The sequence below is a fragment of the Ammospiza nelsoni genome, chromosome 25 (assembly GCF_027579445.1).
Source record: "Ammospiza nelsoni isolate bAmmNel1 chromosome 25, bAmmNel1.pri, whole genome shotgun sequence".
Taxonomy (NCBI): domain Eukaryota; kingdom Metazoa; phylum Chordata; class Aves; order Passeriformes; family Passerellidae; genus Ammospiza; species Ammospiza nelsoni.
Window position 1 is genome coordinate 6255443 of NC_080657.1, and position 69508 is coordinate 6324950.

The following is a 69508-nucleotide window of genomic DNA, read 5'->3' on the forward strand; positions in this document are numbered from 1 at the left end:
ATCCCTCCCCATCTCTCCCTGCTCGCCCCCCGGTCTGCCCCAGGTGCCTCCTTCCCATCAGGCTCCCCTCATTTAACCCATGGCCACCTAATCTACCCCAATCCCCCCTTTTACGCCCCCCAGTTCTCCCCTCCCAAGGTCCCCCAGTCTGCCCCAGATCTTCCCATGGTCTCCTTCATCCACTCCAGATCACTCCCACCCATCCCCAGGTCCCCAGCCTGTCCCCACACGTCCCCCACACTCCTCCCCATCCACCCCAGGGCCCACCCAATTTTCCCAGACCCCCACTCCATCTGTCCCCCGAGGTCCCCCCATCTACCCCAGGGTCCCCCAGTCTGCCCCAGACCCCTCCCATGTGTCCGGGTCCCCTCCTCCCCCCCATCTGTCCCAAGTCCCCCCAAGCTCCCACCCAGGACTCTTCAATCCCCCCCAGCCCCGCTCGGTCCCCCCCAGGCTCCTCCCCCGTCCCCTCCCGCTGTCCCCGGGCCGAGCCGTGCGGGGCCGTGCGGGGCCGGGGCGGGGCGGCGGCGGCGCGGGGGGGGCGCGGCGGGGCCGGGAGGGCGGCGCGGCGGCGGCGGCGGCCCCGCACCCAGCGCCCGCACCCACCGCCCGCCTCCCGCGGGCGGCGGCAACAAAGGCCCTTCCCCGCCCCCGCCGCCGCCTCCCGCCGCCTCCCGCCGCCGCCGGCAGCGTCCTTGCGGCAGGAAGATGCCCGGGGAGGTGCCGCCGCCGGCGCCCCGGGGGCTGCGGAGCCTCCCGCTGCTGCTGCTGCTGCTGCTCAGCGCCCGCGCCGCGCTGGTGAGTGCGGGGGCACCGGCGGGGGCACGGCCGGGGGACACCGGCACCGCCTGGGGGGCGGCGGGGACCGGCACCGAGCGGGGGGTGAGGGGAGGGATCGGCACCGGCACTGGGAGGGGGCGGCGAGGACCGGTGCAGGGCGGGGGTCAGCGGGGACCGGCACCGGGAGGGGTCAGCGGGGACCGGCACCGGGAGGGGTCAGCGGGAACCGGCCCCGGGGACCGGCAGCGGGCGGCACCGGCCCCGCGGATGAGCTGCCGTGGGCAGGGGGGTGGGACCGGCCCCGGCATCGCGCGTAGATCGGTACCGGGGGTGTGTGCGGTGGAACGGGGGTGTGTACGGTGGCACCGGTACCGTGCACGAGCCGGCACCGGTCCGGAACCGGCCTCGGTACCGTGCGTGGATCAACAGCGGGCGGGGGACGTGGGGCCCGCAGCGGTACCGGGGGGCACCGACACCGTGCGGGGTCTGGCAGCGGCAGCGGGCGGGAGGGCGGCACTCCCGGGGACCGGGACCCGGCTGGTGCGGTCCCCCAGCTCCCGAGGGGCTCCGCTCCCCGCACCCGGCCCCGTGGCCGCCCCTCGGTGCCCGCAAAGCCCCCCGAGCCCTGCAGGCGCTGTCCCCGGGGCTGTCCCCTCCCCTGCGACCCCCCGGGCGGTGCCGGGCAGGGTGGCGGCCGCGGGGAGGGGGCTGCGGGCAGCTGCCGTTTGAAGGTCGTAGCGAAACACGCCTTAAAAACCAGCCCGAGGGGCGGAGAGGGAGGAACCCCCCTTGCTGCTGCTGCTCGGGGGCAGCGGGAACTTGTCCCCCCCGTCCTTCCCCTCCGCTCCCCTCCCCTCGGGCATCCCCAGCCCGGTGCGGCGGGGGGCGGCAGACGCAGCCCGGGCTCCGCAGGCAGCGCCCGCTCTTCCCCCTCCGGGGGTCGGAGGAGAAGGAGCCGGGGGTGCTGGTAGCACTTCCAAAGCTGCTGCTCCCCCCGGGATCCACGGATCCGAGGGATCCACGGGAACCTCCCTGCCCCGCCTGATCCCAGCCCCGAGCCCGGCGTTGGACTTCGGGGGATTGGGGCGCTGCTTTTTGGGGATGCTCTCCGGGAAGGAGCCCGAGGATTCTTTTCCTCCCAGCCCGTGAGCAACGGGAGAAGGTGGTGGAGAGGAAGGCTGCTCCTCCTCCTCATCCTCCTCTCTTGAAGAGGGGAAGAAGCCCCAGGGCCTGGCTGCTGCATTGAACAGCCCGGAGCTCATCCCCCTCCTCTCGGGGCTCTGGTTTGGGGGTGCCTCGGCCTGGCTCCCCCATTTCTGCACCAGGGCCGTTCTCCCAGCTCTCCCAGCAGCAGCGCTGCCCCTCTGGAGCAGAGACACAACTTCGGCGTCTCTGAGGGGACCTGAGACTCTCCTCCAATGCCTCTGGTGAATTTGTACGGATCCAAGGGCACTTTATCCGAAATTCGCCCTGCCATGGATCCGGGGAAGGCTCTGCTCCGCCGGGAGCTCCCTCCGTGCCCGGTGCCCGGGGTGCTGAGCGGTGAGTGAGGCTGTGCCGGTGTCCCAGCACCCCTGAGGGTGTGGGGGCAGCTCTGGGGTGCTCATCCCCCCCAAATGAGCTTTTCCCCTTCTGCTTTTGGGGAGTTGCTGGTTACTGGGTGAAGCTGTTGGCGTTACCGGGGGCATTTGGCCTTTTAGGGGAGGCTGTGGGACTCTTCGGTGCCGGGCTGGAGGTGATGGGATGTGGGATGCTCCCCAGGGCTGGAGGAGCTGCTGCCTCCACCTGGATGGGATCGAGGCCTCTCCTCTCCCCCTCTCTTCCCTCTTCAGTCCTTCGTTCTCCTTGGACACACTCAGCTCCTCCCCTGGGCCACCGGGAGGGAAGCGGGGGCTTGGCCCAGCTCCGGCACATCCCTCACGGTGGGATCGGATGGATTTGGGGATTCCTGCTCCCCCAGTGCCGGATCCTGGGCCCTGCCAGGGAATCTCTCCCTGGGGCAGCACCCGGAGCGATCCTGGCTGCCCGGAGGAGCCGCGATGAGCGAGCCCAGCCCCGCAGGCACCGCTCCCGTGAGCTCCGGGGCCCTGTGCCCGTCCCAGGGGATCAGGGACAGGGACAGGGCACGGCTGTGACACCTCCCGGGACTCGATGCCTCTCTTTGATCTCCAGCAGTCCGTGACCCCTCCCGGCCCGGCCTTTGTGGAAGCTGGGATGGATCCCCTTGGGATCAGTCCCTGTAACCCTTTACGTGCCAGCGTGGGAGAGCAGGGAACAGGGGCTTCTCCTCCTGGTGGGTCCCATCGCCGGCAGAGAGGTTTTCCCAACAATGCCGTGGACAGGTTTGGGTTTGTCTGTGATTTCCCAAGGCTCCTCCCTGGTCCTGCCTCATCCCTTAGGAGCTGGATATGGACCATGGGGAGAGGGGACAAGGGACACCCAGGCTCCTGCATCAGCCATTCCTGGGGCAGGGACGGGCTCAGCCCCTGTGGGACACCCCAGATCGCCAGGAGAGGCTCCCCTCCATGCAGGGGGGGTGCAGCCAGCCCTGAGTGCCCCCCTGGCTCTGGGGTCCCCAAGGTGGGATCAGGATGCTTTGTTGTGGCTCTGGCTGCTGTCGGAGCCCGGCTTAGGGATCAACTCATCACCTTTAATTACCGAGAGTGTTGATTGCCCCTAACCTTTGCCAGGTCCCTGGAGCATTGCAGGGGTGGCTCTGGGACCGGCCAGGTCCTGGCTCCCTGTGCAGGAGATCGTAGGGATGCTCTGGATTTACTCCAGGTTTGTTTTTCCCTGTGGAAGGGCCTCCCTTGCTCCCTGCCACCCCTGAGTCCTCCCTTGGCTCAGTCCAGAGGGATAATGAGGGACACAGCCCCAGAGAAGCCCTGCAGGGTTTTGGGGTGAAGCACCCCCTGCCCTGCATGGATCTGGGGGGGTTCAGGTCCCACCAGAGCTGGGGAGTCACAGGACACCCTCATTCCTGTGACGATTTCTGTGTTTTGGCCTCAGCAGCTCCCTGGCTTCCAGCCTTGCCTCAGGGCCATGGGGAAGGGTCTCTGGGGCTGCTCTGGGGTTTGGTGTCACGGGTTTACAGGGCTCAGCCTGGCCCCAGGGGTGGGTTGGAGCTCCCTGGTGTGAGCTGGATTCACACAGGGTCCAGCCCAGCCCCCTTTGTAGGGTCAGCCCAGCTCTCCCAATCCAGCCGTGCTCAGCTCCAGCTCCTTCCTCTTTCATGGAGAAACCGAGGAAAAAAATGTATCAATAAATAAAGGAATGGGTCCCCAAGGGGTGCAGCGTCCTCTGGCCACTGTCACCTCCTGCCCCGGCCTGGGACCAGTGGCAGTGCCGTCCCCGGCTGTCCCCAGGGCTCCTTTCCCTCGGGAGATGTGCGGCAGCCCCGGGAGACGGCGGCGGGGGCTGGGGAATGCCGGTCCGGGGACGTGAGCCGGGTACCAAACCCTGCCGGGCCCGGCGGGGCTCCGGGAGCCGGGCACTGCTCCCTTCCCGAGCCCTCGGAGCCTCTGATCCGGCCCCGGTGGGCTCTGTGCCCGTGTCCCGGCCCCGGTGTGTTCTGTTCCCATGTCCCGGCCCCAGTGGGCTCTGTTTTCATGTCCCGGCCCCGGTGGGCTCTGTGCCCGTGTCCCGGCCCCGGTGGGCTCTGTGCCCGTGTCCCGGCCCCGGTGGGCTCTGTGCCCGTGTCCCGGCTCCGGAGGGCTCTGTGCCCGTGTCCCGGCCCCGGTGGGCTCTGTGCCCATGTCCCGGCCCCGGTGGGCTCTGTGCCCGTGTCCCGGCCCCGGTGGGCTCTGTGCCCGTGTCCCGGCCCCGGTGGGCTCTGTGCCCATGTCCCGGCCCCGGTGGGTTCTGTTCCCATGTCCCGGCTCCGGTGGGTTCTGTTTTCATGTCCCGGCCCCGGTGGGTTCTGTTCCCATGTCCCAGCCCCGGTGGGTTCTGTGCCCGTGTCCCGGCCCCTCCCGGCTCTCCCGGAGCTGGGGCCGGTCCCAGCCTCGCCTCCCACCCGGTTCTGGGTGGGTTTTGCCGCTGTTCTGCTCCTGGAGGCTCAGCCCCGGTGCTCTCTGGGCTCGGGAGATGGGGAGCGGGGATTTGGAGCCCTGTGAATGTGGCTGGGCTCTCCTGGGAGTGCAAGGATGTGCTCCCTGCATCCTAGCTCCCCTCCTCATCCTCCCCAGCCGGCCCGAGGCTCCCTTGGAGCTGCTGGAGAAGGGTTTCTCCTCAGGAAGGGACCGCGGCCCTGCCCGGTGTCACCTGGGCCCCGCTGGTCCCTGCCGGGCTCCGGAGCCACCGCCCGGCTCTGGAGGGAGGAGTGGAGCCTTCCCCGTGCTCTGGGCCGTTCCCGGCTTCTCCCTCTATGTTGTGCCATTCCCAAATTTCCCCTCTTGTTTTATGTCATTTCCAGTTTCCCCCTCGTGTTTTGTACCATTCCCAGTTTGCCACCTGAGTTTTGTGCCATTCAGAGCTTTTCCACTCATATTTTGTGCCATTCCCATGTTTCTCATGTGTGTTTTGTACCATTCCCAGCTTTGCCATCCATGGTTTGTGCCATTCCCAGGTTTCCATCTGTGTTTTGTGCCATTCCCATTTTCCCCACACATATTTTGTGCCATTCCCAGTTTCCTACCCATGTTTTGAACCACTTCCAGTTTCCCCCCTTGTTCTGTGCCATTCCCAGTTTTCCACCTGAGTTTCGTGCCAATCCCAGCTGGTGCTTTGTGCCATTCCCAGTTTGCCTCCCTGTCTTTTGTACCATTCCCATCTTTCCCACACGTGTTTTTGCCGTTCCCAGTTTTTCACCTGAGTTTTGTGCCAATTCCAGCTCATATTTTGAGCCATTCCCAGTTTCCTACCCCTATTTTGAGCCATTCCCAGTTTCCCACCCCTATTTTGAGCCATTCCCAGTTTCCCCCGTTTTGAGCCAATCCCAGCTCGTGTTTTGGGCCATTCCCAGTTTTCATACCTGTCTTTCGAGCCATTCCCAGTTTCCCACCCCTGAGTTTTGTGCCATTCCCAGTTTTCCCCGTCCTGTGCCGTTCCCAGTTTCCCTCCCAGCCCCGGGCAGGGTCCAGCGGTCCCTCCCCTCCCCCGGAGCCGGGAGCTTTGCGCGGCCACTCCTCCCTCTCTCCCATTAATTAATTTGACATTTAAGCCGAGCTCTCGTGCAGAGCTCTCCGTGAGCAGCTCCAGGACGGGAATTCCAGCCGGGAGGGAGGGACGTGGCCGGATCCAGGCTCAGGAGGCTCCTGGGGGCAGCACCTGCCCCCTGAACTCTGTTCTGGAGCTTTCTGTGGTCAGGAAGGAACGGGATGTGGCTGTGGGGAGGTGAAAGCATTTTTAGAGCCGGTTCTTTTAAAGATTTTTATTAAAATTGACTCAAAAAAAAGTTAATTCTGGGCTGGTTGAGCCAGCATTGAACCCGAGTGTGGCTCTGCTGAGGGGACAGCACCAATCTGGGGGGACCCAAAACCTCCTTTTCCACCTCAGCATCCCAGGGCAGCTCCCAGCTCCCTCCAGGCTGGACTGGGACAGACTGGGATGGACTGGGATGGACTGGGGCAGGTTGGGATGTATTTGGCTGGACTGGGACGTGCTGGGATGTGCTGGGATGTGCTGGGATGTGCTGGGATGGATTGGGATGTGCTAGGACAGGTTGGGGTGTATTGGGATGGATTGGGATGTGCTGGGATGGACTGGGACAGGCTGGGACATGCTGGGATGAACTGGGAGAGACTGGGATGGGCTGGGACATGCTCAGATGGACTGGGACAGGCTGGGATTTGCTGGGATGGATGGGGAGACACTGGGACATGCTGGGATGGACTGGCTGGACTGGGTGAGCTGGGATGAATTGGGATGGACTGGGATGTGCTGGGATGGATTGGGACATGCTCAGATGGACTGGGATGAGCTGGGACATACTCAGATGGACTGGGATGTTCTGGGATGAGCTGGGACATACTCAGATGGACTGGGATGTTCTGGGACGTTCCCTCTGCCCTGCCCACGAGCCCGGCTGTGTTTTCATCTCTGTGGCCACACAAAAGCCTCTCCCTCCCCGCTCAGCACAGCTTGGCCACGGCTCAAACTCTTTCTTTGGAGACAAAAATAACAGCAGCAACCTCAGGGCTGCTGCTGCTGCCCCGGCTGGGCGAGAAATTTGGATTATTTTAGGAAAAAAAGGAGGGAAAACCTCAATGTGGGGGAGCCTGGGTGCAAATCCCCCCTGGCTGCAGCCCCAAAGGGGGACCTGGAGTGAGGAGGAGGAGGCTAGAGCCAGGGAAAACTGGGAAAAGCTGGGAAAACTGGGAAAAGCCTCATCTCCTAGGCAGCACGGAGCACAGCTTGTTGGCAAAACACTTTGTTTGCCAAAAAAATGATGTTTTCTGGAGGAGGAGGAGGAGGGGAATGGAGCCGGTTCAGGAGCTGCTGAGGGAAGGGGGGGCCTGGCTGAGCCTTCGGGGGGGTTGGGAGGGAAACTCGGGCAGCAAATGTCAAAAATCCAACGCAGGGCTGTGGTTTGGGGCAGGGGAGTGGGAGTTGGGGGCCAAAGTGGGCATTTAAGAGAGAAAAATTCTTATTTATTTCTCATTTCTGCAAGTTAAGCTGGAATGGAACAGAAAATTGTTGTGTTTGTGTCCCTGCAGAGACAGCAGCTCTGGGAGCACACAGGGAACTTTGCTTCCCCAAACTTGGTGTTAACCCACCATTCCCAGCTTTTTTAAGGCAAATCTGGGCTCCTCACAACTTTTCCAGGTGCTGGGAACGGCCCTTGTGTCCCTGCAGGGCTTCTCCATGCACCCAATGAAAATCAAGCAGGAAAAATGGGATAATGTAATTTTTCCCTGCATTTTGGAGTTTTTTGGGGAATGGCATCAACCAGGTTTTCCTTTCCCCTCTCCCCCGGGCTGCAGTGCCAGGTGAGGGAGGTGTGGGGATCTGCTGGGGCCGGGATCAGGGGCTGGAGCCGGGGCTGGGACAGGACCTGGGGTGGCCCGGACCGCTCCAAAGCCCCGGATCCAGTGGGAAATCCCGGAGCTGCCAGGGATTAGGGGATGGAATGGGGGATTTTAGGCACCTGAGACCCCCTGGAGGCAGCTGAAGTTGAGGTTCCCTTTTGGGATGATTTTGGGGTGATTTTGGGCTTTGGTGCCACCGCTGCCTTTGTCACCTCCTGCTCCTCCTCCAGAAATAATCCAAGATTATTCCAATCCCATTTCCTGCCCAGCTCGGTGCCCCCAACCCAGGCTGTGTGGGGGGGCTCTGATGAGCACTAATTAAAGTCTAATTATCCCCCAGCGGCAGCAGGTCAGTGCCCTCTGTGCTGACAGGTGTTAATTACCCTGGTGTTAATCAGAGAGAGCACTGATGGGGACATTGGGGGTCCATCAGAACTTGGGGGCAGGGAACTGGGATGAACTGGGATGAACTGGGATGAACTGGGATCCTGGGTGGGGTTCAGTGCCCAAGGGGCTTCTTCACCCCTCCAGGCTCCTCTAGGATTTGGGAATCCCATTCCACTGGAACACTCGGGGTCTGAAATCCCAGAGCCACCAAATTCCTTGGGTTTGTTTTCCCCGGAGGAGCCGTTTTCCTCATTTACCAGTAATGGATTGGTGTAGGTGGGAGCTGGGATGGGCTCCCCTGGATCCTGGGACTGGAGGATGGCTCTGGATCCTGGGATCCCCCTGTGATCTTGGATCCAGGACTGCCCTATGGCCCTGGGACAGTTCCTGCAGTGTTGGGGGCCCAGGGCTGGGCAGGACCACCTGGATTTTGGGGTGTTCCCAGTGCTGGAGTTGGGGTGGCTCAGCTGGTTCTCCCCTTTGCCCTCCTGCCTTTAATTTGGATTAATTACTTATAATAATTGGGATTAATTAATCCTCCTCCACCTCTGCATGGCCAGGCCCTGGCAGGGTGTTCCCAAGTGTCCCACAGATGTCCCTAAAGCCACCAGGGCGATGCCCAGGGGTGCACTGGGAAGGTGCTGGTGGGATCTGTGGCTGGGGTGCCGGGATGGGAGCAGATCCTGGATTTGGAACATCCTGAATCCCTTTATTTTCCATGGCAAGAGCTCTTCAGCAGCCAGGAGAAGGAGGAGGAGGAAGGAGAGGGGGAGTGTGGCAGGGCTGGGCGGGCAGGGAGGGGACATTGTCCTTCCCAGGGATGTCCCTGTGTCCATAGGGATCCCCTGACCCAAGAGGAGATGGGAATTCCTGGGAACTCCTGGGAGTGGATGGGGCTGCACGGAGCAGCAGCTCCAGGTCCTCTCTCCCACCCACCACAGAAGTTTGGGGCTGAACTGGGACTTTTTGGGGCTGAACTGGGACTTTTTGGGGTTGAACTGGGATTTTTTTTGGGGCTGCCTGCTCAGGGAGCTGCTTCCAGCCCTGCAGCACCTGGGAGTTGTGCTGGGAAGGGATCTGGGAGGAGCATTCCTGTGGGCTCTTCTGTGCAGGTTCTGACCAAGATTTGGTGAAAATCCTTCATTTCTGTGAGGATTTGGGGATTTTTTTTTCCCAAGGAGCTTTTTGGCTGCTGGTCCCACCAGCCTGGGATGAGGCTGAGGGTCTGCCTGGGACTATCCTAGAGGCAGGAGAGTCCCAGGAACCTGACTGAGGGATTTTCCTGCTGATTTTCCTGCTGATCCCACTCCAGCATTCCTGAGTGCTCTCACCACCTCTGGCCAGGGCTGACTCTGTGATCCCAGTGCTGGAACTCCTGGATGAAAACATTCCCAAGGCCCAGCCAGGCAGCTGCTGATGCTGCCAGGGGTTCCAGGGCAGGAAGGGGAGTGGGATTGGGATGCAGAGCTGGCTCCCAGCCCGTTCCCATCCCTGCACCCACCCCTGGGTGGAGGAGTGGTTGTTGCCCCTGAATGTCCCCATGCCATGCCATGCCATGCCATGCCATGCCATGCCATGCCATGCCATGCCATGCCATCCCTCCAGCCCAGTTTTCCCAGTGGGCTGGGTCAGATCAGGGTGTGAGGAGCAGGGATGGGAGAGGAGCTGGGCTGGACACTGAGGGCTGGCAGGAAGGGGCCGTTTCATCCCTCCTGCTCCCCTTTGGATGCTCCAAGGGGTGAATTCCCCATTCCCAGAAAATGCTTCTGGAGCAACGAGTGCCTGGATTTTTGTGAGGAGCCACAGAGCAGCAGCTGGGCTGGCCCTGAACCTCTCAGCCTCATCCTCTTTGCTCTGGGTTCGGCCTTAAAACCCCAAATCTGCCCCCAGCCCCTGGCACAGGTGGGATTCCCACACGTTCCTGCCTCAGTCAGGGTGCAGCAGGATCGGGGCTGATCCAGGCAGGGCTGGCACCCCAAAACCCCAAATCCCTGCTGCAGGCAGGGCCGTATCCACCCTCAGCGCAATTCCAGCTGCTCCCAACGCTCCAGCCGGAGTTTGCCTGCAGCTATAAATACCTCGGAGCGCAGCAAAGCCCCCGGAGGGTTTAGGCTCTATATTTAGGCTCCTGCAGCACAAAGCCATATTGCACGGAGGCTGGGCAGTGGGATCTCCTTCTAGGAACTGGGGGGAGGAGAGGACAGGAGCACAGAGGTGTGATGGAGCTTTTCCGTGTGGATCCGGGGCTGGATCCTCCCCCTGCAGCCGATGCCCCATCCCGGAGCTCCAATCCGGGCCTTTCTTCCCCCAGTGCCCAGCAGAAGTTGCTGCCTGAGCGTGGAGGGAAAGGGACATCAAACATTTATAGGCCTTGTGAATCGTCAAGGAAATGCCTGGCTCTGTTAAAATAGCAGCAGCAATTAGAGAAGAGGGGAAAAAAAAAAAAAAAAAAAGAAAAAGCCAAACTCCACATCTACGGCTCGTGTGTTTCCCCAGCAGTTCCCTGTCCTCAGTTGGGGTCACAGCTCAGGATTGGGCTCCCCAAATCCAGCTGGGGATGGAACAAGCTCTGAACCCCCCCAGGCCCGACCTTGTGGCTCTCCAAACACGTCCCAGGCTCAGTTCTCACCTCAGCTGAGAGGGCAGTGAGAAGTTAATTGGGTTCCTTCTCCTTTCGAGGTTTTGGAGCAGGGTCGGTGCTTCCTGCCTGCCTCTGCTGGCTCCTAATTAGGGAAACACCAAATCTGAACTTCCCGGTGCCTCAGTGGGGTTTATCCCATCCTGCTCCTCACCCAGGATGAGGATGGGGTGGGAGGTGAGGGAAAACAGCCAAACCCCGAGGAGCAGGGGAATTTTGCTGCTGCTTTGTGTGACCCGGGATCTTCCAGAGGAAAACCCCTCTGCTTCTCCAGAGGGCAGCAGGGCAGGAAGGTCACAGAATCACAGAATCACAGAATTTTCAAGACTGGAAGAGACCTATAAGATCATCTAGTCCAGCCGATGTTCTAACTGTTCAACTAGATCATGGCAGCAAGTGCCACATCCAGTCTTTTTTTAAATTCTTCAAGGGATGATGCCTCTACCACCTCACTGGGTAAATGATTCCAGTTTCTGACCACTCTTTCTGTGAAGTATTTCCTTCTTACTTCTAACTTACATCTAGCTTGACGCAACTTGAGACTGTGTCCTCTTGTTCTATCCGTTGTCGCCCGGAGAAAGAGGCCGACCCCCAGCTCACTACAGCCACCCTTCAGGAAGTTGTAGAGAGCGATGAGGTTGCCCCTTAGTCTCCTTTTCTCCAGGCTGAACAACCCCAGCTCCCTCAGTCGCTCTTCATATGGCTTGTGTTCCAAGCCCCTTATTAGTTTCGTTGCTCTCCTCTGGACACGCTCAAGTAACTCAACGTCCCTCTTAAAGTGAGGGGCCCAGAACTGGATACAATACTCCAAGTGAGGCCTCACCAGTGCCGAGTACAGGGGAAGAATGACCTCTCTGCTCCTGCTGGCCATACCATTTCTGATACTGGCCAGGATGGCATTGGCCCTCTTGGCTACCTGGGCACATTGCTGGCTCATATTCAATCGACTGTCAACCAGCACCCCCAGGTCCCTTTCCACCTGGGCACTATCCAGCCACTCCATCCCCAGCTTGTATCGGTACAGGGGATTATTATGGCCGAAGTGCAATACTCGGCACTTGGACTTATTGAAGTTCATCCCATTTGATTCTGTCCATTTGTCCAGCCGTTCCAAGTCTCTCTGGAGAGCCCTACACCCCTCTAGTTGATCTAAACTCATACCCAATTTGGTATCATCAGCGAAACTACTAATAAAAGACTCTAAGCCCTCATCCATATCGTCAAAAACCCTTGCCTGCTCAAGCTTTGCACTTCCCTGCATAAAAATCAGGGCTTTGGTGATTTTTCATTGTTTTTTTCTCTCTGGCAAAGGTTAGAAGCTGAATGAGGAGCAGAGCGAGCTCTGGGGTGAGGAGGAGGATCAGGGTCCAGGGCTGGGTGTGGATTTGGGCTCTGCCTGCCCCAGGGTTTTGGGAACTGGGGCTTGTCTGGCACAGCTCAGAGCTGGTGGGGAAAAAGGAAAGAAAATTCCTGGAGGGGAAATCCAGGAGGAAGAGCAGGGCTGGGAGAAGCAGCCAAAGGGTGCTGGGGGATGATGGCCACAGGGACCTGCAGGGACCCATTGTCCTGGTGCTGCTGACCTGTAGGGAAGGGTTTGCAAGGAAGAGAAGAACTGAGCTGGTGGGAATGAGGGTGAGCCTGGTTGGACTTGAAAATGAGGGGTCAGTTGGTGTTTTGGGCTCAGGAATTGGCTCTGTTTGCTTTGGGAATGTGAAAACCACATTTGCTCTCCTGTGAAAATTTGCAAAGTTTAATAAAGGACAAGAGGAGACAAGGACCACAGAGCAAAGGTTATTAGGGCCAGGTGCATTGTGGCACCAAGCCAAGAGCACACAGTTATCTTCAGGGATAGCCCCTAAATACCTTTTAATGACATCACCTTGTTGCATATTCATAGACCCTTATGCAAATCCATAAAGCAGTTTACATTTTCCAGGAACTATTTTACACAGCCCCTCCTCGGGTCCTTTTTAGAGCATGTGAATTCCTTGGCTGTGGTTTCAGTCCATTCTCATCCCCTGCAGCTCTGGGCCCTGGCCCTCACTGCCTTCAGCCGGTGAGTGCTGATGGTGGCAGATGTGTCCAGGTGTGCTCATCCTGTGTGCATTGGGTGTTATCCCATCCCAGCAGGCATTTTAACACAGCACACTGATAGCAGCTATTGCACTGAGCTTAATAACAACCAAAATAAAAACTGTATCTTTATAGCAAAGTTATTTAACACAATGCATATAAAATCCATTTTAACATTTGCAAAAAGCCAATATTATAATGTGTGTGTATAACAAGGAACAATGCTCCTTCCCAGTGGGGTAACCCAGCCATGGAACCATGGAAAAATCTTCCCTGTGTGAAACCAGAACTCTGGGTGCTCCCTTAACCCCCTGGGCTCTGGGAGCTTCCGTGGTCCCATCTTTAAGATTTTCCTGCTGGTGTCAGAGCTGGAGGTGGTTTTCCAAGCACAAGGTGGATCCTGCAGCTCTTGGAGTGGAGAATTTGAGGAAACCTGGTGTGTGGTGGGGGATAGTCACTGCAGGGGGACAATGTGCCCTGCTCTTCACAGAGCCTGGAGGAATCAGCTGAGGATGGGCTGCAAGGAGCAGCTTCTCCTGCAGGAGGCTGCCAGGGAGCCCTGGTGCCCTGGGCTCACATTCCCTTGGCATGGAGCTCTCCCTGCTCTCATTCTCCTCCTGCTCTGCTGGGTTGTGGGTGGGAAGAGTTGTGGGGCTGGAACTGGTGAGGCTGGGGCCAGGCCTGGCTGGGGGGTGTTGGGAGCCATTCCCATGTGGGAATTCTGGTAGCTGGCCCTGTACTGGGAATGCTGGGACCTGTTCCCATGTGGGGACCCTGTGACACGCTCTTGTAGGAAAATGCTGGTGCCTGTCCCTCTGAGGGGATTTTGGAACCCATTCCACTGGCAGGATCCTGGTGCCCATTCCCCTGGCAGGATCCTTGTCCATCTGACATTCCCATGTGGAGATCTTGGTGCCCATTCCCATGGTACAATCCTGGTCCATCTGACATTCCCACATGGAGATCCTGATGCCCAACCCCCTGGCAGGATCCTGGTGTCCATTCCCATGGCAAGGTCCTGGTGCCCATTGCTCTGGAAGGATCCTGATCCATCTGACATTCTCATGAGGGGATCCTGGTGCCCATGGCAGGATCCTGGTCCATCTGACCTTCCCATGTAGAGATACTGGTGCCCATTCCTGTGCCAGGATCCTGGTGCACATTGGGCTGGTGCCCATTCCCCTGGCAGGATCCTGGTGCCCATTCCCACGTGGAGATCCTGGTGCCCATTCCTATGGCAGGATCTTGGTGCTCATTCCCCTGGCAGGATCCTGGTGCCCATTCCCATGTGGAGATCCTGGTGTCCATTCCTACATGGAGATCCTGGTGCTCATTCCCGTGTGGAGATCCTGGTGCCCATTCCCACGTGGAGATCCTGGTGCCCATTCCTATGGCAGGATCTTGGTGCTCATTCCCCTGGCAGGATCCTGGTGCCCATTCCCATGTGGAGATCCTGGTGCCCATTCCCGTGTGGAGATCCTGGTGCCCATTCCCGTGTGGAGATCCTGGTGCCCATTCCCACGTGGAGATCCTGGTGCCCATTCCTATGGCAGGATCTTGGTGCTCATTCCCCTGGCAGGATCCTGGTGCCCATTCCCATGTGGAGATCCTGGTGCCCATTCCCGTGTGGAGATCCTGGTGCCCATTCCCACGTGGAGATCCTGGTGCCCATTCCCGTGTGGAGATCCTGGTGCCCATTCCCCTGGCAGGATCCTGGTGCCCATTCCCCTGGCAGGATCCTGGTGCCCATTCCCATGTGGAGATCCTGGTGCCCATTCCCGTGTGGAGATCCTGGTGCCCATTCCCGTGTGGAGATCCTGGTGCCCATTCCCACGTGGAGATCCTGGTGCCCATTCCCATGGCAGGATCCTGGTGCCCATCGCCCTGGCAGGATCCTGGTCCATCTGACATTCCCACCGTTGGCATTCTGGTCCCTGTTCCCCACTGCTGCCATGCTGGGCACTGTCCTGACCCCGCCAGCAGGACCTCCCCAGTTTCTCCTCCCTCTTCCCCTCTGTGGCAGGGCAGGACATTTGTGTCCCTCTCTCCTGTCACATCCTGTGCTGCTCTGGGAACAGAGGCCTCAGGTGCAGCGAAATCCCCTCACAATTTATTTGTTCCTCACCCGTTCCCAGGCTGGATCCCAGAGCTGCCAGGGCTGCGTTCGGTTTTCCCTCTCCAACAATAAATTGTAATTCCCCAGCAAGGCCGGGAGCGTTGAGCAGCTCGGGACAGGTGACAGCAAACGTGTCAGGAAGGGACATTTCCACAGCAGGCTGGGGCTGTGAAAATGAAAGAGCGGGAACCTCCTTCCTGCCCGGATATCGGCACTTTTCTCCCCTCGGGGGCTTCCCGGTGCCGTCCCCAGTGCAGCCCCACAGGTAGACGCTGCCCGTGAGAGGGAAGGCTCCCAGCAATGCTGGATTAGGGCTGGATTTTATCTTTTTTTTTTCTCCCCTGAATGGAAAAAGCCGTGTTCGCACGGAAACCCATCGATCCGTGCAGCCCTGAAAGGCAGGAGCATCCCAGAGGCGCCTGAAAAGCTCCTGGCTCTCTGCTCAGCGTTGCAAAAAGGTTTAGAAAATTAAAAATACAGCGTGGAGGGCACGCCTGTGGAGCGAGAGGCTCGTTGTGGAGGAGCTGAGGGCTCCGATGGGAGCCGCGGGATGAGGATGAATCCCGGGGGATGCTCCGAGCCCCGGGGTCCGGGGGAGTGGGGATGAATCCCCAGGGATGCTCTGGGTCCAGGGGCTGAGGATGAGGATGAATCCCCAGGGATGCTCCGGGCTCCGGGGCCACAGCCGCGCATCCCCCGGCGTTGGGGATGAATCCCGGGGCGGCCCCGGAGCCGCCGCAGCCGCGGGGAGCGCCGGGCCCCGCCGGGCAGGCAGAAAGTAGGTCGTGGCTGTGTTGGCATGGCCGCCCCGTCCTACATATGGAAATCGGGGCTATTTCTGGCCGCTCCTGACGGGCTCGGCCGTGTCCCCGCTCCGGCCCCGCTCCCGGTCCTGTGGATGCTCCGGGGATGGAGCTGCGGGGCTGCTCCCCGTGGATTCCTGCCCGTGGCACCTTTGCCCCTCTCCTGGATGGGTGGCTCCATCCTGTGCATCCCACTCGGCTTCCCAGAGCGTGGGGGGGTTAATTCCTCATGGAAAATCCCTTTTCCAGCTGTGCTTTTCCAGCCTCCTCAGTCCATCCCAGGCCCTCCAAGGCTTCCCCCCAAACCCAGCCCTGGGTTACTCCCATCCCCTCCAGGCTGGGCTCCAGCTGGAAATTCTGGATTTGGCAGCATCTTAATCAAGCTCGCTTTGCATTTCCATGACAACCGCGAGGAAGGTGGGCAGGAACTTCTTCCTGTTGGACACACAGGAGCTGGCAAACACCGGGTCCTGCTGCCGTGGCAAAAAGCACCTTCCTGGGTGGGATAATCCCAATGAAACACCAGGAGCACAGGGAAAAGGGTGCTTGGGGTTTTCCCTGCTTGTGAGTCCTGCCTGTGGGGAGGGGGAGCCGGTGTTGATCCAAATCTGCCTATGAGAATCTGGAATATTCCTGATTAATCGTTCTTACGGTTCATGAGCTGTGGCTCAGCACCAGAACAGGTCCTGGAGGGTCTCCACTAATGGGACTGGCACCGTTTTAGGGGCAGCCAGGTGAGGGTTGGCTTTAGGGCAGGGACAGCTCTGTCCTTGGCCTGGACACATCACCCCCACATTCCCGGGGTTTAATGTGTTTGTGGGAGCTGGGAAGGGTCTGGAGCCCCAGGAGGGGATGAGGGAGCTGGGCAGGGGCTCAGCCTGGAGCAAAGGAGGCTCAGGGGGCCCTTGTGGCTCTGCACAGCTCCTGCCAGGAGGGCACAGCCGGGGGGGTCGGGCTGTGCCCCAGGGAACAGGGACAGGAGCAGAGGGAACGGCCTCAGGCTGGGCCAGGGCAGCTCAGGGTGGGCACCGGGAAAATTTCCTTGTGGAAAAGTTTGTCAGGCCCTGGCACAGCTGCCCAGGGAGCGGTGGAGTCCCCATCCCTGGAAACACTTGAAGAATGTGACACTCGGGGCAGGGGTGAGCGGCGACAGCCCTGTGCTGGGTTAATGGTTCAACACCAGGCTCTGAGGGGATTTTCCAGCATTGGGGATTTTCCAACACCAGTGATTCCAGAATCCCATTGATGTGTGACCTGGCTTGGCCTGGATCATCCCTGCATCCCTCAAAATGAGAGAAAAACCCCTTTTCCAGCCTCATGTGCAAAGCTTTTCCTGGTGGATTTGGGGTTGGGACAATGCCTTTGGGGGAACTCCCTCCTTCTGGGAGCGTTTAGTGCAGCCAGGAGGGTACTTAGGGTTAGCAATAGGGTTAATATGAATAAGATTGTGTTTATTACTCTTCTCTGCATTTAAACCAGATTCTAAGAATTGGAAGTCGATTGTGATTAATAAACTAGAAGAATAGGATCCTCATCAGTAGATAGAAATGTAGAGCAATAATCATACGACCTCATGTGCAAGGCTTTTCCTGGTGGATTTAGGGTTGGGACAATGCCTTTGGGGGAAATCTCCCCTTCTGGGGGGAGCCAGTGGGGATTTCCAGGCTGGTCCACCCGGAGCAGTTCAGGAAGAACATTCCCACGTGTGGGACTGGTGGGGTTGGCACAAAGCACCCCAAAAGCTGTTAAAGCTGAGGGCACCCCCAGCTCTGTGGGCCTGTGCCCACCCTCCCTGCATGGACAGGACATGGCCCCTCTGCCTGCTCCTGACCCCCTTCCCATGCTGGAAATTCCCCTGAATCGTGCCAGTCCTTTTGCCCCTGGACCTCGGGGCTGGGGGTGGTCCCGAGTGCCCCCAAACTGCAGCACGGGGAGGGGCTGGGGAAACTGAGGCAGTGACTGGGAGGGACGGGAGCCATGGAAGAGGATTTAGGGAAAGGAGAATGACTGTAGGGCAGGAGGGTGTTCTCTCTGGGAAATCTGCCCCCAAACCCCTCCTCTCCTTTCCAGTCCATCCCTGGGGAGCTCAGCCTTTCCCTCTCCCCCTTAATGACCACAATTAAGCCGATCCCAGCAAATGAAGTGGCGTTTAAAGAGGCAAATAAAACGGGAAATACCCGACGATAAGGAGCCGAATAAAACGGGAAATACCCCACGATGGCTTTCTGTGGTCGTTAAGAGGCTTTTTACTCCCGTGGCTGCCTCGCCTGCGGTGTCAGGGGAGCGTCCCCTGGCACGGTGACAGCGCCCTGGCAGGGTGACAATGCCCTGGCACAGTGACAGAGCCCTGGCTCCCCAAAGCCACCCCCAGCTCCCACGGGACTCCTTTGGGACAGATCCCGGTTTTTCCTGAGTCTCTCTAGGGGGAAAGCGATCCCGGTGCATCCAGCAGTGGGACAGCTCCCCCCGGGTTGTGTCCCCATGGAAGGGGTGGCTTTGCGCCCGCAGAGAGGAGGTGACACCGCGGTGACCCCCGAGCAGGGGATTTGTGCCTCCAGAGCCACCGGGGGAAAGCAGAGGACGTTTTGGGGCCGGCTCATGTCCCTGGGCCGTGTCCCTGGGCTGTGTCTCCATGTTCCCGTGTCCCTGGGCCTTGTTCTTGGGCTGTATCCCTGGGCTCTGTCCCCGTGTCCCTGGGCTGTATCCCCATGTTCCCGTGTCCCCGGGCTGTGTCCCCCTGTCCCCGGGCTGTGTCCCTGGGCCGTGTCCCTGGGCCGTGTCCCCGTGTCCCCAGGCTGTATCCCCGTGGCCCCGTGGCCCCGGGCTGTGTCCCTGGGCCGTGTCCCCGTGTCCCCAGGCTGTATCCCCGTGGCCCCGTGTCCCCAAGCCGCCCCTGTTGCTCCTCCCGGGTCTGGGGGCCGAGTCCCGGCTGTTCCCCACGGCTTTGCAGCGTTCCCGGTGCGGCTCCACCGGGGCTGTTTCCCCGGGCCCGGAGGGGTTTCCAGCTCAAACCTTTCCTTCCACAAACACCATGAGATCATTTTCCTCTCCCCGGCGCACAATGCGCCATTGTCCTGCCCCTTCCACTGGAAATGGAGCCGGGAATGTGAGCCCGAGCGCCCTGATCCCTTCCCCAGCGCCGAGGGAGCCGGGATGGGGCTCCTCAAACATCCCAGAGCCTTTTAGGGAAGGGTTTTCCCTGGGAAATCTGTGGGATCGAGCGGCTGCGGGTTCCTGCTGGGAACCAGGGGGCTGGGAGGGCCGGGCTGCTGGAAAAAGCGGGAATTGCTCTTTTCCTCGCCTTTTCATTGTTCAGGGGCTCTTATCGGAGCGGGCAGGAGCAGCCGGGATCGGCTCAGGGCGGGAGCTGGGAGCGGCAGGAATGAGACGTCAGGACCAGGAGCTGGGGGACAAAAATGCCGTGTTTTAATGGAGCTGTGGAATGATGGATTCGTGGAATGGTTTGGGTTGGGATGGAGATTTAAACCTCAGCCAGTGCTACCCCTGCCATGGCAGGGGCACTTCCCCCTGTGCCAGGTGCTGCCAGCCCCAATGCCCAGCCTGGCCTTGGGCACTGCCAGGGCTCCAGGGGCAGCCACAGCTGCTCTGGCAATTCCAGCCCAGCCCCTGCCCACCCTGCCAGGGAACAATTCCCAATTGCCAAGATCCCATCCAGCCCTGCCCTCTGGCACTGGCAGCCATTCCCTGCCTCCTGCCCCTGGCTCGGTTGGATCCCCGGGAAGGTTCCCCTGGCTGGACACTGTCGCTGGTGCCACCGCGGCTCCGGTGGCTCCGTGTGGCCGCTGTCGCCGTCTGAGCGGGGCTGTAATTCCCGGTAATCCCCGGAGCGGCTCCGGCCTCACCTGGGGCCGGCGCTCACCGGAGGGTCAGAGCGGGCAGGGCCGGCGCCGCAATCGGATTAGGGAGATAAACCGAGGGGACAGAGGGACAGGAGGGACAGAGGGACAGGGGTACAGGAGGGGCGGAGGGACAGGGAGACAGGGACCAAGGGACAGAGGGGAGAGAGTGACGGGAGGGATGGCGGGACAAAGAGACAGGGGGACAGGGGACAGAGGGACAGGAGGAACAGGGGGACAGAGGGACAGGAGGAAGAGCGGGACAGGGAGACAGGAGGGACAGAAGGACAGGAAGGACAGAAGGATAGGGGACAGGAGGGGCAGAGCGACAAGACGGACAGGAGGCACAGAGTGACAGAGGGACAGGAGTTATAGGAGGGACAGAGGGACCTGGCACTTGTGAGTGTGCACTGAGCCATGGGGGTGGCCATCAGAGGCTGGGTGGCCCAGGTGACAGCAATGTCACCCTGGGGACAGGGTGGCCTTTGCCCTCTCGGGACATTCCCGGTTTGCTGGGGGTGTTGATGGTGGCACTGGGGGTGTTCTGGGGTGGGGGGAGCTCTGTGCACCTCAGGGGGGTCGGGGCAGGCAAAGCCTTGAGCTCCCTGCCCCACCTCACTCCTGGCATCCAGGGAGAGGAATTTCCTGGGAGGATTTTCCTGGAGGACTTTTCTGTAAGGTTTTCCTGTAGAGTTTTCCTGTAGAGTTTTCCTATAGGATTTTCCTATAGGGTTTTCCTGGAAGATTTTCCTGAAAGTTTCCTGGAGGATTTTCCTGGAAGTTTTTCTTGGAGGATTTTTCTGTAAGGTTTTCCTGGAGGATTTTCCTGGTGGATTTTCCTGTAGTTTTTCTATAGGGTTTTCCTGGAAGGTTTTCCTGGAGGATTTTGCTGTAGGGTTTTCCTGTACAGTTTTCCTGTAGGGTTTCAGGACGCTGCCCCACGGATGTTGTGCAGACAGGGAGCAGCACCCCGAGTGGGATGTGAGGGCAGTGGGGCTGTTCCCTGTTCCACAGCCGGGTCCTGGTGGGGTTTTGGGACCAGAACCATCAGCCCTTTTCCAACATTCCCACTCCAGGGCTGGGCTGGGAGCCCAAATCCACATTTTGAGTGCAGCCCAGTGTAAAACCCTTCATTTGGGATAATTGTAGGTGAGGTAGGGCACAAAAAAAGCACTTTATTTTGGGTAGTGTGAGGTGGGCACAGGGCATGGCACCTCCTCCACCCCAAAAAGGGGCAGCTCTGTGCCCTGCCCAGGATCCCTGTGCCTCCCCATCCTGGGATCCATGCACCCTCTGAAATCCAGGAATGCCACCAGCCCCAGAGCCCGTGATAGGAGCTGCTAAAAATAGGGGATTTATCCACACACATGGGCTGTGCTGTTTGGGACGTGGGCAGGAGGGGAGGCAGGACAGGGCTGGGCTGAGCTCCAGCTCTGGGGGCAGCGGGGATGGTTTTTGGGTTCTGGTGTTTTTAGGGAAGAGCAGAGGAGATCCCTGCTCCTTCCAGAGGTGATTCCTGGGGAAGCTGCTGAAGAGGGGGCACAGGCCCCAGGATTGGCCCCGTGACTCAGTTTCCCCCTGGGTGACAAAGGGGTGGCACTGAGGGTTAGAGATTCCTGGGAAAAGCAGGAATTTCTGTCCCATTGCTCAGACAAGGATTGGTCACCCCTTCCAGTGGATCTCCTGTGCCCATCCCCTGGGGAATTCCAGCATTTCAGCCTCCCCAGAGGCTGCAATTACACCCTAGAAATCCACAAAAGCAGAGCCCTAAGGTTTTCTGTGCCTCTTCCATGGGGAATATCAGCATTTCAGCTTCTCCTAAAAATCCACCAAAAGCAGAGCCCCAAGGTTTCCTGCACTTCCCCCACAGGGAATTTCAGCATTTCAGCTTCTCCAGATTTTATTACACCTTAAAAATCCATGAAGAGCAGAGCCTCGAGGTTTTTTGTGCCTCTCCCAAAGGGAATTTCAGCATTTCAGCCTCTCCAAGTTTTATTACACCCTAAAAATTCACCAAAGCAGAGCCCCAAGGTTTCCTGTGCCTCTCCCATAGGGAATTTCAGCATTTCAGCCTCCCCAGGTAAATCCTGTTGTGTTCAACCTTAAAAATCCACCAAAAGCAGAGCCCCAAGGTATCAGCATATCAGCATTTCAGCCTCTCCAGGTTTTATTACACCAAAAGGAGTCTCAAGGTTTCCTGTACCTCTCCCACAGGGAATTTCAGCATTTCAGCCTCTCTAGGTTTTAGTACACCCTAAAAATCAACCAAGGCAGAGCCCCAAGCTTTCCTGTGCCTCTACCATGGGGAATTTCAGCATTTCAGCTTCTCCAGGTAAATCCTGTTGTATTACACCTTGGAAATCCACCAAATGCAGAGCCCTGAGGTTTCCTGTGCCTCTCCCATAGGGAATTTCAGCATTTCAGCCTCTCTAGGTTTTATCACACCCTAAAAATCCACAAAAGCAGAGCCCCGAGGTTTTCTGTGCCTCTCCTGTGGGGAATTTCAGCCTCCCCAGGTAAATCCTGCTGTATTACACCCTAAAACTCTGTGAAACTCGAGCCGCGGTGTTTGCTGTGCCCCCTCCCCGGCCTGGGCAGGGCTCTGGGTAATCCCTCCCTGGCACATCCCACATCCCTAATCCAGACTGAGCCTGGCAGGGCCCAAACCCCGCTGCTGTGGGTGGGGAGCGGTGCCAGCCCTGCTGCCAGGGCTGGAAGTGGCACCAGCGGGAGGAAAATCTGGATTTGGAGAGCTTGGATTGCCGAGTGTGACTGTGCTCACAGCGGCCTGAGGATGAGGGAAGAGATGAGGATGTTTCAGAAGGCTGATTTATTATTTTATGGTATATATTACATTAAAACTGTACTAAAAGAATAGAAGAAAGGATTTCATCAGAAGACTGACTAAGAATAGAATAAGAAGGAATGATAACAAAGGTTTGTGGCTGGGACAGTCTGAACCAGCTGACTGTGATTGGCCATTAATTAGAAACAACCACATGAGACCAATCACAGATGCACCTGTTGCATTCCACAGCAGCAGATAATCAATGTTTACATTTTGTTCCTGAGGCCTCTCAGCTTCTCAGGAGGAAAATTCCTAAGGAAAGGATTTTCCATAAAAGATGTCTGTGACACCAGAGCATCCCCTGAGCCTGGGACAGCCCAGTGTCCTCCCCTGGGAGCTGCAGGGACAATCTGGGGGTGTCCCCAGGGCTGGGGCACATCCAGGTCCCCCCAGCCTGTCCCAGTCTGGGTTTCCAGCCTGGAGTTTGGGGCTGGGTGCTCAGGGAGGGCTGGGCTGTGGTTTGGGGTTTGATGGCCATTGCCAGGGACAGCAGTGTCCCCAAGGGGTGGGGACATTCCTGGAGCTCCAGGAGCCTTGAGACCCCACTCCAGGGATGCCCTGGGTGGATTTTGGGGTGTCTGAGCAGCACCAGGGTTGGACTGGATGATCCTTGGGGGCTCCTCCCAGCTCAGGATATCGTGTGATTCCATGAATTCCCATCCCAAAGCATTGCTCAGCTCAGCTCAGCTCATTTTCCCTGCACACCCCACTGTTCCCCCGGCCCAGGTGAGCCCCCCCAGCCCAGCAGCCCCTCCAGCCCGGGCTGGGCTCTTCCCTTTCCCACAAACCACATCCCACAGCTTTTCCTGCACCATTCCTGACACTGGCTCGGCTCCCACAATTTATGGGAATATTTCAGGTGAAACCACCACCAGCCCTGCAAACAAGAGGCAGATTTTTAACCGAAATTCTCCCTTTTTCCTGATTTTCTCTTTTAAACGAAGCAGCAGCTGGGTGAGCTGGCTGCTCTGCTGAGCAGCAATCCGTGCTGCTGGAGGTTTTTCCGTGCAGAATTGTGGCAGCTGGAGGATTTGAGGAGGCTGCCAGGGAGAGGTTGGATCTTTTATTAGAGCAACTGATACGGTTGGGGAAAAAAAGCTCCAAAGCAGATCAGCTTTTGGGCTCACCAGTCCTTATTCAGGTCCTAAATAGAAACAGCTCAGTCAGATCCCTGGGTTTATTTTAATCAATTTTACATCTGAAAACACACACACAAAAAAAAAAATAAAGAAAAAAAAGAAAAGAAAACCAACTGGTAAGCTGAAAGCTTTTTTTTCCCTTTCTTTGGTGGTTTTTTCTGCTTTTTTATTTTGGATTTGTTTTCCTGAGAGCCTTGTGAGTGGTGCTTGGCAGAGCTGCTGGCTCTGTCATGGCCCTGACACCCCAAATTTGGGCTTTTGTCTCCCCTCCAGGAGAGGCTGTGTGAGGTGGAGGCCAGGACAGCTGGATCCGCTCCCGGATCATTCCAGGCTCCAGGAAAACACTGCCCAGCTGCTTTTGGGGCTCATTTCCCCGCTGGGTGTCAGGGATGCTCCCAATCCCACATGGGGCTGTCCCGGAGCTCCAGGGCAGGGATCCCGGGAGGGATCCTGGGGTGGAACCTGAGATGGATCCTGGAATGACCCCTGGGAGGGATCCTGGGATGGACCCTGGGAATGGGGATGGATCCTTGAGATGGATCCTGAGATGGACCCTGGGAATGGGGATGGATCTTGGGGTGGATCCTTGAGATGGATCCTGAGATGGATCCTTGAGATGGATCCTGAGATCGATCTCAGGATGGACCCTGGGAATGGGGATGGATCTTGGGGTGGATCCTTGAGATGGATCCTGGAATGACCCCTGGGAGGGATCCTGGGATGGACCCTGGGAATGGGGATGGATCCTTGAGATGGATCCTTGAGATGGATCCTGAGATGGATCCTGAGATGGATCTCGGGATGGACCCTGGGAATGGGGATGGATCTTGGGGTGGATCCTTGAGATGGATCTCAGGATGGACCCTGGGAATGGGGATGGATCTTGGGGTGGATCCTTGAGATGGATCCTGAGATGGATCTCAGGATGGACCCTGGGAATGGGGATGGATCTTGAGATGGATCCTTGAGATGGATCTCAGGATGGACCCTGGGAATGGGGATGGATCTTGGGTCCTTAAGATGGATCCTGAGATGGATCCTGAGATGGATCTCGGGATGGACCCTCGGAATGGGGATGGATCTTGGGGTGGATCCTTGAGATGGATCCTTGAGATGGATCTCGGGATGGACCCTGGGAATGGGGATGGATCTTGGGGTGGATCCTTGAGATGGATCTCGGGATGGACCCTGGGAATGGGGATGGATCTTGAGATGGATCCTTGAGATGGATCCTGAGATGGATCTTGGGGTGGATCCTGGCGTGGATCCCCCAAAGATTTGGGGCTGACACCTGGAGTTGTTTCCCGCTCTCCCCCTCTCTGCCAGGTGTGGGGACACCACTGCCCCACCAGATCCACGTGTGGGAAATGGGTTTGTAAAAAATTGTTAAAATTTTGATGGAATTCGGAAAAGCTGAGGAAACCAACATCCCTGGAATTATCCTTGGGAAGGAGGGGTGGGAGCAGCTCCTCCAGCTCCACTGCCCTGCGAGAGATTCAGGGATTTCTTGTACAATTTTTTTCTGTGGGTTCTTTTTTTTTGTAGGATTTTTTTTTTATTTTGTGGCTTATTTTTTGTGAGATTTTTTTGGTGGGTTGTGTGGGTTTTTTGTGTTTTGGTTTTGGTTTTTTTTGGTGGTTTTTTTATGTGTGTGGTTTTGTTTAGGTTGTTTTTTTTTTGTGGGGTTTTGGGGTAATAAACTGGGTGTGAAGAAACTGGGAATAAACTGTCTTGTGTAGCAGTGGTGGAATAAGAACTAACTTTTTGGGATTTCTTTGTTTGTTTTTTGTAGGTTTTTGTTGTTTTGGTTCTGTGGGGAGTATTTTTTGAGGTTTTATTTTGGTTTTGGTGGTTTTTTGGTGACTTCTGTTTCTCGTTTTGTTTTGGTTTGTGTTGGATTATGTTTTATTGATTTAGAGATGAGGTAATTGAGAGGTGGTTTAAATTTTATTTTATTTTAGTTTTTATTTTATTTTTCATCCAAATACCTTATTTTGTGGCATTTTTAAGTCAGTGTTTCTTGTCTTAAGGTCTGCATGCAGATGCACACTACATGAGTCTTCTGTAAGCCTTTGAGAATTTTTTACAAATTCATTTCCCACAGATTTGGTTTTGTTTGTTTGTTTTTATTTGTTTTTTTTTTTTTGTTTTATTTCTTTTGTTTGGGGTTTTTTGTTTTATTTGTTTTTGTTTTTTGTTTTTTGTGGGTTGTTTTTTGGTTGTTTGGTTATTTTAAACCCCTGGCAGCAGCAAACTCCGAGAGCTCCATAAATATTTGATCAAATCCTTCCGGCACCGCCACCATCCCACAGAAAACCTGGAAACGCTTCCCAAAATCCCCCAAATCCCCCATTCCCCACCAGGAACAGCGGGATCGTGGTGTGGGGGTTGTTCTTCCCTCATTTCTGGGCTGGGAGCTCCAGCTCTTTTATTTTCTGGGTAAACTGAGCCCAGCAGGGCCGGGATTGGAAACCGGAGCTGGGCCAGGCTCAGGTCAGGGCTCAGCTGATTCCAGACTTTTCCTTTCAGCTGGAAACCCGAGAGGGATCCCTTGGGAATGACAAAAAATAACAGAAAAAACAGGCTCCTGGTGCCAAAAAATGGTGGAAAAGAAGGGGGGAAAATTGTGGAAAAGGGGCAAAAAATGATGGAAAATCGGGGAAAACGGTGGAAAGGAGGCAATAAGTGGTGGAAAGGGGGGGAAAGTCATGGAAAAAGGGGGAAAAGTGGTGGAAAAGGGGAAAATGGTGGAAAAGAGAGAAAAGTTGTAGAAAGGAGGCAAAAAGTGGTGGAAAATATGAAAAAAGTGGTGGAAAAGAGGAAAAAAGTGGTGGAAAGGGACAAAAATTGGTGGAAAAAGGGGGGAAAGTGGTGGAAAATGGGCAAGAGATTCTCACTTCCCCGAATTAGATTTAAGACCAAAAAAAGTAAAAGGATGGAAAAATATGAATGAAAATGTGGAAGTTCTTTTTTGTAGGGTTTCTTAGTGGATATTTGTTGTTGTTGATTTTGGGTGTGTGTTTTGTGATTTTTTAAAAATTCTTGAGTTATTTTTTGTTGATTTTGATTTTGGTTTTTTTTTGGTGATTTTCCTTTAGGTTTTTTGTAGGGCTTTTGGGGATTTTAAAAATTGTTTTGGTTATTTTTGTTTTTGTTTATTTTGTTTTGTGTTTTTTGTTCATTTGCCTTTTAGGTTTGTTTTTTCTTTTTTGTTTGTTTATTTATTTCTTGGTTTTGATTTGTTTGGTTTTAAATTTCATTCCCATTTGTATTTACCCCCAGTTTTTGTGCTGAAGGCGAGGTGAGGCCACTAAAGGAGGGCTGATTCCATTTCCAGCCAAATAATTCCAGCTCAGGGCAGACAAATCTGCATTTAGGGCTCCTTGAGGACTGACCAGGAGGAGAAAATTCAATTTTTCCCCTTAATTTGAGCTCTGGTGGAAGTGGGAAACACCAACCAGCTCCTGAGCATCTTTGCAGGGTGGATTTTGCAGCTGGAAAATGTGGATTAAAGGAATTTTGTGCTGCTGGGACACGGAGAAAGCGGGAATTGCAAGGAGGGAGGGAGTGGGGTTGGGTTTCCCCCGCTCGGGGGAGAACAAGGGCAGCACTGTCCGAGGCACCAAACCAGCCCCGAGCTGAGATTTCCTCCCCTTTTCCTGCTGTGGGGTTGGAAAGGGAAATCTGAATGTGGAGAAAGGATTTTTCCGTGGAACTCCTGGGTGTTGGTGTTTCCTTGGCTGTTGGAGGGAAAAAAACCAGAATTCTGTTGGCAAAAAGGGTGGAAAATGGGAAAAAATGGTGGAAATGGGAGGAAAATGGTGATGGAAAAGAGGCAAAAAATGGTGGAAATGGGCAAAAATGGTGGAAAGTTGAGAGTGGTGGAAAAGAGCAAAAATGGTGGAAAAGGGGTAAAACGTGGTGGATGATAGACAAAAAGTGACGGAAAATCGGCAAAAATGGTGGAAAGGGGCAAAAAGTGGTGGGAAAATGGAAAAATGTTGAAAAACAGGGAAACTGGTTGAAATGGGCAAAAAGAAGCTCCTTCCCAAGTTTTTCCTTCCCCTTTTCTTGCTGCTGGGGTGGGAAGGCAAAATTGAGCCTGGAAAAAAGAGTTTTCCAAGAAACTCCTGGGTGTTGGTGTTTCCTTGGCTGTTGGAGGGAAAAACCAGAATTCTGTTGGCAAAAAGGGTGGAAAATGGGAAAAAATGGTGGAAATGGGAGGAAAATGGTGATGGAAAAGAGGCAAAAAATGGTGGAAATGGGCAAAAATGGTGGAAAGTTGAGAGTGGTGGAAAAGAGCAAAAATGGTGGAAAAGGGGTAAAAAGTGGTGGAAGATGGGCAAAAAGTGTCAGAAAATCGGCAAAAATGGTGGAAAGGGGCAAAAAGTGGTGGGAAAAGGGGAAAAATGTTGAAAAACTGAGAAACTGGTAAAAATGGGCAAAAAGAAGCTCCTTCACAATGTTTTCCTTCCCTCTTTTCCTGCTGCTGGGGTGGGAAGGCAAAATTGAGCCTGGAGAAAAGAGTTTTCCAAGAAACTCCTGGGTGTTGGTGTTTCCTTGGCTGTTGGAAGGAAAAAATGGGATCCTGTTGGCAAAGCTGGTGGAAAATGGGAAAAAATGGTGAAAAAGGGAAAAAAAAGTGGTGGAAAAGGGATGAAAATTGTGGAAAATGGGAAAAAATGGTTGAAAGGGGCAAAAATTGTGAGAAAGGGGCAAAAAGTGGTAGACATGAGGGAAAAAGTGGTGGAAAGGGGCAAAAAGTGACAGAAAATGGGCAAAAATGGTGGAAATGGTAAAAAATGGTGGAAAGGGGACAAAAATGATGGAAAGGTGAAAAAGTGGTGGAAAACGGGCAAAAAGAGGTGGGAAATGGCAAAAAGTGATGGAAATGAGGGGGAAAGTGGTGAAAAGGGGCAAAAAGTGACAGAAAATGGGCAAAAATTACGGAATATGGTAAAAATTGTGGAAAAGGGGCAAAAATGATGGAAAGGTGAAGAAGTGGTGGAAAATGGGCAAAAAGAGGTGGAAAATAGTAAAATATTGTGGAGAAGGGGCAAAACTGGTTCACAGGGGCAGAAATGGTGGGAAGGTGAAAAAGTGGTGGTAATGGGCAAAAAGAGGTGGAAAATGGCAAAAAGTGGTGGAAAATAGGGGAAAATGGTGGAAAGGGGCAAAAATGGTGGAAAATGGGCAAAAAGTGACAGAAAATGGGCAAAAAGTGGTGGGAAAATAATGGAGCCAGTGCAAAAAGTGGCTGAAAATGGGCAAAAAGTGGCTGAAAATGGGCAAAAAGTGGCTGAAAATGGGCAAAAAATGGTGGAAAGGGGGGAAAAAATCTCCTTCCCGATGCAAGGCTGGGCGAGGGAATATTTCCTGTCCCTCGGGGTGCCCCGGAGTGACCCTGGCTCTGTAATCAGCCCAACCATCTGCTGGGAGATTTGGGTGCTCCCTGGAGCTGCAGCTGTCACCAAACGCCTCCCAGATCCCAGCAGGGCTCGTGCTGCTGGATTTAGGAGCCTGGAATTCCAGGGATCCATCCCAGGGGATCAGCTGTGCCCTGGGGATGGAGAAAAATATCAAAATGTTGATTTTCATCTTCCTGCGCTGGGCAATGGGCAGGGGGGGCAGTGAATGAAAATGTCCTGAAAATGGGAATAATTTATTCAGGTCACCAAAATCCTCTCAGGGATGATTTTGGGATTAATTAGGAGACAGGAGGCTGCTCCCCAGCAAGTGCTTCCCCACAGCTCATCCTCCTCAGGTTCCTTTTTATGGGAAAATATTTTCTTCTTTTATTTTTCTGAGTGTGCAAAATTTCCCATGGAGTTTTTCAGGTGTGGCTGAAAAGTTCTGGAATTTTGTGGTTTTTTTTTTTTTTTGTTTCTGGTTTTGAGGTGCAAATTACTGAGGTTTTCTTCCCGTTCAGGAGGGCTGGGAATGAGATTTTTTTTCTCAATCTCCTTGATGGGAAGTACCAAAAGGTTCTGGAGTCTAAAATTGAAAATTGATAATTTTACGTTTTCTTGGGATGGAAAATTAAAAATAAACATTACAAATAAAGGGAAAATTGTAAAGAAAATAAACATAAAAAAGGAAGCAGGTGCATATCCAACCCCAGGAATATCTGGGGGAAAGGAAAAGCAGGGAAATGTGGATGGGACATGGATGTCCCTATTAAAAAGTGTCCCCAGCACCCCAGGAATGGGACAGGGGCCACTCCCTGTTCCTGGATTATTTGCAGTTTTTTGCAGGCAGGTAAACTGAGGCGTGCGGGGATTTCTTTCCCCCCGGGCACATGCTCTCCCTCAGAGCTCTGAATTTCAAAAAATTCAATTAAAAATTGATTTTTTTTCTTGGCCAAACTCCCTCAAACTCCCTCTCCTTGGGTAGGGAGCACAGGAGCAGATCCTGTCAGCTCCTGGAGGAGCTGGAAGGCAAACAGGGAATGTGGGAATCCCTAAATGGAACCAGAACCACCCTGGAGCTTTGGGGTTTAACAGGCAGTGCCCATCCCTGTGCCAAGCACTCCAGGAAGGAAATAAATGGACAGACATAAAGAAATTCCTACTTTGGAGCTCTCTGGGGAGCTGAGGGAGCTCTGGAATGAGCCTTGGTGGAGGTGAGAAAAGCCCAGGACAGTTGTGCACGTTAAGCTGCAATAGGATTATGGAGCAGAGCAAATTAAAACAATTCCCTAATGAGGAGGAGGGGAAATCCAGCTGGGATGGAGGCTGGGAGGGCCGGGAAGGAAGGAATGGATGGAGAAGGGGCAGGAATGCATGGAGCTGGGGCAGGAATGGAATGGAATGGAATGGAATGGAATGGAATGGAATGGAATGGAATGGAATGGAATGGAATGGAATGGAATGGAACAGGGGCAGGAATGGATGGAGAAGAGGTAGGAATGGGGCAGAAATGGAAGAAACAGGCAGGAATTGGTGGAACAGGGGCAGGGATGGATGGAGAAGAGGCAGGAATGGAATGGAATGGAATGGAATGGAATGGAATGGAATGGAATGGAATGGGATGGGATGGAATGGGATGGAATGGGATGGGATGGAATGGAATGGAATGGAACAGGGGCAGGAATGGATGGAACTGGGCAGGAATGGATGGAACAGGGGCAGAAATGGATGGAGAAGAGGCAGGAATGGATGGAGCTGGGGCAGGAATGGAATGGAATGGAATGGAATGGAATGGAATGGAATGGAATGGAATGGAATGGAATGGAATGGAATGGAATGGAATGAAATGGAATGGAACAAGGGCAGGAATGGATGGAATGGGGCAGGAATGGATGGAGCTGGGGCAGGAATGGAGCAGGGATGGATGGAGCAAGGGCAGGGATGGATGGAACGGGGCAGGAATGGATGGGATGGGGCAGGAATGGATGGAGCTGGGGCAGGAATGGAGCAGGGATGGATGGAACAAGGGCAGGGATGGATGGAGAAGAGGCAGGAATGGGGCAGGAATGGATGAAACGGGGTGAATTGGTTGGAACAGAGTCAGGGATCAATGGAGAAGAGGCAGGAATGGATGGAACAGGGAATGGAATGGATGGAACAGGGGCAGGGATGGATGAGGGAGGGGCAGGAATGGATGGAAGAGGGGCAAGGATGGGTGGAGAAGAGGCAAGGATGGATGGAATGGGGAATGGAATGGAATGGAATGGATGGAACAGGGGCAGGAATGGATGGAACAGGGGGAGGGATGCATAGAACAGGAGCAGGGTTGAAGGAGGGGCAGGAATATAGGGCAGGAATGGATGGAACAGGAACAGGAATGGATGAAATTGGGTGGGAATGGGACAGGAATGGATGGAAAAGAGGCAGGAATGGGTGGAGCTGGGCAGGAATGTGTGGAGCTGGTATTCCCTGAGGGATGATGAAACTCGGGAGCATCCATGTCCATTTTTGGGATGTGTCTGGCTCCTCTCATTGGCAGGGGAGAATCCATACAAATCCGGGATAATTGCAGCTCCTCCATCAACATTAATGATTATTTTCCTTGCAGAAAATGAGTGGCCAATTAAATCCAAATGTGCTGGGCTTTGGGCAGCTCTTAATTGGGGTTTTAATTAATCTGAGGAACAATGAAGGGACACAAAACAAGGGGCTGGTCCTGGCTGAGCTCATGTCACATCTTGGGAGTGGATCTCCACTGGGATGAGCACCCACACCCCTTTTCCAACACCCTGCATCTCAAATTCCAGCCTATCCTCCTGGGCTGTGCCTTGGGGATCTCCATCCCGAGCAGCTCTGGTGGTCCCCAATCCCATGGTGGTCCCCAATCCCGTGGTGGTCCCCAATCCCGTGGTGGTCCCCAATCCCGTGGTGGTCCCCAATCCCATGGTGGTCCCCAATCCTGTGGTGGTCTTTTCCCAGGTTCCTGCCCAGAGCAACTTTCCAACAGGTTTATTTTTAGCTCCCAGTCTTGGATCAAGGAGTGGAAATTCAGTGATGTTTTGGAATGGGAAAGAATCGTGGAGTTTTTTAAACTTCAGGAACGATGTTTTCATTCCAGCTTTTTGTGGAGCTCGTATTATTCCAGCTGTTTATAGTATCCCTAAATCGCTTGCTGGGATGAGTTATTGAGGTTTTCAGTATATAACACCAGAAAAGGACTTTTGAGGGGTGATTAATTGAAAATATCCCATAGAAAATATTCAAAGAATCAACATTTCCCCTGTGATATATTCTCAGTGTAGAAGTGTTTTCCTGGAGAAAGAATCTTCCTGCTCCTGATGGATTCCTGCCCTGGCTGTGTCATTCCAAGCTTTCCAAAATCCCCGGATCTTCCATTTCCCTGGGAAGAACAGCCTGGGGTGCTGCTGATCCATTGGTTCCATCCTGGCAGGGCCATTCTCCAACCACCTTATCCTGTCCTGGTGTCCCCATGGCACTCAGAGCTGCTGGAATGGGATTTGGGATTCTCAGAGTTCTTCTGGATTTGGGATTCCCAGGGCTCTTTTATATTTGGCCTTCCTGGATCTTCTCTGGATCTGGGATTCCCAAAGCTTCTCCAGGTTTGGGGTTCCTACAATTTCTCTGGATTTGGATTCCCAGAGCTTCTCCATATTTTGGCTTCCCAGAGCTGTCTCTGGATTTGGGAGTCCCAGGGCTTCCCTGGATTTGGGATTGCCAAAGCTTCTCCAGGTTTGGGGCTCCCAGAGCTGTTTCTGGATTTGGGGTTCACCAGAGCTTCTCCAGATTTGGGATTCCCACAGTTTCTCTGGATCTGGGATTCCCAAAGCTTCTCCAGATTTGGGCTTCCCAGAGCTTCTCCAGATTTGGGACTCCTAGAGTTTCTCCAGGTTTGGGATTCCCAGAGCTTCTCTGGAGCTGGAATCCAAATAAGTGTAAAGATTTTGGGTTTTTGGTTTTGCCGTTCATTTTGGAAGTGGGATGGTCAGGAATGGGATGTAGAGATGAGAACCTGGACATGGCACCAAGGGATGCCATGTCCAGGGACGGGAAATGGATCCTTGTGTCACCTGCACAGCCCTGTCCCATTCTCCAGGTGCTTTCACCCTGATTCCATTTTCTTTTGCCTCTTTCCCCACTGGGATGTGGACCTGGCTGCTTCCCAGTGTCCCTGCTGCTGCTCCCCTTTTCCTGCCTTGGCCCCAACCCACATCCCAGATATTCCAGAGGCTGCTGGATGGACACAGGGGTTCCTATCATGGAGTAAAATCCCCTCCATCACCAGCTCTCCATTCCAGATCTTCTCACAGCAGGAACCTCCTCATCTCCAACCACTTGTGGTCCCAGGGACTGTGGGATGGGTGGGCTCCTCAGGATGCCTGGCTAGACCTGGACTGGGCTCCTTGAAATTCCGTGTTTTCCTGGGACTCATCACTCTGGAGCTGTCTGTGGATGCTGCCAGGGAATCTGGCCAGGAAAGAACTTGGCCACCTGGCCTTGTCCCCTCAGCCAGAGCTCTGGGCACAACCAAACCCTGGCTCCCAGCTCCTCAGGGACATTCCAGAGCCAGACCCTGATTTCCTTTCTGATTCCCTCAAGGAAAGAACTCCTGAGGTTCTGCCTGCATCCAGGAGGGCTGGGAACACCCACGGGCTGGGGTGTCCCTGTCACCTCCCACCTGCAGCAGATCCCTCCCAGCCAGAGCTCCTGGAGCGGGGGGTGCTGCTCCCACCTTCCCCAGAATCCATGGGATTAAATCAGAATTCTCCCCATCGGGAGAGCTCCCCCAGGAGCTGGAGGTGCCTCCTCTCCCTCCCTTACCCCACCCCATGACCCCATTTCACTGCATCCCCCCGAGAAGGAGCCTCCATCCCTGGTTCGGGCTGCAGGACCACCCCTGGCTCCGGCGGGATGCGTCGCCATGGAGGAGGCGTTGCCATGGCGACCGTTGCCGTGGCGATGGCGAACGACTGGCGCAGCAGGGCCCGAGAGCATCCCAGGGAGGTTCCCGGCCTCTCCCGGTGCTTGCAGATGGATTGATTGCCCAGGTTTCCCTCCCCCCGAGGCCAAACGCTCGGCTCTGAGAGCTTTCACCACGGCAGCATGCTTTGGGACCTGTTTTGGGGCAGATTTAGGGAGTTTAAATCCCGTGGAGTGGAAATGCCCTAAATAATAAAACAGCCTGCTCAGGGAAGGAGGGATGTGCAGGGAATTTGGGAAGCTCCAAACCAGGTGCTCCCAGGGATGTGTTCAGAGATGCAGAAGGGTCTGTAGGAGCATCCTAGTGCCACACACGGAGGTGACAGGAGGGTCCCTTCTGTGCCTTGGTTTCCACCTCTTTTAAGTTCTCAAATCCTGTGTCTGCAAAAGCCCTTCCATGGAGTGGAAAATGCCCTAAATAATAAAATGCCCTGGCCCTCCCTGCCTGGGGAAAAGGGATGTACAGGGAATTGAGGAAACTCCAAACCAGGCACTCACCGTCGTCCAGGATGTGCCAGAGCTGCAGAGGGTTCTGCAGGACCATCTTGGTACCCTGAAGGTGACAGGAGGGTCCCTTCGTGCCTTAGTTTCCACCTCTTTTAAGCCCCCAAATCCTCTGTCTCTCCACAAAGTGGAAAATGCCCTAAATAATAAAATTCCCTGACTCTCCCTGCCTGGGGAAGAAGGGATGTACAGGGAATTTAGGAAACTCCAAACCAGGTGCTCTCTGTCCTCCAGGACCATCTTGGTACCCTGAAGGTGACAGGAGGGTCCCTTCTGTGCCCTGCATTTTTTAAGCCCCCAAATCTCCTGGAGATCTGTCCCTGGGGGGCTGAGTGAGACCCTTTAGCCCAGATTTACATTTCTCACCTGTAAAATGGTGTCACCAGGCTGCCGCGGGGAGAGGAGAGGGAGGGGGTGACACTGCCCATGTGGGGTGGTGGCACAGCCAATGGAGGGGGGCTGAAGCCTCCTTGAGCCCCTGCTCAGCTCAGATGCTGCCAGGCCAAGGGCTCCGAGCCCTCCCTGGCTTTCCAAGGCTCTGTGGGGGCTTTGAGTGGGATTTGTGCTGCTGGGAATGCTGTGAGCCTGTCCCTTGTCCCTTGTCTGCCGTTCCCTGCCAGCCCAGCCAAGCATGGGAGGGGGCAGGGAGTGTCTGGGTGGGAATCATCACCTGCCCATCCCCCTTTTCAGGGGGAAAAGGATCCTCTGCGATGGGCTGGGGATGTGTTTCTTATCCGAGCCCGATGTAGTGCCCATGTCAGCCCTGAGATCCGAGCCCTTTGTGTCTGGCGCATATTCGGGGTCATTCACAGCACAATGAGGGAGCTTTCAGTGAAATGTGACTTTCTGGCCCTGCCCTGGAGTCTGCTCTTCATCAGGGCTTGTTTTCATAGCAGCAGAGCTGTGACCTTTGGGGACCCTGGGGGAGTGGGAACGGGGCCGTTGTTCGGGGTCGGGGAGATGCCAGAGCCGGGTCCTGGCCCCCAGTGACGGCTCATGGGACACGGGGATGTGACAGGAGCAGTTCCCTGGCTGCAGGACAGTCCTGGGCACAGCCAGCTCCTCCCTGGGCACACGGAAACCTTCCCACTCCTTGTCCAGAAGTGATGCATCCCCCCAGGGCAGCCCCATCCCGCCGCCTCCAGCAGCTCCGCCGTGATCCCGGGTTTAATTTCCCTAATGAGGCAGCGCTGAGCTGGGGAAGGAACCCCTGCCAAGAGCTGGCAGCTGGGCAGTTGGGATTGCAGGGATGGGAGCTGCTGGCCCTCGGCTGGAGCTGGCTAATAAATGGCATCCTGGTGCCACCAGGGCAGGGGGTGACAGAGCCAGGGCCAGCAGCGCTCTGGGATTTCCTCCCTGCCCCAAGGAATTCTCTGCCTGGCCGTTTTGGACTGAGCACCTGCAAAGGGTTGCTGGGGGCACCTGGAATGCTGAGAGCCTGTCCCTTGTCCCAGCCACCAAGGGGGACTGACCCGGCTGGGGACATGGCTGGTGTGACATCCCCATGGGATCCATGCCCTGGGAAAGGTTTTCTCTCTGGAGAAGCCGTTCCATCCCCTCCCTGCTACCATCCCAGGGATCAGGGGCTGCAGGATGGATCTGGCACATCCAAGGGTCCCTCCAGCCGTGGTCTGACCCCATGGAGCTCCCTGGGGCAGGGATAAAGTCTGGAGGAAGTTTCTCTTTCGGGACAAACCCAGGCAGCTGAGGCTTGGCTTAGGGGCTGGAGTGGACTGGGAATGGGGGCTGGGATGGATTGGGAATGGGGCCTGTGATGGATTGGGAATGGAGCTGAGATGGACGGGGAGGGGGACCTGTGATGGATGGGGAGGCAGCCCCAGGTCGGGAGGTGGGAGCTGCTGTCCTGAGTGATTTGTGGTTTCCTGGGCTGGCAAACTCTGCCTTCCCTCCCTTCTATTCCAGTCAGACAGGGGGATCAGCCCCTCATTCCAGGGGGAGTAGCCTCAGAAGCAGCCCCTTGTTCCTGGGGGAGCAGCTCCTCTTCCCAGGGGAGCAGCCTCAGGAGCAGCCCCTCATTTCTGGGGGGGATCAGTCCCTCATTCCCTGGGGGAGCAGCCCCTCATTCCCAGGGGAACAGCCCCAGGAGCAGCCCCTCATTCCTGGGGAGGGGGAGCCAGGCACAGCCCGGGGCATGCAGAGCATTAACGATCCCAGCAGCACTAAATCCAAATAAACTCCGACTGCTCCCAAGATTTATGGCACGAGCCTGACCTCAAACCGTCAGGGCTGCAGCTGGGAATGGAGTGGGGAGGGGGCTTCTTTGGGAGCAACATCCCAGTGTCCCAAATGTCCCCCTGTGCACCAGGAACACCTGGAGATTGTTCCCAAGTCTTCAGGCCTTTGTGGAGCTTGGCTGGGGCTGTGCAGCAGGTGGGGCGCCCCAGGTCTGGTCCTGCCTGTGGGGCTGCTGTGGGGTTTGTGCTGTCCTGGATGGGGCTTGTTCACGTTTAGGGTAAGGTGGATGGATGGATGGATGGATGGATGGATGGATGGATGATGGATGGATGATGGATGGATGGATGGATGGATGGATGGATGGATGGATGGATGGGGGATGGATGGATGGATGGATGGATGGATGGATGGATGGATGGATGATGGACAGATGGGAGCTGCTGAGCCAAGCTGGGATTTCCGTCCCCATTTCCTGCTCCAAGCCCAGAGCCAGGAGTCTGGAATGGCCTCATCTGGTTCCAATTTCAGGAGGAACGAAGGGAGCGGGGCCATGTGGCTCCCATCAGGGAGAGGCTTTGCAGGTCACGTAGGGAGAATCCCACCCTCGGGAACGGGGATGGGCTGGGGAGTGCCAGGCTCTCCTCGTTTCTTGGGCAGCCTTGATACTTTTGGTGTAAAAATATCAAAAGGCAAATGAGAGTGATTCCCAATATTTCTTCCTGCACCCCTCAATCCTTGGCACTTTTCCTTGCTTTCCCATCTGTTCTGGTGACCTGTCTCATATTTTTGGGCTGTGCAATTCCCAAATCCCTGAGGGTTTGTTCTGCTGGATCACAAATTCCAGTGAGCTGCTGGTGAGGAGCTGTTGGCATCCAGGATGGCACAGCTGGGGGGCAAAGGCCGAATATTCCCAGAGGTTTGGGAAGCATGTGGGGTGTTGAGGACCAGCAGGATGCATCCAGTGGCTTCTGGGGACAGCTGGAACAGATCCAGCCAGACACAGCTCAGACACTTAAAAGCTCAACTCCCCCTGCCCTTCCCGAGCTGCTGGATTCTCCCTCCTGGTGGGAGAAAGGATGTGGGGACAAAACATGAGTCAGGTCCCAAATTCCTCTGCCTGACTGTTCAAGCTCCAAGCTGCAGTGAAAACAAAGAAACCCCGAGGTGTTTTCGGGAGGTAAAATGCTCCGGGAGAGACAGAGACCCTTCAAGGCCTTGATTTGAAACTGAAGCTCGAACCTGGCTCGTTACATCTTGAAACATCCGATGCGATCTCGCAGATCAAAGCCGCCTTGTTTGCCTTGTAATGAGGTGTCAAAGCGTTTCCTTGCAACGCCGACAGGAGACACTTTGATCTGCAAAACAAGATGTTTAAGAGCGCTACTCGCGAGGGCTCCCCGTGTTTTCGCAGCTCTGGGAGGCAGGGGAATATTTGAAGTCTGGTGTTGTTTCCTCTGGAGGCTTCCCAAGCTGTGGCAGCTGATGAGGTGTTGCTGTCACACCGGAGCCAGGACTCACAGGGAAATCATCGAGCCTGAACAGCAGCCAGATGGAGAACCAAGCCAAGCATTTTTCTTACAGCTTCCAAAAGAAACTGCTGGGTTTTCCCCAAAAAAAGGAGTTTTTGTCCATGGGAAATGCTGGAGTTGGTGTGAGCTCACTCTGAGTTGTTTTGGGGGAAAATGCTACGATTCTGGGTGGTTCAGCTGGAGGCTGTTTGTGCTGCTGCTGCCTTGTTCTGGCTTTCCCCATGCTTTGTCCCATGAGGGGTGGCTGGGGTGTCACTGGGTGGGGCTGGAGCCGCTCACGAGTCCCTTTGGTCACAGGCTCAGCGCTGGCGCAATGAGAACTTCGAGCGGCCCGTGGACCTGGAGGGCTCCGGGGACGACGACCCCTTTGGGGAGGATGAGCTGGATGACATCTACTCCGGCTCTGGCTCGGGGTGTGAGTACTGGGAATGGTCCCTGGGTGGTTGGGTGGTTCCTGGGGTTCCTGGGAAGGGTTCTTGGCCAGCTTGGTCCCCGGATGGTTGGGGAGTTCCTGGGAAGGAACTGGCTGGGGGAATGAGGAACTCCTGGTGAGGGTCCTTGGCCAGCTGTGGAATTGGGGAGTTCATGGGAAGGTCCTTGGCCAGCTGTGGGGTTGGGGAGTTTCTGAGAAGGGCCCTTGTCTAGCTGTGAGAATGAGGAGTTCCTGGTGAGGGTCCTTGGCCGGCTGTGGGGTTTGGGGAGTTCCTGGGAAGGTCCTTGGCCAGCTGTGGGGTTGGGAAGCTCTGGAGAGGGGTGTCTGGCTGACTGTGAGGTTGGAAGGCTGGAGAGGGGGTGTGAGGGAGGGAATTGCCCTTTATCCATCACTGGAGTTGTCCTCTAAGACAAAAGTAATGTGAGCTGTTTCAAAAGTTGGACTCCAGTGCCTCCATGTCCCAGTTTGGCCTCTGGCCCTACTGGGCAGGACCGACCCCTCGCAGATCCCAAAAAAGGCTTTGGCCACCACATGGGCACAGCCCTTGGTTTCTGCCGAGCCCGGAACCATCCATGCTGTCGGATTTTGGGGGTGATGCCAGGGAAATGCATCAGCAGCAGCTTCACTCCTCCCTCTTGTCCCCATTTCAGATTTCGAGCCAGAGCCGGGGCTGGACACGGCCGTGAGCCTGACCACGGATACGTTGGTGACACTGCCCACCACAGCGGCCGTGCTGCCCATCACTGCTGCCCAGCCCATGGCAACGCCCCTGGAGCCGTCCCCCACACCCCAGGACACCACCCCCGGGCAGGCCACCAGTGCCTTCCTCATCCCCAGGACCACAGAAGCACCGGTGGTGCCCAGCTGGAAAACCACAACTGCCACCAGCACCACGGCCAGCGAGCCCCCAACCACCACGGCCACCACCACCACGACCACCATGGCCACCACCACGACCACCACCACCACCACCACGGAGGCCACCACGACCACAAGCAGCACCACCGTGGCCACGGCCAAGCCCACCACCATCCGGAGGTTCCTGCCCCCCTTGGCCACCAAGGCGGCCACCACACGGACCCCCACCACCCTGGAGACCCCCACCACGCCTGTCCCCGAGACCAGCACGCCGACAGAGGTGGCCACGTCACGCCCTGTCCCCACCAGCACGGCCAGGCCCAGGGCCCTGCCAAAGCCCAGCACCTCGAGGACTGCAGAGCTCCCCGAGAAAAGCACGGCCTTGCCGCCCACGGCCACCACGCTGCCGCCCACTGAGGCCCCCCAGGTAGGAGGCCAGAGCCCTTCTCACCTGCTCGGGGCTCCTGGGCTCCCTGGAAGCCAAGTGGTGGCCATGGGAGGCCTTTGGTGCCCGTCCATCCTTGGCACTTGCTCTGAGGGAGGTGAACGCAGGCTGGGCTCTTCCAGAGTTGGAAGGATGTGAAGGGGGAGCTCAGTCCGGGCAGAGATTCAGGCTCCTGGGGCACCCAGGATGTGCCACCCCTCCCGGTGACCCCGCACTGCCTCCTTCAGAGCGGCTTCCCCAGGCAGGAGGGCAGCGGTGCCGCATCCCAGGGGACACAGCTACTGTCCTCAGGGTTCGGTGTCATGTCCCAGCTCCCGCCCCTCGCCGGGAGTCCCAAACTCTCCTCAATTACCGCTTGATGGTGCATTTCCAGCCCATCGGGTGTCCTGAGCAAGAATTTCAGCTCCATCTCGCATTCAGAGCCCCTCAGGGGCCCTTTGCAGCCGCTTTGACTGAAAGGTGGAGTGATTTGTCTAAACTACTCTCTCTTTTCCGCCTGCAAATGCGTGCTCGGAGCGCTCGGGGCTCCCGCTGACCTTCAATTAATCCCTGTCACGAACGCGGCCGCTCGCTCGTGGGAAGCGCTGAGCCGTGCGCTGGCCCCGGGGCAGCGGGACATGGAGAGGGCTCCCACCCCCGCCCGAGACAGCTCCCGGCCCATCCCGAATCCTGGCTCATCCCGAACCCTGCTCTGTGACCGAGGCAGGCGGGACGGAGCCGTTCGCCCCAGCAGGGAGGGGTCCGGGAGAGGTTTGGCTCAGGGATGCTCTGCGGACACCGAGGGACATGGGAAAGGTCCGGGGATTTGGTCCCGAGGGGATGTGCAGGAGGATCCCAGCGAATGGATCGGGGGTGGCATGGAGGGGGTGGCATGGATCATATTCCCAGGCAACCCTTGAGGCCGGGACCCCCTCCTTGCCAAGGGAATTGGGAAGGGACGGGAGGGAGCTGGGCTGGGTGACAGCCCTGTGACCTGGGTGACAGCACAGCTCTGTGGCCTGGGTGACAGGGGCCCATCCTCCTGCTCCTGCCCTGTGCAGCAGGAAGGGGGAAGGGACCCGTGAAGCTCATCCAGCAGCATCCAATCCTTCCTCTTGCCGTGCTGGTGTGGCATGGAGGTTGTGTCACCTCCTGTTAGGAGTGAGTCACCTTCCAGCAGTGACATCCAACCTGTGCTGTGGGGAGAGACCCCAGCGCAGGGTCTGGGGTGGGATACTGGGGAGAAATCCTTCCCTGTAAGGGTGCAGGGTCTGGAATGGGATCTCTTTAGGAGAAACTACAGGGAACAGGTCCTGGGATCTGGACAGAGAATGGCCTGGCTCAGCCATGGTGGCCTCAGTCCTTTGGTGACCACAACGTGGGGTTGTGTTGTTGCTGCGGTATAACTTCAGTGACACAGGGAAGGGACACACCAAGGTCATCCCCATGTCCCCCATGCTGTCCTCAATCTGGTGATGTCCTCCTTGTGGACACCCTTTGGTCCTTGTCCCCTGCTCCATCTTGTCCTTTCTCCCAGATGGAGCCAGGGGAGGTGACAACAGCCCCCGACAAGGAGCCGGAGGTGCCGGCCAGCAGCGGCCCCAGCGGGGACTTCGAGATCCGGGAGGAGGAGGAGACGACTCGTCCTGACCTCGGGAATGAGGTGGTGGCTGTGGTGACACCACCAGCAGGGCCAGGGCCTGGCAGGAACGTGGAGACGGGGCTGTTGGACAACACGATAGACTCGGGCAACTCGGCTGCTCAGCTGCCCCAGAAAAACATCCTGGAGAGGAAAGAGGTGTTGATAGGTGAGATATGGGACCGGGGGTTTGGAGGTGACACTGAGGACCAGAGGGGTGGCATTGATGGCCGGGAGGGGTCACTGATGGCTGGGGATGACCCTGAGAGGCAGGGGGATGGCACTGATGGTCAGAGAGGTGGACTGGCAGGCAGAGGGGTGGCACTGATGGATGAGGGAGTTGCACTGACAGCTGTGGGTGGCACTGATGGCTGTGGGTGGCACTGATGGCCGCAGGTGGCACTGATGGCCACAGGTGGCACTGACAGTGGTGGGTGGCACTGACAGTGGTGGTGGCACTGATAGCCGTGGGTGGCACTGACGGCTGTGGGTGGCACTGTCAGCTGTGGGTGGCACTGACAGTGGTGGGTTGCACTGATGGCCATGGGTGGCACTGACAGTGATGGGTGGCACTGACAGCTGTGGGTGGCACTGATGGATAGAGGCAGTGGCACTGAGAGCCATGGGTGGCACTGACAGCCATGGGTGGCACTGATGGATGGAGGGGGTGGCACTGACAGCCATGGGTGGCACTGATGGATGGAGGGGGTGGCACTGACAGCCATGTCCCTGTGCATTGTTGCAGCGGTGATCGTGGGTGGCGTGGTGGGCGCCCTTTTCGCCGCCTTCCTGGTGATGCTGCTCATCTACCGCATGAAGAAGAAGGACGAGGGCAGCTACACCCTGGAGGAGCCCAAGCAGGCCAACGTCACCTACCAGAAGCCTGACAAGCAGGAGGAGTTCTACGCGTAGACGGAGAGCCCGGAGTGCCTCACGCTTCCTCCCTCCCTCCCTCCCTCCCCGCTCCAAACCCTCCTCCTCCTCCCTCCATCCAGTCTCTCTCTCCTCTCCCTCCTCTCTCTCTTTTTTTGGGATCAGACTGTGAATTTTTAAAAGCAAAACCCACAGCGGCTGAAGGAGGAAACGCGTCCTTGGCATGGGGGGCACGGGGTGCCCGGAGCAGCGCTGCGGTCACACCGAGCGCTGCCAAGGTGACACCGAGCACCGCTGTGGTCACATGGAGTGTGCCCAAGTCACATCAAGCAGTGCCCATGTCACATCAAGCAGTGCTGCCATCACACTGAGCACCCCAAGATGACGCTGAGCACTGCTGAGGTGACACCAAGCAGTGCCACGGTCACACAGAGTGCGTCCAGGTCATGTCAAGCAGTGCCAAGGTGACACCAAGCAGTGCCACGGACACACTGAGCAGCGCTGAGGTGACACTGAGCACCCCAAGGTGACAACGAGCACTGCTGAGGTGACACTGAGCAGCGCTGCGGTCACACGGAGTATGCCCAAGTCACACCGAGCGTGCCCAGTCACATCAAGCAGTCAGTGCTGCCATCACACCAAGCAGCACCAAGGTGACACCAAGCCCTGCCATGGTCATACCGAGGGCGCCATGGTCACACCAAGCAGTGCCATGGTCACACCAAGCAGCACTGAGGTGACACCAAGCACTGCCATGGTCACACCAAGCAGTGCCATGGTCACACCAAGCTCCACCAAGGTCACACCAAGCAGCACTGAGGTGACACTGAGCGCACCCGGCTCACACCGAGCAGTGCCAAGGTCACAGCAAGCACCCTGAGGTGACACCAAGCACTGCCTGGGTCACAGTGAGCACCCTGAGGTGACACTGAGCAGCACTGTGGTGGCACTGAGCAGTGCCAAGGTCACCCTGAGCAGCACCGTGGTCACACCGAGCACCCTGAGGTGACACCGAGCACCGCTGGCCTTTCTGCTGGCGGGAGGGACGGGACATGGAGCCGATGCCAAGGAGCCGATGCCAGGGCAGCCGTGCCCGGGAGTGCCCTGGAGAGCACGGGATGGGCTGCCCACGGTGCCTGGAGCTCAAATGGACTTTTCCCAACGCCACCACCACCACGAACTCTGGGATTCAGACCCCTCCTGACAGCCCTGGGGCGCAGGGGGTTTGCTTTGGATTTATTGCCCTTATTTTTCCGTCCATAAAGGAAGGAGATTTCCTTCCCTCTGTCTCATCTTTATTTTTTGGTTTTCCTTTGGAATGGGGTTGGTTGCTCTGCAGGAATCTCCTTCTGCTGGAAGAGAGAACGTGACTCTCCAACGCTCCTGGAACCTTGGGAAAAGCACAAGGGGCTGGAATACCTGGGATTTGCTCCTGGAGTGGGGAAAAAAGGAAATAAATACAAACGCTGGGAATTATCCCTTGGATCAACATTCTGGAGAGCTTGTGGAGCTGCACGGGGGCATTCCAGGCTGCTGCCATCCAACCACCTCTGGAATCTCTTGGATCCACATCTGGCTGAGGGGTTTGGCCAGGAAGGGACTTGTCTTGGGCTGGGTTTTCACTGTGACCACTAAAGCTCGGCTTTGCTGGACATTCCCTGGGGAGGAGCTGGGACTGGAGAAGCTGAATCCTGTGCCTGGCTCTTCCAGAGGGGATAACAGAGCTCTGCAGGGCGTGGGATGCAGCCTAAGGGAGGAAATCCAAGCAGGGACCATCGCTGTCCCATCAGGGTCCCACCGAGGTGAGGAAGGGGAGGCAGAACCACAGCTGAGCCCCAGGGCTGGTTGGATCATTGCAAAGATCCCAAAATCGATGGAAACACCCAGGATTGATGGTTTCCCTTTGTTTTTTGCATCCCCAGGATTGATGGTTTTCCTTCACTGGTGTTTAAATCCCTGCACAACCCACAGGGATGGAGAGAACCCAACCCTGGCAACCCCAGGTGTCCCCTGCGAGGCTGCCCAGGGTACAGATTAATTAATTAAGATATTTCAATTAAGCTGTTTCAATGAGGTGGCTCTTAATTAGCTGGAGCCCTGTTTGTGGGGTTTTGCTGTCACAATGGTCATGATCTTGATGGGCTCCCATGGAAACTTTTGATTTGCTCTTGGAAAAATTTAAATGGGAAAATCTGGGGGAAAATCATTACTTTGTGAATTAACAGAGCCAGGGACACTTTGGCCCCTGAGGGGATTGGGGGATTTAGGGTTTCATGGCCCTGGACAGAAGAGCTTCGTTGTGGAAGGGATTTGAGGCCAGAAGAATATTTTGAATATATATATAAATACATATCTCCATTCCTGTACACCCACAGTAACACAGGTGTGGAAGGAAACGAAATCCCTGGAATTTCTCAGTGCACTAGGATGCTTGGGTGGGATTTGGAGTTGGGAAGTTGGGAGCTCTGGGCTGCTTTTCCCTGGGATATAACCCGAAATGATGACCTGGCTTTACTTCAGGATAGGGAACAGAGACCCACATGTGGGTCAGCTCCAAATCCTCATTTTTGAGCTGTCAGCCTCAAAATCCTCATGGTTTGGTTTCTTGGAGCTTGGAGAAGGCCCTGTTGCATATTTGGAGTGGTGGTCCTGGGAGTGACCATTTCCGTGTCCATCCCAGAGGGAGGATGAGGATGAGGATAAGGATGAAGGATGAGGATGCTTCAAAGGAGGGAGCACACTCAGAAGGAGCCTGGTGCCAACCCAGAGCCACTCTGTGCTGCTCCAAAGGGAGTTTGGACTCCTGGATTTGATGATTTGGAGGATTTTTCCCTGTTGGGATCACACAAAGGGGAGTGGCACAAGTCAAGGTCATCAAGGTCACCCAAAATCCCCATCTTTTGGGAAACCTGGATTTAATCTTTGGAGCTTGCTTAAAAAAAATAAAAATCCCTCCCAGCTTAATCTTTTTAATGCTGCTTTTCAGAGCTGCTTCCTTAATCTTCTTCATTCCATTTTTCCCTCCTATTTAATAGTCTGAAGTTCCATAATACAATTTTTTTACTCACTCAAGCTTAACCTCGTCCCTCTCAGCTGGTGTTATGTTGTAATCCCGGCACTTAAATCCATCACAGCTTCGGGAGTGAGGGAAGCCAGAGGTGGGAGGGTGAGAGGAACCTGGGCAGGGCTTCTGCAGTAATTAAAATATGAGATAAACACAATAAAAAAAGGTGAAGGCAACTAAACTGCTAATCAGAAGTGATGAAATAATTCATTATCTCCTGCTCCCACACTTTTGCTCTCCACCAGGAGAGGGATGTGAGCTCCAGGAGAATTTTTTGTTTTGGAGCCAAATTTTGTGGTTGTGTAGTGATGTCACAGCCTCTTGGGTCACCTCAGCTCCATGGGGGCTGTTGCAGCCGATGTTTGAAGGGAACAAAAAAAGTCTTGTTCTGGAGGATGTGACCCTGTGCCTCCCTCCAAGGAGCTGGGATGGAGCTGAGTATGGGCAGGACTTTTTGGGGAAGTCCATCTCCTTCAAAAATCCTGGATAAAGCCATTTCTCCATGAGCAGAGACACAGGGATGGGTAAAAACCCAACCTGAGGGTCGGTGCCTGGTGCAGGTGGAGGCAGCTGCTCCCTCCTGCAGGCACTCCTGCTCCAGGGCTTTCCAGGGATTCCTGCTGGGAACACGGATGGGGGAGAGGAGAGGTGGTTTCACACAGGAGCTTCCAGCTTCCCCCAGAGCCAATTTTTGGGAAAATTAACTTCAGTGGGAGCAGAAGCATCTCCAGCATCTTCCTTTCCCAAAGCTGAGTCTGGCACCATCCCCTCTGCCCAAATTCCCATCCCTCACCCTGATCCCAGCCAGGAGCAGCTGGAGCAGTGCCCAGATGCGCTGGTCCTTCCAGTTGTGCTCCCTGAGGGATTTTCCATGGCTTTTCCATTTCTTTTCCGCCCATTCCTGCGTGTGTGCGATGTGCTGGAGCCGCAGGGAGAACCTTGACTGTTCCAGCTGGATCATTTTAGGAGTTTCTGGAGTTGCAGGGTGGTGTGGGCTGCTCTGGCAGCTGTGCCAGCCTTGGGGCTCTCCCTGCTGGAACTGCAGCAGGAAATAATGGAGAAAATCCAGCAGAACAGCCAGGAACTCCTAGGCCATTATCCAAAGGGAAGGGAAGAGCACAGAGCCCAAACCAGGGCTGGAATGGGGAGTTTGGGAAGGACAGGACATGGGAGGGGCCCAGCAGCAGCAGGACCCGGCTCTGGTTGGGTTTTGCAGGGTGGGAGTTGTCCCTTTACTCCAAAAATCTCTCTGATCTTGGATCTTTCCATAAAAAGCACCAGGTGCCTGTGTTGGGATGGAGCTGTCCCTTAGCTCCAAAACCTCTCTGATTTTGGACCTTTCCATAACGAGCCGTGCTGGGGGACCCAGCTGCAGGGAAGGGGATGGGACAGGGATGGCTCAGGCTGGGTGACTGCCAGGATGGGCTGGTTTGCCTCAAATTCCCCCTCTCCATCCCCAATTCCCCAACAATCCCTGTCTGGGAGTTCCTTTGCTCATCTCCAGCTCCAGCATTTCGAGCTCCCTGTGCTGTGAATCCCCAGCTCAGATCCTTCCACAGGAACAAACCCACCAGCCAAGAACTGGAATGGATTTTTTAATTCCCTTTTCCTCCCATAACCCCCCTTGTCATGATCTTTTCCATGCTCCAAGGTTTTCTGCCAGGGTCTGAAGTAACTCTGAGCTTTCAATCCAGACAAGTTTGGTGGGAATGAGCTCCTTGGGATCCCAGGAGTGGGGCTGGGCTGTCTGTGTGTGTATATAATGTGTGTATGTAATTAATGTATATGTAGAGATGTATAGATGGGCATGGGGCCAGGGGGCTCTGCTCCTGAGGGGGAAAAGGAGGAGGAAAAAGAGGAAAATAAGGAGGAAAAAGAGGAAAGGGAAGAGGAAAAAGAGGAAAAGGAGGAGGATTTGTCCTCCAGCACCACATACTGGGCTTTGTAGCCCTTGGCCCCTGTCCCAAGGAATGTGGGATTCAGCCTCATTCCCTGTCCCAAGGGATGCAGGAGTCCCTGCCCAAGGGATGTGGGATTTCCTGTCCCAAGGATTTTGGGACTCAGCCTTGGCCCTGCTCCCAAGGGATGTGGGATTTCTTCTCCCAAGGAATGTGGCATTCAGCCTCGACTCCTGTCCTAAAGAATTCAGGATTCCCGCTATTTCCCTGTCCCAAGGGATTCAGGATTTAGCCCTGGCCCCATTTCCAAGGGATGTGGGATTCCCTGTCCTAAAGGGTGTGGGATTCCCATCATTCCCTGTCCCAAGGGATGTGGGATTCAGCCTCATTCCTTGTCCCAAGAGATGTGGGATTCCACCTCTCCACTTCCTGCTGCTCCTCCCTCCCCTTCACATCCCAGTCCCGATCCCGATCCCAATCCTGAACCCGGTCCTGATCCCAATCCCAGTCCCAATCCCAGTTGCAATCCCAATCCCAGTTGCAATCCTAATCCCAGTCCCAGTCGCAATCCCGATCCCGATCCCAGTCCCAATTCCGATCCCGATCCCAATCCCGGTCCCGATCCCAATCCCGATCCCAGTCCCAATTCTGATCCCAATCCCAGTCCCGATCCCAATCCCGATCCCAGTCCCAATCCCAATCCTGATCCCAATCCCAATACCAGTCCCAATCCCGATCCCAGTCCCAGTCGCAATCCCGATCCCAATCCCAATCCCGATCCCAATCCCGATCCCAGTCCCAATCCCAATCCCGATCCCAATCCCAATCCCGATCCTGATCCCAATCCCAGTTGCAATCCCAATCCCAGTCCCAATCTCGATCCCAATCCCAATCCCAATCCCAATCCCAATCCCAGTCCCAATCCCAATCCCGATCCCAGTCCCAATCCCAATCCCGATCCCAATTCCGATCCCAATCCCGATCCCAGTCCCAATCCCAATCCCGATCCCAATTCCGATCCCAATCCCGATCCCAATCCCAGTCCTGATCCCGATCCCAGTCCTGGTCTCGGTGGGTTGGGATCTCCCAGGTGGGATCAGGAGCCTTTTGCCGCTGCAGGGCCGGAGCAGATCCGGGCTGGGATCCCGGGGTGGATCCAAATCCCCGCAGGCTCCGGAGCCTCCCCCTTCTCTTAGAGGAGCCCCAGAGGGTCTGCAGATCCCAACTTTTATTTCTGTGTTTATTTCCCCCATTCTTTTGATTTTTGGGTAAAAATCCCCTGATTTTTCACACTCCAGCACTTCTCCCAAGACCTCCAGGGCTCCAGGGGTTTTTCCTGCAGGAATTGCCCCTGTTCAGGGTCCCCCCTGGCTGAAGTCACCCCAGCCCAGCTGACAATCAAACAAGATTTCCGAAAAACAGGAATCCATTGCAGTTTGATAGAAAAACTTTTTAAATTCCCCCCCGTCTCTCTCACCACCACATCTCCAGGATAAACCATCACCCACTGCTCCTCCTGTAAATAAACATCCAACCTTCTTGTATAAATTAAAAATAAAATAATTGTAAAAAAAAGACAAAAAAATTCCATTGATAAACATCCCAAAAATAAAATTTAAAAAAAATCTCCCTTTCCAGAAGATTGAAGTAATTCCAACTTTTATTTTGGAGCTGATTTCCAATCCCCATAGGAGAACAAAACAAAGATCTGGAAAACTACAAATGTTGGAGCTTTCAATGAATCCGGGAGGGAAAAAAAATGCATGTAAATATTTTTAATAGGAGACATATCTTAAACAGAACTTTTTTTTGTATGTACATAACTCTCCTAGAGTTTAGTACTGAAATGGCTTCATAGTGTCTGTTACAAAAAGGAAAGGAAAAGAAAATGTTTGTTAATTGTTTTTGTTCTTACTCAATGGCCAAAACTTTAAAAATAATGACAAAAAAAAAAAAAAGACTCTAAAAATAATCTTTGCCAATGGATCTAGCACTGTAATGGTACTGTCTATTTTTTTTAATTATTTCTGTGCTGTGCCCATTTATAAAATGAGGAAAAGATAAAAAATAAAGTCATTTAAACATTGTCTGCCCAGGGCTTGGCCTGAGTTCTTGGTGCTGCTCCGGGAGTGGAGGGAGAAGGTTCTGCCTGGTCCTGGGCCCATCAGGGTGGGGTTAATGAATGGTTTCCATGGCAACTGCAGTGATGCTGAGGAACCTGGAACATTCCAGCACAGCCATGGATGACCCCAATGTAGTGCTGGATGATCCCAGTACAGCTCTGGGCCATCCCACCAGAGCCCTTGATGATCCCAGCACAGCCTGGAAATGCTCCCCTGGAGAGGCCTGAAGGGGCTCCAGGCAGAGCTCAGAGCCCTTGCAGGGCCTGAAGGGGCTCCAGGAGAGCTGCAGAGGGACTGGGGACAAGGATGGAGGGACAGGAGGCAGGGAATGGCTGCCAGTGCCAGAGGGCAGGGCTGGATGGGATCTTGGCAATTGGGAATTATTACAGCGACTTGAGTGGGTCGCTGCTGGTGAGAGAGAGATGGTGAATCTTGTATCTTGATTAGAAGGCTTGATTTATTAATATATGATATAATACATTATAGTTATACTAAAAAGAATATAGAGAGAGGTTTTTGCAGAGCAGCTAGCTAAGCTAAGAATAGATAGAAAAGAACCCACAACAAAGCTGTGGCCAAGGACTCAGTCCCCTGGCTTGAACTGATGATTGGCCCTTAATTATAAACATAGAAAATGAGCTAATCAAGGTGTTCTTGTTGCATTCCCCAGCAGCTGATAATAATTGTTTACCTTCTCTTCGGGGGCCTCTGGCCTCCCGAAGACGCAGAAATCTGAAAGAAAGGATTTCTGTGGAGAAATGTCTGCGACAGGGAATTGTTCCCTGGCAGGGTGGGCAGGGGCTGGGCTGGAATTGCCAGAGCAGCTGTGGCTGCCCCTGGAGCCCTGGCAGTGCCCAAGGCCAGGCTGGGCATTGGGGCTGGCAGCACCTGGCACAGTGGCAGGTGTCCCTGCCATGGCAGGGGTGGCACTGGGTGGGGTTTAAGGTCCCTTGCATTCCAAACCATTCCACGATTCTGTGATTCCTGGAATTTTTGGGAAGGCCTCATGACAGAGGTAGGGGACACCCCCTTCTCTCACAGCCTGGGGATCTCTCCAGGTCTGATCCAAACTCAGCTGGCAGCAGGAGCTGCTGGGTGATCCTTGCATCCCACCCCAGAAATCCTCTTGGGTTGCTCTTGGCCTTCCTAAGGGCACCCTGGATGTCTGTTTCCAGCTCCTGCCAGGTCAGACCTCCTGGCTCCATCCCTGGAGCAGCAGGCAGGGTTTGGGTGTCCCCACACCACCCTTGGAGCCATCCCCAGCACCAGTGCCATAGCCCAGGAGGCTCCCAAAAATATTCCCCCAGCCCCAGTGATGTGATGGCTGGAAATCCAGGGAACATCCTTCTCTTTGGGCTTGGAGGATGGGTTTCTATGATCCTGCTTCCTGAAATCCAGGGAACATCCTTCTCTTTGGGCTTGGAGGATGGGTTTCTATGATCCTGCTTCCTGAAATCCAGGGAACATCCTTCTCTTTGGGCTTGGAGGATGGGTTTCTATGACCCTGCTTCCTGAAATCCAGGGAATATCCTTCTCTTTGGGCTTGGGGAATGGGTTTCTATGACCCTGCTTCCCTCAGGAACCTCTGCTCCAAGTCCTTCACCCCCTGAGGGGTTCAGCAGCTCTCAGGATATCCCAGCCCTCAGCCTCCAGCAGGACAAATCTCCTGGGAGCAGCTCAGGACCCACCTGGATGGCCACAGCACCAAAGCCCCAAATCCCTCCATTTTCAGCCCATTTTCCAGAGCGGGGCAGTTCCATCAGCAGTCCCTGCCTGCAGCAGCAGCTCAGCATTCCCGGTGGGAAGGGCCCTAATCCCGGCCTCCAGCCCCAATAATGACCCCACTGTGCTCTGCTCCTGCATTTGGCAGAGCAGAAATGAGCAACTGCCTGCCCGAGGTGTTGGAATTCAGGCTGAAGTCTGGAAACAGCCTCTGATTATATCCCAATCCCCATTTTTTATTTATTTTCCACCCCAACGGCTCTTACAGGAATTTTCCATTCCCGCGGTGCCGTTGCAGACCCCAGGATTTACCAGGACAGTCCCAAATGTGGTTTATTTGGGATTTTTCTTTGCACCCTGTGAATCAGCCTCTATAAATCTCTGTGATGTGAGCCAAGCACACAAAAATAACACCAGGACTGGGATTTCACCTGGAAAATGAATGGCCCAAAGGCACCGAGCCCGTGGCGGCTGACAGGGATTTCAGGGAACAGCCACACCTGAGTGGCCAGGTGACCACCTTGGAGACACACAGCTGGGAAGGTCCTCAGGTGCTGTGGAGGGTCCTCAGTGGGGAGCTTTTCTGGATACCCCAAATGAAGAGGGTTTATCCCATGCCCCAACCTGCTGCTCCCAAGCCTCATCCCAGAAGCTCCTGCCTCACTCCGTGGACACACTGAGTCCCCTCCTGCCGCCCTGCAAAATCCAAATCCCATTTCAGAACCCTCTGCATTCCTGGACATAAACAACCCCTCCCCATCCTCATCCCCACCTCTTCCCCACCCTCCTCGGCTCCAAAAATCCTCCTCCCCGCGCCTCCTCCACGTGTTTCTTCCCACCTTTTTTAGCTCCTGGCCCCTTTCCCTGCTTTCCAAGGACAGGAAGCCCTGGAGGACAAAGAGCACTGAAATCCCAGTGGGAATGGCCGGATGCAGCTCCTTGTCCTGCCCGGGGGGAGCGATGATATCTGGGCATTAGGAGGAGTTTGGGACCATTGTTCAGGATTGAGGCAAGGAGCAGAATTCCAGCATTTCCTGAGCCCCGGTGGTTATTCCAGCAGCTGAGCCAAGTTCCTGGTTCAAATAACAGATTCCCGGGTATTTACCTGCTCCAGGACAATTGCAGCAGGAATGCACCTTTGGGAATTTTGTCCCTCCTATTCCCACCTATTTTCTGCCCTCCAATTGTTTTCCCTGAGGCTGAATCCATCCCTGTGCGGGGACAGGACAGCTCGGCCTGTGTCCCACATCCCCAGGACGGAGAATTCCCTAAGGGAGCATTTCCCACTATAGAAACTCTCAGTGTTTATCCAGGACTGCTGGAGCCCTGACATTCGGAGCCTGGATTTGCATTCCGTGAGGAATTGTGCCCGCTGACGAATCTGTGTTCCATCTAACGAGGAAAGAAGCCAATTAAAAATAATGGGGAGCCTGAGCTGCTGCCTGGAACAAAACAATGATAATTATAATTCTAATAAAGACAGAACCCATTGCAGAATTCCCACTTAGATCAAATCCAAACCTTCCGAGCAGATCCTGCCTCCCTCATTTTCTGTAACCCTCTCCCATCCCCACGGAATCTCTGGGAATGGGGAATGGGAACAGCTGCTCCTGATAAAGCTGCCAGCCCATTTCCTCCCTGGCAATGAAATCCAGAGGGAAACATGATCTACTCCCACCATGGCTGAGGGTTCCTGGCATTCCCATGGGATTTCTCCCTGGATTTGGCCCACTGAGTTAAACTGGGAGCAGGGGCGGATACTGGGAAGGGATTCAGGCTGGCAGGGTGGGCAGGGGCTGGGCTGGAATTGCCAGAGCAGCTGTGGCTGCCCCTGGAGCCCTGGCAGTGCCCAAGGCCAGGCTGGGCATTGGGGCTGGTGGCACCTGGCACAGTGGGAGGACTGAGGGGACTTTAGGGCACCTCCCAACCCAAACCATTCCATAATTCTGGAGCCCCTCTGCTCTGGAGCCAGGCTGGGAGAGCTGGGGGTGCTGCCCTGGAGAGGAGAAGGCTCCAGGGAGAGCTCAGAGCCCCTGCAGGGCCTGAAGGGGCTCCAGGAGAGCTGCAGAGGGACTGGGGACAAGGATGGAGGACAGGAGGCAGGGAATGGCTGCCAGTGCCAGAGGGCAGGGCTGGATGGGATCTTGGCAATTGGGAATTATTCCCTGGCAGGGTGGGCAGGGGCTGGGCTGGAATTGTCAGAGATCCCCGGATCCCTGTAAGAGATCCAAGTGTCCCTGGAAGTTCTTGGAGCACCTGGGACACTGGGAGGTGTCCCTGCCATGGCACTGGATGGGATTTAAGGTCCCTTGCATTCCAAACCATTCCACGATTCTGTTATTCCTGCCATTTTTGGGAAGGCCTCATGACAGAGGTAGGGGACACCCCCCTTCTCTCACAGCCTGGGGATCTCTCCAGGTCTGATCCAAACTCAGCTGGCAGCAGGAGCTGCTGGGTGATCCTTGCATCCCACCCCAGAAATCCTCAGCATTCCCTTTAAACAACACCCCTGGAGAAGTTTGGACGTCCTTGAGCCACCTGTCAGACCCCTCTGGACCCAGCTGCATCCCATCCCCACCCAGAACCTTCAAACAGGGCAGGAGCTCATTTTGAGAGTGTCAGATGAGGTCTCTGAGGTGTGGAAATGTCCCTTCCAGCTGCCCATCCTGGCATTAAACAATCCCTGGGATGTTCCTCACATAGGACAGGAGGGGTTTTTGCCAGGAATGTTGCAGCTTTGCAGCTAAAGGTCGATAAATTTGTGATCTGAGCCCTGGGGATGGGCAGGATCCCCCACCAGGACAGGGAATTTGAGGCGCAGCAGGAGAAGGAACCAGGATCCCCCCTGCCCTGTCTGGAGCATCCTGCAGCAATCCCAGAGGCGATCAGCTCGGATTTGAATAAGCCAACCTGTTTGAAATGTGAATTTCCCCCCCTTTTTTCCCTCACCTGTGTCTCATGCAAACATTCCCGGCTCTGTGGCTATTTTTAGACGCCGGGAATTAACACCTTGATTTGCATTTTCCCTGGGTTTGGCCGCGGCTCAAAGCGATTTCAGGTAATTGGATAATGACAGGGCTCCAGCAGTCGGGGCGGTGACAAACCGGTGACAAATCGGTGACAAATCGGTGACAAATCGCCACACCTGGGTCACAGGAGGGACCTGCAGTTACCCAGGGAGCAGGGAGAGGGGAATAAAAGGAATTTGGGCAGAGAGGGATTTTTTTTTTTGAGCAAAATCCTAAAATCCTGCTGAAATCAGGAGCTTTTATGAGTTTTAGGCTGTTTCTTTAGGAAACTGAGGCCCAGACAGGGATTTCTCTCCAATCCCCCTAATCCAATATTTTCCCTCCCGACATCAGCTGGGGGTGCAGATGGGGATGGCAGCAATTCCTTCTGCTGCTCCTGAGCTGGAGCTGAGGTTTCCTCCTGGCAGGGCTGGTCTGGAGTCAATTCCTGCTGGGAACCCAGGTCTGTGCCCAGGGGGCTCAGCTTCCAGCCTGAACCCACATTACTGACCCCAGGGAACTCCTGGAGCTCTGGCCCAACCCTTGGAATCCAAAACAAGGCAAGAGCAGCCAGAATCTGTGAAAAAGCTCAAAATTGAGCTGGTTTTCAGGGAACCCTTTCCTGTGTGTTTTGGAATCAGAATTTCCGTGCTTCCACCTGGAAAAGATCAAGGGGTCCAACCTGTAACCCTGCCAAGGCCAGCACTGCCCATGTCCCCAAGTGTCACATCCCCAGGCCTGTTAAATCCCTCCAGGAATGGGGATCCACCCTGCACTGCCTGGGCAGCCCTTTCCATGGGGAATTCTTCCCAAATATCCACCCTGAGCCTGCCCTGGGTCAGCCTGAGGCCGTTCCCTCTGCTCCTGTCCCTGTTCTTGGCAGAAGGGTGGATGTCACCTCAGAAGTGTGCCCCAGGGAGGGATGTCCCAAACCCAATGTTCTGAGGTCTCCACATCTCCATAGGAGAACCTGGAGGGTGCTTTGGGCAGGGAGCACAAAGCTCTGATTGCTGTGGGATGTCCAGAGCGTGCTCCTTGTTCTCCTGCTCTACCCAAAAGGATTTTGGGTCACAATCTTCCCATCTCACTTTTCATGTCTGCCCTGAAAAAAACCTTATTCAGATCCTTCAATCGTTCTCCATGCTGCTGCCACTTCTCCTATAATACCATGAAATCCCAGAGCAGTTTGGGTTGGAAGGGACCTTAAATCCCATCCCATCCCACCCCATCCACGGCAGGGACACCTGCCACTGTGCCAGGTGCTGCCAGCCCCAATGCCCAGCCTGGCCTTGGGCACTGCCAGGGCTCCAGGGGCAGCCACAGCTGCTCTGGCAATTCCAGCCCAGCCCCTGCCCACCCTGCCAGGGAACAATTCCCAATTGCCAAGATCCCATCCAGCCCTGCCCTCTGGCACTGGCAGCCATTCCCTGCCTCCTGTCCCTCCATCCTTGTCCCCAGTCCCTCTGCAGCTCTCCTGGAGCCCCTTCAGGCCCTGCAAGGGCTCTGAGCTCTGCCTGGAGCCTTCTCCTCTCCATCAGAACTGATTTTATAACAAAAGAAATCAGACCTCCCCTTCCCACTGCCTGGAGCCTTCTCCTCTCCAGGTGAACAGACAGGAGCAACCTGGGATAGCAGAAGTTCCCCCTTCCCTTCCCTTCCCTTCCCTTCCCTTCCCTTCCCTTCCCTTCCCTTCCCTTCCCTTCCCTTCCCTTCCCTTCCCTTCCCTTCCCTTCCCTTCCCTTCCCTTCCCTTCCCTTCCCTTCCCTTCCCTTCCCTTCCCTTCCCTTCCCTTCCCTTCCCTTCCCTTCCCAAACCTTCCCTTCCCTTCCCTTCCCTTCCCTTCCCTTCCCTTCCCTTCCCTTCCCTTCCCTTCCCTTCCCTTCCCTTCCCAAACCTTCCCAAACCTTCCCAAACCTTCCCTTCCCTTCCCAAACCTTCCCTTCCCTTCCCTTCCCAAACCTTCCCTTCCCAAACCTTCCCTTCCCAAACCTTCCCTTCCCAAACCTTCCCCCTCTGCTCTCCAGATCCCTTTGAACATTTCTGGAGCCTCACTCTGGGTGAGCTGAGCAGGTTCCAACAGCCATGACACAAACCAGGCACTTCCACAAGAGAAAAATAAATAATTCTCAAACCACAACATCTGGGGCAGTTCTGGAAAATAAAAGGAGGCTCTTCCTTGATTTTTTTCTTCTTGGGAGGAGCAAGACTCCCACCAGCAACACAACCAAAAGCTTTTGAGCCTTTTCCACGTGGCTGGGATTTCCTGCTTTTGGCAGGGGATGCTCTGGGTGCTGCTGTGGAGTCAAATCTTTCCTGGTTTTCCCAAACAGGAGATGATTGGAAAACAAGAGGGACCCAGTGATCCCGGTCTGATCCTGATTTCTCTTCAGAAGTGACCTGCAGGAACAGCTCTGGGAATGCCACTGGGATGGCAGCTCCTGGATCTGCTGGGGAGCCTGGATTTGTCCCACTGGGATGGTAGAGATGGCTCCTGGGAAAATCCTGGGTTTATCCCACTGGGATGGCAGGGATGGCTCCTGGACTTTGGGTAGACCATGGATTTATCCTGCTGGGATGGCACAAAGTACTCCTGGCCTTTGGGTAAAACCTGGGATTTATCCACTGGGATGGCAGGGATGGGTCCTGGCTGTGGGGTAAAACCTGGATTTATCCCACTGGGATGGCACAAAACACTCCGGCTGTAGAGTAAATCCTGGATTTATCCCACTGGGATGGCAGGGATGGGTCCTGGCTGTGGGGTAAAACCTGGATTTATCCCACTGGGATGGCAGGGATGGCTCCTGGCTCAGCCTGGATTTATCCCCCATTACCAAGTGACTCTGGAACACTTTGGAATAAGGATGATCAGAGGGAGATGCCTCTTCCCAGACATTTGACTCCCATTCCCACCACATCCCTGCCACCCATGTGGAATTCCTCTCATTCCTGGCCAGGATCCTGGGGAAAAACCAGCTTTGAACACCAGGCCCCCAAAGTGCTGCTTTTCATGTCAAGCCCTGGAGAGGGATTTGCTTTGGAGTGTGTTCCTGTGATCCCAAAGGGGCCATTCCTCAGTCACTTCCTGATCCACACATCTTGGAGCCACATCCCAGGTGGAATTTCCCTTCCCAAACCCCCCATGTGGATGTAACTCACGGCAGGGACTCTGCCAGCAGCTTATGAGGGAGGATGGTGAGGAGATGCTGCCATGCCTCATCCTGACATCTCTGGAAAACAAGGGAAAAACTGGTGATGAACCCCAAATCCAACCCCACCACATTCCTTATCCATGGAGCCAATGATGAGGGATGATATAAAAAGGATCAGGGGCAGAGCAGGCTCTGAGGCCCTGGCACGGGGTGCCCAGAGAAGCTGTGGGTGCCTCTGGAATTGTCCAAGGCAGCTTGGATGGGGCTTGGAGCAGCCTGGGATGGTGGGAGGTTGTAGGAGTGTTGGGGGGTAGGACGGCAGGGATGGACAGAGAGCAGAGATCTCTGCAGCCAGGGCTGGAACTTGTGGGTTATTGCAAAGGGCCTGGGTGCAGGGCCCTGCTGGGAGCTGCCAAACACAGCTCAGAGCAGGCCGAGAGAAGAGAGGGGGAGAGAGGGTGAGAGAGTAAAAGCCTAATAGAGTAAAAGGGGTAAGAGAGCGAGGTTCCCATTACAATGCAATAAATCTTCTTCTGTGCTGAATATTCTCATTCTCACTAACCAATCTAGTACAAGATACAAATCCTACAGCATTTCCATACAGCCTATAAGAATCATTACATTCCCACACTGGGTTACATTTTAAACCCTAAAAACTCCTCTTTGGGCCCTTCTGCCAAGCTGGCAGGGTCTGCTCTGAGCCTTGGGCCTGTCTGCAAGCAGAGGGGATTGTTTGATCCAAAGGGGATCACCTTCAGCTGGCCCTGCCATTGTTTTCCAGTTGTTCAGTAACTGAGGGATCTCAAAGCTTGCTTTCATTTCAATCTCACTTATAGTTTCTATATTCTCAAAGTCTTTTGCCAGACAATCATATTTCTAAGGCTTTCCTGTTCCATCTTCCCCAACATCAGGTGTCCCTGCCCTCAGGAATGGGATGGGCTTTAGGGTCCTTCCAACCCAAACCATCCCATGAGGATCCCACACCAGGGAGCTCTGGGCACTGGGCAGGTGAAGGGTGCAGGGGCTGGGGCTCACAGCTCCCTCTGGAATGCAGATGGACCAGGGAAGCGCAGGAAATGGGGTTTTCCCAGGAATTTGGGGTGTCCGGGAAAGCAGCGGCAGGAAAATGCTGCGGGGCAAAACCTGCAGGGAATGGGGTATCCCAAACCCAACATTCCCAGCTCATTCCCTTGGGCACTGCCAGCCCATGGAAACGGGAGCACTGGGAGCAGGGCTGAGCTCCGGGGCTTTAAGGGATCCCAGAACGGGCTCCAGGCTGATCCCATTGCATGCTCGGCACAAAGGGAGCTCCGTGGGGCCGGGAAGGGCTCGGCATGGAAGGGCAGCCAGCCAAGGGCGGTGTGGCTCCGTTTGAAGTGCCAGCGCTGCGGCTGGATGGATCGGGGCTGTTCCCGGGAAGGGAGGTTGGGGTTGGTGTTTTCCCAGCGATTTTGCCTTTCAAGTGCAGCCGGCGCTGCTCTGCCTTTGATGCCGGCGCTCCCAGCTGGGGCTCAGCCTTGGTGATGGGGCAGGAAGGGATTCATCCAGCCAGGGCAGTGGGATGGTGGCAGGGACAGCACTGAGAGCTCCCATTCACACCATAAGTCAGTTAATTCCTCACATAAATGAATTTCTAACCCCCATATCTCAAGTGTTACCAGACCATTACATGCCAGTGTAGCAGTTTTATCAAATCCTTACACCAACACGAGTTGGAGCAGAGCCACGGAAGGCCTAAAGTTTTCCTGGAGGTGAATTTGGTTCTTCAAAGCATCATTGACTTGGGAAGCAGCGAGTGGTACCCACTGGAGTTCTGCAAACCACCCAAGGGTATGAGCCAGTCTCCTCCAGGGGCTGCACAAATGAACAGACTGAGGCAGCCCAGAGCTGATGAAGACATTTCTACATTGTCTCAGACAGAAAGATTTACCTGGGTGTGTGTGTTCTGTGCCCACCTGTCAGAGCTGGGGCAGTTCTCTGCTGTGCTTGGGGCAGTTTTCTTCATCTCTCCCACAGCCAATCCTCCCTCCAGGAGATCTCTGCTCTCCATGGCCACTGAGTGTCCCTGCAGGGCTGATCCAATTCCAGCATCCCATGGGCAGATGCTGCGCCCAGGGCAGGAGCCAAGCATTCCTGCCTGGATGCAATCTGAGCCTGGCACAGCACAGCAGCCTTTGCCCCCTGCATTGCCAGAGGAGCAGCTTTCTGCTGCCCTGCATGGCCAGAGGGAGCCCAGGCCCATCTGCAGCAGCCCTGGAGCTGCAGAGGAAAACTCCCCCCTTGTGCAGGATCCCTGCTGCAGCAGAGCCACAGCTGGCACTGCAGGAGGGCTGAGCCCCCATGGCATGGGGCTGGGACACCAGCCTGAGCCACAGTTCTGACTCTGGCAGGGTTTGTTTTGTATTACAGGTTTTTTCTTTTTTTTTATTTTCTTCCCCTAATAAAGAACTATTGTTCCTGCTCCCATATCTTTGCCTGAGAGCCCCTTAATTTCCAATTTATAATAATTCAGAGGGAGGAGGTTTGCATTTTCCATTTCAAGGGAGGCTCCTGCCTTCCTTAGCAGACACCTGGCTGTTCAAACCAAGACAGAACCCCAGAGGGTCAGGGCTGACCCTTTGGAATTTTCACCCCACCAAAGCTGAGCTGCTTTCCCTGAGCTCTTCCTGCATCTTTCAACCCAGGCTGCCTCTATCCAAGGAGGAAACCCTGGGAAAAACAAGAGCTGATGGAAACAGAGGCTTCACCAGGCAGATTTGGATGTTACAGAGAGGGGCAGCACCTCCACCCACCCCATAAAATCCCCGTTTCCACGGATTTCTTTATGCTCAGCTGCTGGCACTCAGGAACCACCCTGGAGTGTTAAAATCCCTATTTGTTCCAAGCTCAGCAGCCACAGGAATGCCTCATCCCCTTGTGCAGCACCCCAGGATCTCTGACAGTGAGCCAGGAGCTGTTCCCAATTCCAGGAGCACCAATTCCCAGCTGAGCCCTGCGGGAGAAAAGCTGGGAGCTGCTGGAATCACATCCCAGGATCTTCATCGGGAAGGATGACTGGGAAGCTGGGATGGGTCTGGCAGGAGTTTTTGTGGATGTGACAGCCTGGTCAGAGAGAGAGAAAACCAGATAAACTTTGCCAGAATCAGCCTGGGAGAGCTGGAGATAAACAATGATAGACAATTATTACTGCCCCAGCTCTGACAGGTGGGGATTGAACACACAGACCCAGGTAAATCTTTCAGCCTGAGGCAGGTTCAGTTTGTAAAACCAAACCTGGAGGATCCAGAGATGCTGGGAATTAATTGGGAGCTCTGGGAGATGAAACAGCTCCAGGTTTGGTCTGGGGAGGATCTGAGGATGCTGAGCTGAGGGGTTTGGCACCTCTGAATGTCCCTGCACCGGGAACCTGGTGCTGCTCCAAGCTCAAAGGATGATCCCAATCACTGGGTTGTTATTTCGCTTCTGCATGGGCTGAGCTGAGGCTGGTTTAATGTCAGGTCTGGATTAAATCTGCCTTTCTGTGGCCAAGGTGTCCCATGGCCATGTTGGTGCCGGAGCTGCTGGAGCTCTTCCTCAGAAATGGTGCAGAGCTCTTCCAGATGTGGGCTGGGACGCACAGCTGGGCCTGGAGCTGGGATCACTCCTGGCTGCACAATTCTGGATAATTTAATCTCACTCCTAACTGGTTCTGTTCCCTCCTCTGTCACCAGCAGGTCACCAGAGAGCCTTGTGCTGGGCAACTTTGCACTCCAGCTCCACAAAAAGCAGAGAAAACCCTCAAAAAATGTTTTTCCCAAGTGGTTTCTTTCATGCCAGGCTCTGAAAAACACCAAAGCCAACACCATTAAACAGTATTTATACAGGTGTTGAAATGGGGCTGCTGAGGAATCCCCCAAATCAGTGCAGGTTAAGTGTTCCCTTAACTGTTCCTTGGGCTGGACAAAGGGGATGAAGCTGAGATTTGGATTTTCTTCCAGGAGAATCCATCAGAACGCATCTCTGTGAATCATCCATCACCTCGCTGCCTGTGTGGGACAGGATCCTTCCCCCTGACAGCCCAGAGCATCTCATGGATCTTGGGAGGAGAGGAAAACCTGGCACTCTGGGATTGGTGTGGGTTGAGCATCCCCCACACGCCCACTGTGGTTTAGGGGGAGGCAGCAGGTTGAAATGCAGGGAATAAAAACAGGGAATAAACACCAAATAAGGAATAAAATAAGGAATACACACAGGGAATAAAACCAGGGAATAGTGTCAGGAAATCCTCTGGCCCTGCACAAACCCAGCCTCTTTCCACCCCCTCCTCATCTCTTTTTGCCCACGTTCAACCCCCTGACCTTCTGCTGCCTTTGCTTGCAGCCAGTTTCAATTACTCCAGACTTTTTTTTCCCAGATGCTGATTCCTTGAACTCCTCACTGAGACAGCCCCGGTCAATCTGCGCATTAAAAATCCCAGAGATTGGAGTCGGCTCCATGCGGCTCTGGGCAGCCCTGGAACCCAAATCTGCCTCCACTGAACCCAAATCTGCCTCCCTGGAACCCAAATCTGCCTCCCTGGAACCCAAATCTGCCTCCCTGGAACCCAAATCTGCCTCCACTGAACCCAAATCTCCCTCTCTGGAACCCAAATCTCCCTCCCTGGAACCCAAATCTGCCTCCCTGGAACCCAAATCTGCCTCCACTGAACCCAAATCTGCCTCCCTGGAACCCAAATCTGCCTCCCTGGAACCCAAATCTCCCTCCCTGGAACCCAAATCTGCCTCCACTGAACCCAAATCTCCCTCTCTGGAACCCAAATCTCCCTCCCTGGAACCCCAATCTGCCTCCCTGGAACCCAAATCTGCCTCCACTGAACCCAAATCTGCCTCCACTGAACCCAAATCTGCCTCCCTGGAACCCAAATCTGCCTCCACTGAACCCAAATCTGCCTCCACTGAACCCAAATCTCCCTCCCTGGAACCCAAATCTGCCTCTTCAGAACCCAAATCTGCCTCCCTGGAACCCAAATCTGCCTCCACTGAACCCAAATCTGCCTCCACTGAACCCAAATCTGCCTCCCTGGAACCCAAATCTGCCTCCACTGAACCCAAATCTGCCTCCACTGAACCCAAATCTCCCTCCCTGGAACCCAAATCTGCCTCTTCAGAACCCAAATCTGCCTCCCTGGAACCCAAATCTGCCTCCCTGGAACCCAAATCTGCCTCCACTGAACCCAAATCTCCCTCTCTGGAACCCAAATCTGCCTCCCTGGAACCCAAATCTCCCTCTCTGGAACCCAAATCTCCCTCCCTGGAACCCAAATCTGCCTCCCTGGAACCCAAATTTGCCCAACAAATCTCACCAGAACCCAAAACTCCTCTCCCAGAACCCAAATCTCCCTCCTCAGAACCCAAATCTCCCTCCCCAGGAGCTCCCCCTTCCCTTTCTCCTCCAGCTTAAGTCTATAAAACTTTGGAGATGCAATCTGGGCATTATCTTCCTTTTTGGATCACGTTCAACAGGAATTTTAGCCTCGTCTTTATCTCCAAAATAAAGATAAATTCAACTGCTTGTCTCCAGAGGCTGCTTGGATTTGCAGGCAGCAAAGTAATTTTTCTCTGTGCTTTTCCTGCTGGGGCAGATTTTTCTTTTTTTTTGCCCCTGGATGAATTTATTTTTTTCCCACTCTGCCCCAGCTCCTCAGCATTCCTTGGCTTGTGTTACATCGGGATATTTCTCCCTGTGGAAGGATTTATCCATCCAGAGGAGTTCAAAGCATTTTTCTCTGTACTTCTCCTTCTGGTCAGATTGGTATTTTTTGCCCCTAGTTTATTTTATTTGCCCCTGGTTTTATTTGCCCCTATTTTATTGCCTTTTGTTTTAGTAATAAAATAATAAATAAAAATATTATTCTATTTATTTATTTATTACTATTATAAATAAATATTATTATAAATACATATTAAATAAATATATATTAAATATATAATAAATAATAAAGAAATATTTATTATTATAGATAAAAGATTACTTTATTTATTTAATTTATTATTAAAGGAAATAAAATTTTTATTATATTATATTATATTATATTATATTATATTATATTATATTATATTATATTATATTATATTATATTATATTTTGTTTTATTTTATTTTATTTTATTTTATTTTATTTTATTATTTTATTTTATTTTATTTTATTTTATTTTATTTTATTTTATTTTATTTTATTTTATTTTATTTTATTTTATTTTATTTTATTTTATTTTATTTTATTTTATTTTTTTACACTGCCGTAGCTCCTCAGCATTCTTTGGCTGTTATAACATTGGGATATTTGTCCCTGTGGAAGGACCCCCTGAATCCAAAACATTTTCCACAGGTGGGACCTGGGGGCTGCTCCTGTTTTTCCTCCCAGTGGGTGCTGTTGGAAGGAGCAAGGAAAAAAAAATCTTTCTCCATCAGGGGTTCCCCAAATATTCCAAACCTCCTCCCAACCTCCACCTGACAGGATATTCTCTCTCATCCCAACATTTTCCCTTCCTGCTTTAAGCACATCAGGAATTTTGTGTCCTGTTTTGGGGCAGAACCATCAATAACAACATTTATTTCTCTCTGCTTGGAAAATGAATCAATCTAAAAGCTGACCCAGTTCATCTTTGTACAATCCCGATATTTTCCCATGGGGAAACCCCTTTTTTGTGCCCTGCTGCCAAATCCTCCAGCATCCCTGCAGCCTGGAATTCATCTTCCCTGCCTGTCCCAGAGACCAGCCCTGCTTCCCATGGAACCTCCCTGGGGACACCGGCCCTGGCTCTGCCTCCCTGATTGAACGGGCCACGGATTTAATTGGACAGCAGATAAAGAATCCTGTCCAAAGGTGATGTTTCCATTGCTGCCCCATCCCTGGAGGGGCCCTCCTGTGTGTGTGGTGGAAAAATCACCTTTTCCTGTGGGATATTTGTCTTTTACCCTCTCTTTTCCCTGTATTTTTTTGATAGGATCTGGCGGGAACAGGGGTCATTCCTCTAATTTTAGGATTTAAGAGACAACGTGGGCTGTGGTTTTGTGGGCTTGGATAGGCTGAAATCTCCCCTGGAAAAGTGAGGGAACCCCCACATATCGAGGGATGTCGAGCTGAGGATTTATGGGAATCTCCTGCTTGCCAACACAGCTCTGAGGGGGTTGTTTTGGTTTTCCCTTTTCCTGCAGCTCCAGGGGTTTGTCTGGAGGAAGGCTCAGGGGGGTCAGTATTGGATTTGTGGAGTGCCCCTGGCAGGAAGGAATGATGAATCTGACTTCATGTTCTCAGAAGCCTGATTTATTATTTTATGTTATTATATTATATGAAAGAATGCTCTACTAACTATACTAAAGAATACAGAAATGATACTTACTCAATGCTAAAAAGAGAATAATGAAAACTCGTGACTCTTTCCAGAGTCCTGACACAGCCCCTGTTTAATGGGAATTTTGAGACCTGCCATGGCAGGGACACCTGCCACTGTGCCAGGTGCTGCCAGCCCCAATGCCCAGCCTGGCCTTGGGCACTGCCAGGGCTCCAGGGGCAGCCACAGCTGCTCTGGCAATTCCAGCCCAGCCCCTGCCCACCCTGCCAGGGAACAATTCCCAATTGCCAAGATCCCATCCAGCCCTGCCCTCTGGCACTGGCAGCCATTCCCTGGCCCCTGTCCCTCCATCCTTGTCCCCAGTCCCTCTGCAGCTCTCCTGGAGCCCCTTCAGGCCCTGCAAGGGCTCTGAGCTCTGCCTGGAGCCTTCTCCTCTCCAGGGCAGCACCCCCAGCTCTCCCAGCCTGGCTCCAGAGGGGCTCCAGCCCTCCCAGGGAAGGATTTCTCTTTGAACAAATTCCCATGTGTGTCTCATTTTCCCCATAACCACAGCAGCCCCTGGGGGTTTCCCTGTGCTCCTCCATCCCCACACATCCCAGCTCCAGCACCTGGCTCCTGCCTCCCTTTTATTCCAGTTATTCCCCAGTGCTGCCCAGCACCCTCCAGGCTTTTTCCCCGTGGGATTTCAGGGGAGATGGGAAGGGACCAGGGGAACGTGGCCCGTTCATCCCACAGTGAACCCCTAAGAACTGAAAGGCCTGCCCAGGGATGCTCAGCATTGAATGATCAGCTCAGGCTCCTTGATGGGGAAGATTCCCGTGAGGGGAAAATCCCTGGGAAGGGAAGAGTTCCATGAAGGAATATCCCTGTGAAGAGAAGAAATGTGTGAAAATAAGATTTCCATGTAAGGAAGACTTTCATGAATTGAAGATTTCCATAGAGGGAAGATTTCCATGAAGGAAAGGTTTCCATAGAGAGAAGGTTTTCATGAATGAAAGGTTTCCATGAAGAGAAGATTTCCATAGAGGGAAGATTCCTGTGAAGGGAAAGTTTCTATGAAGTGAAGGTTTCCATGAAGTGAAGGTTTCCAAGAAGGAAAGTTTTCCATGAAGAGAACATTTCCATAGAGAGAAGATTCCTGTGAAGAGAAGAATTCTGTGAAGGGAAGATTTCCATGTAGAGAAGATTTCTGTAGAGAGAGGATTTCTGTGAAGGGAAGGTTTTCATGAAGGGAAGGTTTCCATAGAGGGAAGACTTCCATAAAGGAAAGATTTCCATGAAGGAAAGATTTCCATGTAGGGAGGATTCCTGTGAAGGGAAGGTTTCCATGAAGGGAAGGTTTCCATGGAGGAAAGATTTCCATGAAGATAAGACTTCTATAGAGGGAAGATTCTTGTGAAGGGAAGGTTTCCATGAAGGGAAGGTTTCCATAGAGGGAAGATTCCCAGGAAGGGAGGGTTTCCATGAAGAGAAGATTTCCATAGAGGGAAGATTTCCATGAAGGGAAGATTTCCATAGAGGGAAGGTTTCCATGGAGGAAAGATTTCCATGAAGAGAAGACTTCTACAGAGGGAAGATTCTTGTGAAGGGAAGGTTTCCATGAAGCTCCTCCAAGCCAGCCACACACCTGTCCCAAATCTTCTGGCTCTGAAAGCTGGAATTCCCCTCTGGAATTCACTGGGCTGGAATTCAGGACTGAGAAAAAGTGCTTGGTGCAGGTCCAGAGTGTTCCAGGTGTGAGGAAGATGATGATCTTCCTCCAGAGCAGCCTCCCCCAGGCGCTGGGAGCTGCCCCTGACCCCTCTCAGATCCCAAGCTCCTGCACAGGCGGTGGCAGGCTCTGTCCAGAGGGAAATCCCGTGGGATGTGCGCTCAGGAGCGTGACGGCAGCGCCAGCCGGGCTGTCAGCCCTGGTTTGTCACTGCCCTGGAGCTTAAACACCTCCTGCTGCTTTTCCGTGTCCTCTCTGGTGTGAATTCATCCTGGTGGGGGCTCCGGGGATGATTTCCTTTCAGTGTGTCCTGAGGGCTGGCACAGCGTGGACAATCCCAGATTTCAGATATCCCTCAGTAGGAAAGGAATTGTGCTGGAATGACCCCTGGGATAAGCTCCTCCCCTGGCTCACCTGCCTGTTCCCTGCCTGCTCTCATCTTTTATTTAGGATGTTGATTTCCTGCTCTATTTTTACCAGAGGACAGCCCCAAACCATCCCTGCAGTTTTCCTTCAGCGGGATTCAGGATTTTCCATCCTCACCCTGATATTTCCACAGTTCATCCCCAGGATTTCCTCAGATAAAGTTGGATTTTAACAGTTTTTTCTAACTGGCATTTTCTCAGTTACTTCCAGGATGTTTAATGGAAATTTTGAGAGCTGCCAAGTCCTATGCAGGGAGAGAACAGCAAAAAAACCCTCTGACCTGACAGCAAGCTTAGGAAGGAGATCTGGCTGGGAATGTTACTGGGAATGGGTTGGGTTGGAAGGGACCTTAAAACTCCCCTTCCCTTCCCTTCCCTTCCCTTCCCTTCCCTTCCCTTCCCTTCCCTTCCCTTCCCTTCCCTTCCCTTCCCTTCCCTTCCCTTCCCTTCCCTTCCCTTCCCTTCCCTTCCCTTCCCTTCCCTTCCCTTCCCTTCCCTTCCCTTCCCTTCCCTTCCCTTCCCTTCCCTTCCCTTCCCTTCCCTTCCCTTCCCTTCCCTTCCCCTATCAGTTTTGGGTTCATTTCTGGGAGATTTATGGGGAGAACTGGAGGTTTTCCACTCTCAAGAGTTCTCAAATGTCACCCAACCCAAAATGTGCCAGGACTGGGATCCTTTTCCTGGGCAGCTGGGCCAGGGATGGCACAGGATGTTCCATGGTCATTTGGCACTGGAATTTGAGGGATTGGAGCCTGTGGAGAGGAAAGGAACAGAAAAGGACATTGGAGACTGATTTATGAGAAAGATGAAAGTAAATTCATGGCCAGGGAGAATCCCTCAGGCTCTGGTGCTCAGAGCAGCTCCAGGATTTCCTGACTCCCATCCTTCCTGCCTGATGTCCTTTGGAGAGGGAAGCGCCTTGGGGCTCTCGGAAAAATCCAAACCTGGGAAAATCTATTTGTTTTCCAGAGAAAACCAGGATCCTGACTCTTCCCAGACCCAGCCAGGCTGCCTGAAATTCAGAGGGAAAGCCCTGCCTTGGGATTTAGGATGGGCTTTCCAAAGGGGAGCTGGGCTGAGTTGGAATTAAAACCTTCCAATGCCTCAAGGTTGGGAATTTTAGGGAATATTTCCACCTCTGAAGAGCTCCAGAGCCACCTCAACAACCCCAGTTCCTCAGGGGTGAGAATTTAAGGGAATATTTCCACCTCTGGAGAATATTCCTGCAGGATACAACCACAGCCTCACCTGCTGCAGGTTTTAATGGGAAAACCCCCTTTTGATTCACTCTGCTCATCCCACATCCCTCATTCCTACCTCTGGAAAAGCCTTTGTGTAGTTTTGGGCAGGGAATGGTTAAAGCTCGCCTGGAAATCCTCCCAAACTCATCCCAAGATGTTTTTTCCCTTTCTCTTCCTCAATCAGGACCCGCCTAATTGGGCTGAGGGTGGGATTTATTCCCGGCCTTTGAGTGTGACCTAAATCCAATCTCGCTCCTCATCAGCCGCCTTTGTTCTTGGGCCGGGTTTAATCACTCGTGTCTCGCTAATCCAGACTGATTGTGCTCTGCCTTTCACGCACACTCATCTTCAGAGCAGGCAAAGAAATCCAGGAAAAGTTGTTTCCTTGGAATTCATCTTCTTGTGTGGCGCCGATTCCCCGCCCTGGGTGCTGCGGGATGATTCCGGGGTCTCTGGGTTGGTTCAGGTGTTGTCAAACGGGGATCAGGGGTCGGTTTTTTGTCCCTTTTAATTTCTGGATGATCTAAATTGCAGCAGCAGCGCTGGGCAGGGCTCCTCCCTCCCCTCAGCCCAACAAAGCCGGGTTTATCCCTGCCCCTGTGGCTGAAGGAGGAGCTGGATCCTCCAAGGGATTTCTGAGCTGTGTTTGGGATGGGGAAGCGCCTCTGGAGGGTTCCAGACCCACCCCAAACCCCTCCGGTGGGAATTTAAGGGAATATTTCCATTTCTCACAGATTCCAGAGCCACCTCAGCCCTTTGAATACCTCAGGGATGTGAATGTTAGGGAATATTTTCATCTCTTAAGTGTTCCAGAGTCACCTCAACCATTCAAATACTCAGGGGTGAGAATTTAAGGGAATTCATCTGCCTCTGAAAGGCTCCAGGGTCTCCTCAGCCCTCAGGGATTTGAATTTAAGGGAACTTTTCCACCTCTGAAGGGCTCCAGAGCCTCTCCAAACTCCTCAATACCTCAGGGATGTGAATTTTAAGGAATGCATCCATCACCTTCACACAATTCCTGAGGCCCAAAGTGCAGCTCCCAAAGTGCACATCTCAAAATTCAGATCCCAAAATAGTAATCACTATTATTATAATGTATAGGTGAGGTTTGAAGTAGGTAAGGATATTATTAGTTATAATTGGTAAAAAATAAATATTATTGTATTTATTTAATAATATTAGTTATTCGAATTTGTAATAATTATAATAAAAATTAATAAACTATTATAAATAATAATTATTAATAATCATTAATAATATAATAATTACAAAAATAATTAAATGGATGTTTTGAAATAGATAAGGATCTTATTAGTTATGATAAGTACTAATAATAACTACTATAATATTTAATAATTCTTATATT

General features: G+C 54.3%; 2 protein-coding genes across 2 annotated transcripts; both read left to right on the forward strand.

Moving 5' to 3' along the window:
• The first annotated feature begins 679 nt into the window (after positions 1–679).
• SDC3 (syndecan 3) lies at positions 680–49322 on the forward strand. The gene is made up of 5 exons (XM_059488626.1): positions 680–798; positions 38542–38659; positions 39328–39962; positions 41497–41767; positions 42344–49322. Exons 1-5 carry the CDS (start codon positions 709–711, stop codon positions 42508–42510), a joined length of 1281 nt encoding a protein of 426 aa, XP_059344609.1. The 5' UTR covers positions 680–708; the 3' UTR covers positions 42511–49322.
• LOC132083694 (tetra-peptide repeat homeobox protein 1-like) lies at positions 43163–49322 on the forward strand. The gene is made up of 4 exons (XM_059488516.1): positions 43163–43291; positions 47484–47546; positions 47787–47817; positions 47852–49322. Exons 1-4 carry the CDS (start codon positions 43163–43165, stop codon positions 48703–48705), a joined length of 1077 nt encoding a protein of 358 aa, XP_059344499.1. The 3' UTR covers positions 48706–49322.
• Positions 49323–69508: the final 20186 nt, after the last annotated feature.

Bases quoted from the DNA above. Each gene is read 5' to 3' on its own strand.
- SDC3 (XM_059488626.1), top strand. From the start codon at position 709: ATGCCCGGGGAGGTGCCGCCGCCGGCGCCCCGGGGGCTGCGGAGCCTC. The intron at 799-38,541 runs GTGAGTGCGGGG...CTTTGGTCACAG, and splicing joins TCAGCGCCCGCGCCGCGCTG to GCTCAGCGCTGGCGCAATGA. The intron at 38,660-39,327 runs GTGAGTACTGGG...TCCCCATTTCAG, and splicing joins CTCCGGCTCTGGCTCGGGGT to ATTTCGAGCCAGAGCCGGGG.
- LOC132083694 (XM_059488516.1), top strand. From the start codon at position 43,163: ATGGTCACACCAAGCAGTGCCATGGTCACACCAAGCAGCACTGAGGTG. The intron at 43,292-47,483 runs GTGACACTGAGC...TGGGCTTTGTAG, and splicing joins TCACACCAAGCAGCACTGAG to CCCTTGGCCCCTGTCCCAAG. The intron at 47,818-47,851 runs CTCATTCCTTGT...GTGGGATTCCAC, and splicing joins CAAGGGATGTGGGATTCAGC to CTCTCCACTTCCTGCTGCTC.